Source organism: Rhinolophus sinicus, chromosome 7 (genome assembly GCF_057876585.1).
Source record: "Rhinolophus sinicus isolate RSI-liver-muscle chromosome 7, RSI-T2T, whole genome shotgun sequence".
Lineage (NCBI taxonomy): Eukaryota > Metazoa > Chordata > Mammalia > Chiroptera > Rhinolophidae > Rhinolophus > Rhinolophus sinicus.
The window spans coordinates 43,738,932-43,811,020 of NC_142507.1; the positions used below are offsets into that span (position 1 = coordinate 43,738,932).

Below are 72,089 nucleotides of genomic sequence, written 5' to 3' on the forward strand. Positions count from 1 at the left end.
GTCGTGTTTGGATTAGTTTATGTCCTATAAGGTCAAGGCCAGAGCTTCTAAGGTGACCAGCTCCTGTGGGTGAGTTTGTGTGTCACCGTGACCTGCACTGCATTTTTTAAGCCTCTGAATCTCTGTAACTGACTTCTCTTCTACAAGTTAGTCTAAAAGCAACACTTGCCAATGACTTCCCTGGCTTGCAAAGGATTTCTGTTCTTGTGGGGTACTGGATACCCACAGTTAGTATGGCCGCACCCTGACATATTTGTTCTTTGAGGCTCAGGAGTGTGTTGGCCTGCAAAAAAGGCTTCTTTTCACCCAGACTTAGATCCCTTCTGAGGAGAAGCGCAGGAAAGGGTACACAATGACCTACGAGTTCCTGAGTCTCGTCCCAAGGCCGTGCAGTCCTTTGCTGATGTACAGGAGGGGATAGAGACGTACAGTCGAGGCTGGATGAGGGAGTTGGGAGAGGAGATGGTGGCCACTGCTGTCATCACAGAGAGTAGCTGTGTTTGGAGGGAGACTTGTCACCCTGCCATCTCTGAGCTCAGGCAGGAGGACAAGAAAGCTCATCTAGTCTCGCCCACGGTGTCATGCAGTCTCAGTGGTTTCTCACTGATCCACACGCACATGAGCTCCAAGAAGGTGGGACCTTAATAAGAGAGAGTCACAACTTTCATGTGGAAATCAAGAGCCTGCAGCACGATGGGACCACACCTTGTGCATCCTCCTGGGGTCTGACCTTTTCCCTAACCACTGAGGTGGGATATCTGCTTAGTTCCTATCTAACTGACAGGCCTGAGGCAAGGCTTTTGATAACTTTAGGCGCCAGGCTCCAAATCTGAAAAATCTGGAAGATTGGCTATGTGTTTTCTAAGGAATATACTGTGGTTAATTATCACTATTCATGCTTTAAGCCTTATAAAGAAAGCTTTTTCACATCATTTCTCATTTGGTCCTCATTTGTCTATAAAGTAGAAATTATCCCCACAGCACAGATGAAGAAACCAAGACTCAAAGATGTCCAGTGACTTCTTCAAAGTATCTCTGTGAATGCCTTCTGGTTTCCAGCTCTCTGTTATTTCCATGACATCATACTCCTAACTCTAAGATCCCATAATTCAGTTTTTCTCTCCTGGGTATGTGCTAGAAACTGAATGTTTGCATTCCCCAAATTCATATATCGAAACGTAATTCCCAATGTGATGGTATTAGTAGGTGGGGCCTTTGGGAGATAATGAGGTCGTGGGGGTGGAGCCCTCATGAATGAGATTAGTGCCCTTAGCAAAGCGGTGCCAGAGATCTCCTTTGCCCCTTCCACCAGGTAAGGTCCCAGCAAGAAGACCGCCATCTATGAACCAGGAAGCAGACTCTCACCAGACATTGAATCTGCTGGTGACTGGATCTGAGATTTCCAGCCTCTAGAATTGTGAGAAATAAATTTTTGTTGTTTAAAAACTACCCATTCTGTGGTATTTTTTTGTTACAACAGCCCAAATGGTCTAAGACAGTTTGTTTTGTATTACAGCTACCTTAACCAACCACAATACTGCTTTGCCTTTGGGGCATGTCCAATGTGACATGGATTGGCAGACTTGCATCCAAGGCAGCCCCTTGGGGCACTACTGTCCCAGATGCCACACTGCCAAACAGTTCTGCACTGTTTTACGTAATGTCTGTGATGTGTCATGGCTACTTAATTCAGGCCCTAAGAACAGTATGGGCTCTAGAAAATACCTCTGCAATTTCTGAAACCCAAATTTTTAATTTATTTCTCAATATAAATGATTTTTTGAAATTCCAGAAATATCTAGAAAAAACGATATGAAGTCAAAGGTTAGACTTTTAAGCACTCACATTTTTTTTTTTTAGTTATAACTCATAATCACAATCAAATTACATGGATAATTTGCTTTTTAAAATTCTTCTATTGTACTCTCTACACAACTCTAATTTTAGAGTCCATAAGCAAAAATCTAATATGATGCTAATTAACTTTCATCTCCCATTTGAAGCTTCCAATCTTACAATTCTCACAAGCATCTATGCCTCTCCAGCTCTAATGTTCGTGCATACTTGAGTAACTTTCATGGGAAAAGCTTGGGAATTCTACCTGTATTTTTTTCATATTTCAATAGTGACTACTTTCAATATAATAAAGACATACTCACTCATCCAGAATGCTTTAAAAGAAGGCCCAAATGAGAACCCAATGCTCTCTTTTTTTCTGTATGAGGTTTTGTCCATTCGGGATGCATTTGGGCTGGCACTACTGCATGCTAATGGAGCATCTAAAATTTATATTCCCACTCTTTGTCTGGCCAACTGCATGCTTCCTACATCCCCAGGTTCTATTATCACATCGACCAATACACCATGCACTGGCCAAGCCATGAGTCTGAGCTATTGCGAGATTCCTTTCCTAACTTAGCTTTTTTTTTCCCCCAATGTTTTTGAGCTGCCTTGATGCCTTGATATTATCTTATTCTCCATTTTATTTTTCTTGTATATCCAAATGGATTGTAAATATTTGATGGTCATAAACCACATTACTTCTCAGTGAAATCTTGTAGGTTTGGGTCTAAGTGGATATACAATTCTCCACCCTTTCTAGGCCACAGCTGCTTCTGATTGTCAAGCACTTGGATCAACCCTTCCCAATGGGATGATGGAGAGAAATACACTAAAGGAAAATTTTCTCCACTAAAAGGCTCATCCATTTCTGCCATGAGCAGCTCTTGCCTTGCGATATTCTTCCTGATATTCCTAAAACCCCCTCTAATAACCACTTTTCCCTCCATAGATTTTCACTCTACCTCTCACTCTCTCCCTCTCTGTCTCTGTCTCTCTCTGTCTCTCTCTCCCCCCTCTCTTTCTCCTCCTTACCCAAATCTCTAGTTCCCCTAACTTGCAGGCCTCACACATCCTGAAGCTATTCACATATTAACAGAGCAACTCCTATGTGCCAGACACAACCATTTAACATACACAGAGAATCATAGAACCTCCCACCACAGCTAGAGTCTAGTAGGGAAAACAGACAATTATGTGAACAGTGAATGATCGGGTGATGCCTATGGGCAATGGAAGCACATGACAGGAGCAACTGGTCCTGTGGAGGGCTTCCTGAGGGAACCGAGATGGAGATGTGTAGGAATTAGTCAGATGAAGAGGTGAGAGGATATTCCAGAGAGAGAGAGAGAGAGAGAGACAGACAGAGAGAGAGAGAGAGAGAGAGAGAGAGAGAGAGAGGCAATGAACTAGATTAGTTTGTTAAGCCACTCAAAGGAATTCGGAATCCAGCATGGTGGGACAACGGAGGTGGGGATGGAGAAGGCGTGATGAGATAGCGTTAGGAGTTAACAGCAGCTGCTTAAAACCTATGGGAAGCCATTAAATAGTTTTAAACTGGAAAGTGACATAATTAAATTTGTATTTTTAGAAGGCTCTCCTTCTTAGGGCTAAGAGAGAAAACATCCAAGTTGATCTTGAAGGAGGCTGGACTCCAGTAACCCAGGTGAGAGACAAGGATTGGTGTAAGTGGCTTTGGAGTTGGAGAAAGTGGCCTGATTGAGAAATATTTAGGAAAGGTATAATTTAAAAGACATGGTTGATATTGTTGAAATAACTTTCTAGGAACAAGATAGGGCCACTCCTGCCCCGGTACCATGCAAACAAACTGAGACTTAGGTGATTTGTGTGTCCCTGTAAACGCTCCTCTTGACTAGAAATGCAATATGTCCAGTCAGCCGATACCTAAGCTCCAAGCCAACTCGGGGCCTTCTCCTCCCAAACAAGGATAATGACGGTTATTGGCCCCAGCCAATCAGATATTTACTATTTTTCTCTTCCTTGTTCCTAAACCATATAAAATCTTCCTACCTTCTTCCTGTTTTGTAATTTCCAAATGGAGACTGTCCACTTTACGAAGGGTTAAATAAAATGTGTTTGTATCGCCTAAATTGTCTTCTTGAATCCGTTTTTAAGACTAATACGTGGTGGTGTGGGAGAGAGAGTAGCCTAAGAAACCTCCTGGTTTATGACGTGGGCAACAGGGAAGTTATTCAGGCCTTTCCCTGAGGTGGTGCTGAAGGGTGGAGAGCAGGCCTGAGCGGGAGGATGCTGAGTTTGCTAAGGTGAATTTTGGACACTGGACTTCGGGTGCCCGTGTGGAGCACGAATGCGAGACCGATGTGCACATACAGATTTGTGCATCTTTGGTACAGAGATAGCCATCAACCCCGTCGGGAGGAAGGAGATGACAGAAAATGTGAGTCAAGCAAGAAGTTGTTCCTCATCAACTCCACTTCAGGGTTCTGTCAGTGTGACAGCAGCCCCAAGGGAGGGACAGTGATTCCTCAGGCTGTTGCCAGCGGAGGAGAGTAGAGTTTATAACAGCATTTCCTAAGGTAGAGTCACACTGAAAAATTGTTCCTTGGGGAAAACCACACACATACACACATTCTTCTATGACCAAATAAGTTTGGGAAAATCTGCATATTTAAAGAATATTAAGAAAATATCAAGCACTGACAAGTTCTGCAGTGAAGAACATTTCCATCTTTGTTTCAGTCAGCTTTCCCATGAGCCTGCCCTGGTCAGAGGTTATTCCAGAATCTGAGTGTCTCAGGGTGAAGGAAAACAGAAAGAGCCAAGTTTCCCAGGTGCATGCTTCTAAGTCAAGCACCAGGGAAAGTAGCCATCTCCTCATTTATCAGATGAAAGCAATGTGGCTCAGTGATTGGTCCCAAGTTCACAGCTGACTAGGAATACATTAGGGTTATTATCTAGTCCCTTGATTCTTTCAGTCTAAGAAAATCCCAGTGGATACAATAGAGTGAAAACTGGAAACACATTTTTCAAAATCTGGTCATACAGCAGTCTCTGTGACTTTGACTTTGAGTCCCAGCTCTGTCATTTCTTAGTTGTATATTCTTGGACAAGTTATCTAATCTCTTTGAGCCTCTTGTTTTTTCACCAGGAAATGGGGATATAACATTAACTATCTACCGTATTTCCCCGAAAATAAGACTGGGTCTTACATTAAGTTTTGCTCCAAAAGACGCATTAGGGCATATTTTCAGGGGATGTCTTATTTTTTCATGTACAACAATCTAGATGTATTCAAATACACTCATGTCATCTTCTAGAACATCGTCACAACGTACTAAATGCATCCATCTGGCTGACGATCTTAAGTGGGGCTTATTTTCAGGATAGGTCTTATTTTCGGGGAAACACGCTAGTAGGATTATAATTAGATGCTACTGTTGACCTGAAAATAAAGGGCCAAAGTGAGAGGCAAAAAGCATTTATTTGAGATCCAAGAGAATAGCTATTCAAGAATTACTGATCCAGGCAGAAGCTCAAAAAGTGTTCTGGTTAGGATGTGAAGGCAAGAGGTATTTGTGAGAAAGGGAAGGGGAACAATTACATGACTAGAAGGAAGGAATCTTCATGGGTGTTAATAAGCTAAGAAAGCAATTTCTACGGGTGCAGAGAAGCTAACACAGTGATGCTAATTATAAAGAATGTCTTTAATTTTTAGTCTGTTCGTCATACTTTCTGCTTTCTTGTTATCTGTGCAAACAATTGTTTGGAATACAGTGCTGTTTTAGGCCCAGGCCAAAGGTTATTTTTCCCAGCTTTAACATTCCGAAGGTTTGAGTCGTAAAAGCACAAGGCAGTTCCTTGGGATGGCAGCGCCAACTCCCTTTCAAAGTGCCTCCATTTATATTATATTTACATTACTATTAATAAACTGCAGCTGAGGGGTTGAGATTTGCTTGGTATCTCACAGCTGGCAGAGATAAAGCTGGGATTGAAACCCAGATCTTTGGGCTCTAAATCTGGGGGTCCTTCTATTAACCAAATCATTTCTACCAGTGTCCCTTGGATTGTGCCTTGGGGGTTGCCTTCAACAATTGCCTTACGTAAGGACAGTCCAGCTCCTGAGACACAATAGTCTGAAAATGGTGGCCCAATCCAACTGGAGACTAGAGATTTCTGCAAGGCAGTTGGAGGAAAGGTGGGAAGAAGGTGGACTCGCTTAACAGACATTCCTAAGTCTCAGTCCTAGAAAACTTTTTAAAATTTTAATTCTTGGATTGCACTCTAGTCTCAATCTACTTGAATAAGGAATTCTGGCGGTGGGGCCAAACAAATTCATTCTTGAACAGACTCGCAGGTAATTCTGAGGTGCCACCTTGATTGAAAAGCACTGTCCTTTTCTAGAGGAAAATTGATGCCCAAATCATCCAAGAACTCACCGTACTCACAGATCAGTATCTGAACCAACTTGGTCTTTGAGTTTTCCTGTGTTTCATAGAAACCCGTTTGGGTGGGTCATGGGAACGAGCTTCTAAAAAGCCACAGGGGAAGGATTGCATCTCTGAAGCTTAAAAGGGCGGGCCCAGGCTCACTTCCTCCCTCTCCACATATGGACTTCCTGTTGTCGCAGTATGTTCACATTTATTCCTCCTTCACTTCTCCTTTTACACAAATAGCTCCGGACTTCCGTTGTAACAGCTTTGTCGCAGCCACCTAAAGGACAATCATCAAGTCTAAAGGACTGAGGAAAAGTGCCTGCAAAAGGTAAGATTGGTGACATTTTAATCTGGTTTGAGAGCAGAGATGAACCATGTGGGAGAGGGTATCTTCTTAGGGGTCTCCATATACCTCGCTAGTGACTCTAAAATCTCCTGCTTCTGTTTCACAAATATTATGCAGGAAGTAAAAGAATCAGCAAGATCCTAGTAACCCTCTAAAGGCAATCAGGCCAGAATTAAGCACGTTCCCATTTTCCGATATCTCTTTGGGTCAGGACATTCCTATCCTTAAATTGCTTCCAAACTTGAATTTCTGTGTGTGGCCATTTACGATGCCTGGAGCTGCCTGTGTGAGATGACGTTGGGGAGATTTCCTACATGGTTTGGTCTTTAGAAGATTGGTCTTGTGATTTTCAAGTAAGGAGAGAACCAACAGCCAGAGCCATTTAGAAATGCAGCTGGGAGATGTAGGTCTACTTCATTTGAGAAAATTTCAAAAGTAAACTTAGTGACTCCCACTAAATACGAGGACTGCTGCAAATCACAACACCCAGCTCAGCCAGGAACAGACGGCGTGGTCAGTACCTATGTTTCAAGAGGCGAAATTTAGACGCCTCTAAGAGATGATTAGAATGGCTGTTTTCAAATGACAGGAAGTGCGTTGTGATCATCAGAGTTCCCCCAAATACATTTACCCTCGGTGTGCAAAGCATGTTAATAAATATAACATGCACCAATCAATGAAACTTGATATTGCAATATTTCTAATTCATGCCCTATAACTAGTGATTGAGGTGTCATAGACTCAGAAAGTCATAGCCACATTTGGTCCTGGCTTTCTGTGACCACCACCATTGCTAGGTCAGGTCACCAGAAGGACTCTAACTCAGAGCTTTCTCCTTCCAGGACCTGCAAGTATCTCTCCTGGAGGGGACAGGAAAGTTCCCTAGGATCACAACCACCCACCAACAAGGAGGGGTGGAAAGGCCAAAACACCTCGGGCTACTGAGGCTTGAATTTACAAATAAAGACCAGACTTTTCAACAAAGTCATTTAACAATCAACTGTTGAGTATCCTCTGGGTCCAGGCACTGGGCTTTGGAAGATGATGGTGGGGACCGGTGGTGGCAAGCTAGGAGGACAGTAGTCCAGCAAATAGGCCTGCCCATAAGGAACTCCCATAGGAGAAAAGAGATATTAGATATGTACACAGCTGCTTTGGAAGAAAGTTGAACAAAAGCAGAATCTTAGCTGCTGGCTAAACAAAGAAATTTTGCTTTCTCAATCTCTAGCAGAATGTACACTGTTTTGAAATTGCAGTTTAGTTGGAGCAGAGACTGAGCTAAAACATGGTTTCCTGTGATGTTTCCTGTGTGGGCTGGTTAAGAATATTTAGCCTTTAAATGAAAGGATTGGGCACCTTTATACCCACAGGGAACAATTCAAAACATAGGCCTTCACAATTACTACCTAAGGGATTTCCCCTTTGGTACTCGACAGGAGACACAAACTGGAGAGGTCAAACTCTGTTGGTCTTCAGTTTCTTATGTCCTCAGGTTGACCTCTGCCTACTCAGAAGGCTTCAGACTCGGAGCTGAGGCCTTTTCCTCTTCCTTACTCCAATCTTGCAACATACCAGTGGCTAGATATTGTGCTAAGTGCTTGGAGACACAAAGATAACAGATGTGGTTATTAAATGTGAAGTGATTGTGGAGTCCAGCATGGGGGACAGACACAAATACTACACAGAAATATAACAAAATGTGATCTTTTCTCTAATCGAGGGAGTGTGTGCACAAAATGTAGGGGGAGTTTAGGAATGTGCCAAAGACTCCCTGGGAGAAGGGGGGACTGCTTGGCTCCATTTTCAAAGGAGTATGAGTTTGCTGTGGAGACTGGACATAATGGCATTCAAGACAGGGCACAGTATATGCAAACTTAAAACCTGTGAACCCCCAGGTATGTTAGAAATGAGAGTAAGCAAGACTGGAACGTGACAAGCCATGACTGCAGAGCCACAGGAAGTAGAGATCCATTTCTCTTCCTTGGTTCTAGAATCCCAGCACCTGAAAGTGGAAGGCAAGATCCTTAACCAGGCAGGTGGCCTCGCCCTGGATGGGGCTATACCTGAGATATCCACAGGACAGAATTGATGGACTATGACCTGAAATGAGGGTGAAGAGGCAGATATTTTCCTCCTTAGCCTAGATTTTCCAGTGCTAGAGTGAAAGGTGGAGCTTTTTGTGAGGTTACAGCCATTCTTTTTCCCTCAGCTTCTGTTCCAGGAAATGCTGTGTTGATTTAGTTATGGTGGTTTGGTTTGTGTTCCTACATTAGTCAGCCCTGTGGTACAGCACTTCCTGTACCAAGTGAGAATCTGATGTATGCAGATCACCCTGGGCCTAGAGATTGGGCACTTGCCCTCAGGGTACTCCAGGACCCAGCTGCCACCACAGATGCAGAGTGATGGAGTGAAAGTAACACAGAGAAACCAGACAACTGTGCACAGCGGGCCTCCAGGTGGTTGCTGGGGCACGGGAGGAGAGGATGGCATCTGGGGGTTGGGGACTCAGTTTGGGAAGGCTGTCTGTAGGTAGGCTTTGGGAAAGAAGAAGAGAATGCATTTCCAAAGCCAATGGATGGTCACTCAGAGTGGAGACCATGGGTCTGTGTTGGGATCCAGAGGCAAGCCCTTCATCCCCATCTCACCAGCACATGGTAGTAGCCGTAGCTTCTATACATCATATGTACTGGCCAAGAATTGTTGGAAAGAAAAGATGCCACAAGGATACATTTGTATAATTATTTAAACTAGAAGTGTTATATTCCAAGTCTTAGAATGTTGTTACTTAAAGGAAACTTGGAGATTATTCACATTCAAATAAAGTGCCCAACTCATAGTGACAGCCCAGGATACACTGGGGGTGCCAAAAACAAACACGCATACACATTTTTAAGAGATGTTAACACTTTGGTCAATGTTGCTCAAACAGCCGTTCGCCATAATCAGAAGTGTCTGGATGCTGATGGGAACCACTTTGAGCACCTCTTGTAATTGCAGAAGTCACACGTGACTTGTATTCATCTTTTGTTATCGATATATATTAATAGTCTTTTTCCTTTCTTAAAATGTGTGTACATTTTTTTGGCACCCTCTGTATTAGCTATTATTGTAACATTCCAATCTACTTATTTTCCAGATAAGGTGACTTGTCCAAAGTCCTAAAATTACTAAACTTGTTTTTTAGACTATTTCCCGATTCTCTATGATTTTCTGTTTCATCCACACACTATACTCCCTTTTTTTTTATAGACTTCTTATTAAATAGGCATCATTAGACTTTGTTTCTTGTTCACATCAAGAAATTTCCGTCAACTTTTAATTAAAAGGAGTATCACATTCCAGAAAAGAAAAAAAAAAGACATTTCCAGGGCATTTTAACTTAAGTGAAATAAAAATACAACTTAATTATAAATCCAGTTGATCTGAAATCAATAAGCTAGCAAATCATATATTTAATATACATTTAATTTGTCAAAATTTTGGTTGACATTTTATATTTCAAGAGAACTAGTTGAGGAATAGGGGTGAGAAATGATTTTGACACCTCACATATTTTAAAATTTGTCCAAGTAAATTTGAACTCATGATTTAATATTCACTCTATATAGGAGCAAATAGAAGCATTTAAGAATTATCCAGAGATTTGTTCTTCTGAAAATAGCTATGGTAGATTCTCAGTATTTATACTATCAGGGACTTAAGTTGTAATGATTTTGAAATCAGAATCCTTTAAATCAATTACTCATATTAAAGTCTTTTTAAAAATTTCTATTTTTACAAAAATTCAGACTTATAGAAAAGTTGTGAAATAGTACCAAGAATTTCTGAACTGCCTTCACCCAGATTTCCCAAATATTAACATTTTACCAGATTTTCTTTATTCTTCCCTGGCTTTCTTATTTGAGGGTAATTGCTGACATGATAGCCTTTCCCACTCTGTGCTTTAGTGTGTATTTTCTACAAACAAAAACATGCTCTTCCATAACCACTTTACAATGATCAAAATCTGAAAATGAACACTGGTACAGTAGTACTGACGATTCATAGATTTTATTCAGAGTCTACCAATTGCCCCATTATTCTTGATACCAAAAGGAAGTCTCTGATCATACATTGCTTTTGACTGTCATGTCTCTTTAGTCTGCTTTTATCTGAAATAGTCCTTCTTTGTATCTTATGACATTGATATTCTTGAAGCCTCCAGGCTAGTTATTTTCCAGAATGTTCTTTTTGGGTTTGTCTGATGTTTCCTCATGACTAGATTCTGGTTATTCAAACTTTTTATAGGCGAACCACAGAAGTGGCTTCCGTTATCCCACAGAGAGCCTTGTCCATACTGGGCTGTGCTTGCATGCATGAGGGATAGGCTTCTCAGACAGGAACACTTCACGGCAAAGTTTTACACGTTTTAAGAGTAAGGACAGAGAAGCTCTAGTCTACTGACTCCGCATTATTGGTAACTGTTTTAGGTAACTGTTCCTGATTTAGACTGGTCTTGTTATAAAGGTCCTTGTCTCAGCTCATTTGCTAGTAGCATCTGTGATTTTTTTTTTGTTGAGCTATTCTCTTGCTAAACTTCCAAATGGTAGAAAATGAGCCTCCAAGATCATCTGGATTTGTCTTTCTTCATTTTTTTCTCTCATCTTTGCTTCTTCCTTCTTTCTCTTTTCTACGAATCACCAACTCCTCTCCCCTGAGAGCAGCCTTGAAGGGAAAAAAAATTTCACCAGACCACAGTATCAGGGAGGAATAAGATGTCAGACATATTCCGTTGCCAAAGTGATGGAGAGATGAGAGGCAACGAATGCCTAAAAGTTGTTGGTTTTGTTTTGTTTTTCGTATCACCTCTCCCCCTACAATTGCCTATTATTCCCTGGAAGAGACATACATGCCTAACCCGCCCTCCCTCCTCAGCCACTGCTCACAGGGGTGCAAACCGAAAGATGAAGGGAGTCCTCCTGGAGGCTCATCATTTTGTAGCGAGTGAATTGAGGAGCAGTGAAAGGAGAGTGGGCTCTGGAGGCTGAAACACCTTGGCCCGCCCCTTGTCTCTGCTGATCATTAGTGGGGTGATCTCGTACCAATTATCTAGGCTGTCTGAGCCTTGGACTTCCTGTTTGCAAAGTGGGGCTATTGACACCAAAGTTGCAGAGCTGACCTGAGGATTATAAATAAAATATGTTTATGAAGAACTCGGTATTTTTTTCAGGGTTCAGTGAACTATATCATTGATCTAAATTTATTTTGGCAAGAGAGCCTTAATTTGGGGGCCCTCATAGAGAACACATTTTTTTTCCTGTTTAGAAAAAACTTTCTTTTTTTTAAGGTTTCTTTTTTTGGGGGGGAAGGGGAACAGGACTTTATTGGGGAACAGTGTGTACTTCCAGGACTTTTTTTGTTGGGGAACAGTAGTGTGTTTTTCCCACGACTCATCAGCTCTACCCAAGTCAAGTTGTTGTCCTTTCAATCTTAGTTGTGGAGGGCGTAGCTCAGCTCAAGGTCCAGTTGCCGTTGCTAGTTGCAGGGGGTGCAGCCCACCATCCTTTGCGGGCGTCGAACTGGCAACCTTGTGGTTGAGAGGACGTGCACCAACCAACTGAGCCATCCGGGAGCTCAGCGACAGCTCAGCTCAAGGTGCCGTGTTCAATCTTAGTTGCAGGGGGCGCAGCCCACCATCCCTTGCAGGACTCGAGGAATCGAACTGGCAACCTTGTGGTTGAGAGCCCACCGGCCCATGTGGGAATCGAACCGGCAGCCTTCGGAGTTAGGAGCACGGAGCTCTAACCACCTAAGCCACTGGGCCAGTGCAACCCTTAATTTTTTTTTAACCGATATTGATGTCACCATTTTAAAGATGCGGAAATTGTGAAAGTTAGAGAGGTTCAGTGAGTAGCCTAAGGTCATGCTGCTGGCAGGTAGCGCTGCCAGAATTAAAAACTAGATCTGTTTGACTCCATTACTAGTGTTTATCAAGCTGTGTGCCATGGAACACTATGTTCTCTGAGCCATTAATAAGGAATCTTCAATATAAGAATGGGTTTGTAGTTATATAAGTAGACTTTTCTTAGTGACCCACAGTGTATATTAGCATATAACAAGTTTCTCAGCAGAGGTCATTCATTAAAAAAAACTGTTTATTGTTTTATTGTGGCTTGTTTTTATTTAATCCCATTTACTTCCAAAATTATTTGATCACAAATTCCTCTCACTCCCTATTGTTTCATTTGTTTTTGTTTGAGGAACACTTATTAGTATCTCATAAATAAAAAAGTCTGTGTAACACCAAAGCTATCTTGCTGTGGCTCCAGATTGGTCTCTAGGATTGGATCAGATAAAGCTGGAGATCAAGAATTGATAGTTTCTTGAAGCTTCTGTCCAACCTTAGCCACTTCTTTTTCCCTCCTCCGCCTTTTTTTCTGCCTCCTCCCCCTCCCCAACTCCGGTTCAAGCCGTTGTTTCTCAGTCTAGTTGTGTAGCACACAGCTCCCTGGCCCATGCTGGTGTTATGAGCCTTGCCCTCCCCCGGCTGAGGCAGTCGGTCGCCAGTCGTTGGTCGGCCGCTCACAGCAGCTCACGGCAGCTCTCGCCAGCTGCCGGCCACTCACGCTGGCTACCGGCCACTCACGTCAGCCAACAGATGGAATCAAACAGATCTAGTTTTGAACTTAAACTTAATTCAATTCAAGACCAGATTGGATGGCCATGCAAGTATGGGTGAAAGAAAAGAGAGGGATTGAACTAGAAATCCACAAGACGGTTTACCTTCTCAAACTTTTTGCTTGGAGAAAACTAAAGTGTAACCTTAATCCTTGGCCTCCTGTTGGGCTGTGGGAGGTGGCCACCGCTAACTGCAGTTGGGTCACAGAGGTTTCCTAGAAGCTGACGTCAGGGAGTTTCCTCACAGAGCCATGAGTCATGGGGCTAGGAGTTGCAGACTTTGACAGTGGAGGCATGTCAGTTCTTCCAGGCAGTGGAGTTGGAAGGGGTGACAGGGTAGGCACTCAATAACTGTTCAGTCACAATGAATAAAGGGAAGGGGGGAATATATGGAAACTGGGGCCATCATTGTGTGCGGTAAAAGTAGTGACACTATTTACCAAATGGGCAGTTTTTCTCCTTTAATTTAGTGTGAACCTGAGTAACTGAAAATATCAGGGATGGTGAAAGAAGAGGTTCTTCTTTCTGTCTGTGAAGTAATGTCAATGTTTAGCTGCTTAAAGGAATACACTCATTTGAATGTCAATTACATCATTAATACAGCTGAAAATTTTTGAATTCCCATGGTATTTGGTACTATTCTTTGGGACTTGACATATCCATCTTTTATTACTGTGCAAAAGGATACAGTAAGAATTCTCAAGAATTTTGAGATGGAGAGTGGTAAATGTGACATCCTAAGGGTTAAATTAATTTTAAAATTCTGGATAAAATGAATCAGATTATTTCTCCATAGATGCATCTCAGTCTACGAGAGACTTGGTCAATATTGAGAGGCCTGGGAGACACTCAAATATATCATCCACTCTTGAGAAACAAGAGTGGTCCTTTAAGACTAAATAATCATGGGTTCCATTTGTTGAGTATTGGCCATATGTCAATTTCTGTGGTAAGATCATTAAACGTTCACATCCACCCTCTCAGGTGTAAGTATTACCCCATTTTACATAGGAATAAATTGTAACTAGAAATGCTAAGTAGGTTTCCAAACCTCATATAGCTGTTTAGTGGCATTTGTGAGAGTTTAAGACTTTAAGTTTGACCTCAAAGCCTGTGTAGTAAATCATCATTTGTTTTTCATCTCTCAACTACAGTAGTCCCCTCTTATCCTTGATTTCACTTTCCATGGTTTTAGTTACCCATGGTCAGCCATGGTCTGGAAATATTAAATGGAAAATTCCAGAAACAAACAATTAGTAAGTTTTAAACTGCACCGTCCTGCTCTGTCCCACCTGGGACGTCCTGCCCTGTCCCCACTGAATCATTCCTCTGTCCAGTGGCTCCACACTGTATATGCTACCTGCTTGTTAGCCACTTAATACCCATCTTGGTTATCAGATCCACTGTCCCAGTATCATAGTGACCCATCCAGTAGCCTAACACTCTGTCTGTGCCGACGTCATTCATCTCCCTTCAGCTTATCACGTAGGCATTGTATCAGCTCCCATAACCACAAGAAGGGCGAGTGCAGTACAGTAAGACGTTCTGAAAGAGACCACTTTCACATAACTTTTATTATAGTGTATTGTTATGATATTCTATTTTATGATTACTTATTACTGTCAGTCTCTTACTGCACCCAATTTCAAGTTAAACTTTATCACAGATATATGTATATAAAGAAAAAAACATAGTACACGTAGGGTTAGGTACTATCCACAGTTTCAGGCATCCACTTGGGGTCTTGGGACACACTTAAAATCTAACTTTAACTTGGTTAAAGTTATGATGAAGAATTAGGAATAATTCTGAGTGTCAAGACAAGAAAGGGAGGAAAAGAGGACAAAATAAAGGAAGAGGAAAACAGTATGAAACAGATATAAGTATTTAGTCTTTTCAACAGAGATTGCTCTATTGTGGAACAGAAGTGGCTCCTGAGGCTTATCTGCGGCCTGATGAATCGTCTCTCAAGACCATCTGATTTCTGGGTACCCTGACACAGCAAAGAGGGTACGATGGATTGTACAAGCAATCTATGCACCAGTAAAATGCATAGTTCTAATGGGAGAAAAAAAAAAGAAATTGACATTGTGTTCTGTATATTAGCCTCATGTGTAGTTTTAAAATATGAGTCACTCTAGAGCACCCCATTACTTCTGAGAGAAAATTCAAAATTGTGCATCTGGATCTCGGGAATTGATGACCAGATTTTGCATATTGATGTCCTCACCAAGAAAAACATTATGTTTTTTTAAAAATTCAAGCTCTCTTTTCATTTCTCCATTGGATATTTGTTGGTCAGTTTTATCTCTGCTATAAGATTAACGTCTCTGGAGGATAGCTACTGCTTAGTCATGATTGCATCTCCCACAGCATCTGAGAACAAAAAACACCATAAATGTCTCTTCAGTAAAAGAATAAAGGAGGCATAAATATGTTCCCACCACCTTCATGTAGCGAGGTTCACAGACCACTAGTAATATGCTTGTTCATCTCAGGGCATCTAAGGAAATGGCTGATTCAGCCACTGGCCTTCTCCACAGCCTATCCCTGCCCCCAGTGCTGCCATCTTGAGTAAGTGCCCAGTCACTAGTCTTTGAGCACTGGCCCCGTGTGTGTCACTGTGACTCACCCTCCTCCAAGAATGGCTCTATTGCTTACTTCTAGAGCATTTCATTCCATGTTAAGCATCCTTGGTTTGTTGAATTGGAGCAAAACTGAGTGTCCAAGATGAGTCTATTGATACCTCAGTTCAGAGACTAAGAGAGCAGGGAGTTTGGGGAAACTTTCCAGAGAAAAGTCATAGCTCAAACCCAAGGTAAGGCTGGAGATCCTTGAATGCTGAATATGTGTGCCCTCTGATTTTTGGAGCCACCTTGCAGAGTCAGGTAACTTACTTCCTGTTTTTCCTTACACGTTTTAGTGCAAGACTATCCCAGCATGGGCATGAGTAGCTTGAAATTGCTGAAGTATGTCCTGTTTTTCTTCAACTTGCTCTTTTGGGTAAGTGCGTTTCTTCTGAGCATGGCTGAGCTCACCACCTCTCAGCTACACTCTAGTTCTCTCTCCTCTGCTGAAGAGAATTGTGTGAAGTGCAGTTTAGGTGTGCCTGGGTCATGTGCAGTATACCCAGCCTAAGAAGAAGGGAAAATACTTTCCTCCCCTCTTCCCATCTTGCCACAGTGTAAGCTTGCAGAATTGAAAGGTAACCAGGGCGGTTCTTTATGGGGATGCTGTTTCTCTCTCTGGGGGCTTTAGGCGATTACCGCTCACTGCTGACATCTATGGATGAGAATATCCACATTCTGTGTACTGAGTACCTCTTTCTAGCTTTTTTCTTCCCTCCTGGGCCTGTTGGAAGAATAGCTGATTAAAAGGCAAGTCACCTTTTCTGGGGAGGTTTAGCAATTGAATTACAGATATAAGATGGGATAGTATTTGTTTCTACCATGTTTCCCCGAAAATACGACCTAACTGGAAAATAAGCCCTAGCATGATTTTTCAGGATGGCATTCCCCTGAACATAAGCCCTAATGCATCTTTTGGAGAAAAATTCAATACGAGACCTGATCTTATTTTCGGGGAAACACAGTAGGAGAATGTTCTTAAAAGTTGGCTCCTCTAATTTTCTACCCAGCAAGATGAACTCCTCAAACACGGCCTCCCCTCTACACGGTTGTGCTTTCCACGTGTAATGGAAGACCATATGTAAACAGCTGAGGGAACAAGGAGTAGAGAATCGGAAGCATGAAGATACTGTGTTACTCACAGGCGTGAGCTTCCCCTGGTATCTGACATAGGTAGGATGCGGCATGAGTGAGACATCACAGGAAGATGTTAGGGTCACCTGTTTTCTAGGTGCATGGGGAAAACTGGGTAAAGAGGTTATTCATCAGTCTTGATAGAGCCAATGGAAAAAGGTGATTCTAATCTCAATTACATGAGAATGTAAGGAGATACTCGAGAACCATGTTTGACTGTAGAATATTGTGCGATTCTTCTTTTCAGTTCTGTGGCTGCTGCATTTTGGGCTTTGGGATATATCTCCTGATCCACAACAATGTTGGGGTGCTCTTCCATAGCCTCCCCTCCCTCACGCTGGGCAATGTGCTTGTCATCGTGGGCTCCATTATCATGGTGGTTGCTTTTCTGGGCTGCATGGGCTCCATCAAGGAGAACAAGTGCCTGCTTATGTCGGTGAGTCTCTCACAGTTGATGTGGTACCGTAAGTGGGGGGACATGATGCCTTAAACCCCAGGCAAGATGTTTCTTGGCAGCTCACCTATGGGTAAGGGGAAATCATAGAAACTTAAAACTGGCATCTCAGCTCAACCAAGTCTATCTAGACCAATAGTATTTTGTTTCTCACTGAGGTCCCAGAGATAGGTGGGAGAGGGCATTGCTATCCTTTTTGGAATCCATTTTACACCATTAACAACAACCTTTGTCATTGCAACTTCCATTCATAGCATTTCGTTTCTTTTTCAAGTCTGGTTGAAATCAAGTGTCATCCATCTACGTAAATCCTCCTCCCATTAGTATATATTTTCAGGATCTGACTCAGAGTCACCAACTAATGGAACAACTAGTTCTCTAGTTCTCTAGGTTCTCCTGAATACTGCAATCCTCCTGATATGGCAGAGGATGCTTCCCTATTTCATATCTGCATGAGATATGCCATAGTGTGAGTGACCCAGTACAGGCAGGGGCCCAGGCTACAGCCATTGAGGTCTAATATGAGATGTGAGAGCTTTTCAGTTGTTCCCTGTCAGGTAACTGTTCCGAGGAGCACCTTTAGGCTTCAATTTTGCCTGTAATCTCTATGAAAAAAGAGCTACTTATTTCTCCAGTGTACACAAGACAGAGCTTGGTATAACAGTGCCACTCCACCCGTAAGTGTGGGTGCTCTATCACCTTGGTTCTTAAGTCATTGGGTTAATCTTCTTTCCCTTATGGGTCAACTCTTAAACTGGAGCCAAGAGATAGAATAAGAAAGTCCCTGTTCTCAGAGAGTTCCCAGACTAATGGCAAAAGATGGAAGATAATAGACATGGGGAAAAGGTTTTAAGTAGTCAAAATTCATGTCGGGGTAAAAACGTGAAGGAACGGAAATAAGTGAAAATGTGTTTTCTGTTGTGTCTGTTAACAATAAAGGGAGTAAGCAACTAGAGATGGAGATAAATATGAATTAGAACCATGATTAGAGCGTCTCTTTTCCCCATCTGTACAGGGCTCCTCTCAACTCCCACCATCACCTGTCCCCACCCCAAAATAGCCCTGTTCTTGCAGAAAGGACCAGGCCCCAAACTCTGAGGATTCATGGTTTAGTTTCCTGGTCTTTTGCTCCACTGTTTTGATAGGCTGATGCCAAAATTGTTTCATTGATTCAACAAATGGTATCGAATATGCGTTATGCACGTAGAGCTCAATAGGCACTTGGGAAGGAAAGAACACAGTTAGAAGACAGCTGATCCGCCCGCTACCGTCTTGGAGTCTAGTTGTAGGGAAAGAATACCTATTCCTCTCCCAGAACAAAAGAAAGCTGGTGACGGCCCAAGCAGGCAGGAATAAGAACCTACCACACCCGTGCAAACACATGACTGGATGCTCCCAGGATGCAGTGGGAATAGGGGGAGAACGGGGCTCAGTGGGGTGAGCATGTTTCTGCTTTGCCCCAGTTCTTTGTCCTGTTGCTGATTATTCTCCTTGCTGAGGTGACCTTGGCCATCCTGCTCTTCGCGTATGAACATAAGGTAAGTTATAAAGAACGCAGCTCACTGTTGCATGGCTGGCGATGGGGAGTGGGCAGTGGAGAAGAAGTTGACACAAAGTAAACCCTATAATCAGAGGGAGAAGCAAAGTGGAAGGTTGAAGGAAAGAGAGATTTATTATCGTTTGGGAGAGAAAACTATTTCATGAAGGATATTGCATTTGAGTGGGTTTTGAAAGATGAGTACAAGAACAGTCAAAACAAGCTTCTCTTTCTCCTACTTACTTGTCTCCATGTGTTTAGCGATATAAAATAGGTTTCAGTGCCTAAGAAAGCCCGTTCTTTGATTGTCCCCTTTTCTCCTTTGTAAAATCAGAGTTCTGGAAGCAGAAGAGACCATTTTGTGCTTCTTCCTTCAATGCCTTTTCACCCTTAGCACTTCTTATAAAATAAAAAAGATGTCCAGAACCCCTCCCTTCCCTTCTGTAGCTCTGAGATCATTTGGAAGGGAAGAGCAAACGGAACCACTACCCTGCACTAGAAAGTCCTTGTTCCTTGAACTCACCTCCTTTTTACAATGTCTCCTTTGCTGGAACGTGCCCTTCCCAGCTGAGGAAGTCTGTGGCTGATGGCCTGACGGACAGTATCCAGCGATATCACTCGGACAATAGCACCAGGGCGGCGTGGGACTCCATCCAGAGATTTGTGAGTACCGATGGAATCTTCCTCAGCTCAACCCTGACCTAATTTTCCAACCTCAGTCTCAGGGGCTAGAGGGGACTTCCTTTCTCGAAAGTCAGAATCTAAGGTCCACAGCCTATGAGTTCCAGAATATGCTTGGCTTCACAAGCAGGAGGGACAGGAGTCAGTCTGATTGGTACATAGTTGTCTATATTCTCTTGCATCCTTCACCAACTCCAATAGGCTTATTGTTCAAGCCCTACTAAGATGCAAGGAAGACCCACACATGTCACACAAGATTAGTTTGTGTAGTTTCCACATTTTTCCTAGAAACAGAAACTGTATCAGACAAAGAAATCTCTTTTGAATTCCTGAGTCACCCAAATCTTGCTTGTCACCTAGCTCACCAGCATCCCAGTTCTTAGACGCCCTCCACACCCACAAACATAGATTAACTCTGCATTCCTGCCTTGGTGTGTTGGGAGATAAAGAAGGGTCAGGGATGCAGCCTGGCACTGGCAGGGTCTGCGTCTCAGACAATGTCACTTTGATCACATGGCGCTTCCTGTGGCCCTGCCACGTCTGCTTAGTGTGGAGTAGAGGAAACACCACAGGAATTAGCGCCCAGAGACCAGGATTGGGTGGCCTTGGGAAAGTCACTTCACTACTCTGAATCCGCAATTCTTGATTTTTTAATTCAGTTTAAAACCCTATGGATTATAGAGTTTTCAGACAAATACAAAAGGAAAGAGAATGATAGCAAAATGAATTTCTGAGTACCTATCACCCAGCTTCAACAGTTAACATTTTGCCAATGTCATTTCAACTAATCCCCTATGCTTTTTTGCTAGGCTATATTAAAGCAAATACTAAATATTATATCATTTCACCTGTTAAATATAAAGATAATAACTTTTTTAAAAAAAGCATTTATTTTTTAGAGCAGTTTTAGGTTTACAGCAGAACGGAGAGAGAGGTACAGAGATTTCCCACATACGAGTACCCTCTGGTCCCACACATACGCAGTCTTGCCTATGGTCAATATTACTCACCAGAATGATACTTTTTTTTTAACCAAGGATGAACCTATCACCCAAAGTCCATAGTTCACAGTAGGGTTCTCTCTTGGGGTTGTACACTCTATGTGTTTGGACAAATGTGTAATGAAACACAACCGTCATTATAATATCACCCAGAATAGTTTCACTACCCTAAAATCCTCTATGTTCTGCCTGTTCATCTCTCCTCCGACTCCCATATGGGGAAACTGTTGATCTTTCTTTGGCTCCATAGTTTTGCCTTTTCCAGAATGTCATAGAGTTGGAATCATACAGTAGGTTACATTTTCAAATTGGCTTCTTTCACTTACTAATATGTATTTAAGTTTCTTCCATGTCTTTTCATGGCTGAGTAGCTCAGTTCTTTTTAGCACTGAATAATATTCCATTACCTGGATATAATACAGTTTATCCATTCCCCTACTTAATGACATCTTGGTTGCTTCCAAGTTTTGGAAATTATGAATAAGGCTGCCATAAACATCCATGAGCAGTTCTTTGTGTGTGTGGGCATAAGTTTCCAACTTCTGTGGATAATTACCAAGGCGTATGGTTGCTGGATCCTATGGTAAGAAGTAGGTTTGGTTTCGTAAGAAACTTCCAAACTGTCTTGCAAAGTGTCTGTACCATTTTGCATTCCCTCCAGCAATGAATGAGAGTTCCCATTGTTCCCCATCTTCACCAGCATTTAGTATCAGGGTTCCAGGTTTTGTCCGTTCTAATAGGTGTGCCATGATATCTCATTGTTTTTTTAATTTGCAATTCCCTGATGATATATGATGAAAATCTTTTTATATGCTTACTTGCCATCTATCTGTCTTTTTTGGTGTCCGTTAAGGTCTTTGTCTCATTTTATAATCAGTTTGTTTGTTTTCCAGTGGAGTTTTCAGAGGGCTTTATATATTTCGGGCAACAGTCCTCTTTCAAATATGTCTTATGGTAATATTTTCTCCCAGGCCGTGGCTTCTTTTCTAATTCTCTTGATATTGTCTTTTGCAGAGGAGAAGTTTTTAATTTTAATGAAATCCAGATTATCTTTTTTTCCCCCATGGATTATGCCTATGGTGTTGTTTCTAAAAAGGTATCTCCATAACCAGGCCATCTAGATTTTTTCTTATATTATCTTCTAGAAGTTTTATAGGTTTGTGTTTTACATGTAGGTCTATGATCCATTTTAAGTTCATTTTTGTGAAGAGTGTAAAGTTTCTGTCTAGATTCATTTTTTTGCATGTGGATGTCTACTTGTTCCAGCACCACTGGTTGAAGAGACTATCTTCAACCAATTTATTACCTTTGCTCCGTTGTCAAAAATCAGTTGACTCTATGTATGCGAGCCTATTTCTGAGCTTTATATTCTATTCCATTGATCTACTTGTCTATTCTTTTGCCAGTACCATACTGTCTTGATTACTGTAGTTTTATAGTGAGTCTTAAAGTTGGGTAGCATCAGTTCTCCAGCTTTGTTCTTGTCCTTCAATATTGTGTTTGTTGTTCTGGATCCTTTGCTTCTCTATATAAATTTTAGAATCAGTTGGTTGATATCCACACAATAACTTGCTGGAATTTTGATTAGGACTGCATTGAATCTATAGATCCAGTTGTGAAGAACTGACATCCCAACAACATTGGGTCTTCCTATCCATGAACATGGAACATCTCTCCATTTACTTAGTTCTTTTTTTATTTTGTTTATCAGAGCTTTGTAGTTTTCCTCATATAGATCTATGTATACTTTGTTAGATTTATACCCAAGTATTTTATTTTCGGGGGGGGGGGGAGGGTGCTAATATAAATAATACTGTGTTTTAAATTTCATATTCATTGTTGGCATATAGGAAAGCAATTGACTTTTACATATTAACCTTATATCCTACAACCTGACTATAATCACTAGTTAGTACTAGATGTTTTATGTTGATTATTTTACATTTGTTTCATAGATGATCATATCATCTGCAAACAAAAACAGTTTTATGTCTTTCTTCTTGAATTTTATATCTTTTATTTCTTTTTCTTGCCTTACTGCATTAACAAGAACTTCCAATACGATGTTAAAAAGGAGTGCCTTGTACCTGATTTTAGTGAGAAAGTTTCAAGCTCTCACCATTAAGTATGATGCTAACTGCAGGGCTTTTTGTAGATTATTTTTGTATCAAGTTAAGCAGGTTCCCTAGCATTCCAACCTTTTGAGGATTTAAAAAAATTATGAATGGGGTTTGGATTCAGCAAATCCTTTTTCTGCATCTATTCATATGATTGTGTAATTTTTCTTTTTTAGTCTTTTGATGCAACAACTTGCATTAATTGATTTTCCAATGTTGAACATGTCTTGGTTCAATTTTATTGTGATGAGAACATTTAACATTAGATCTATCTTCTTAACAATTCTTAACAACGCATTATTGTTGACTATAGGTACCATTTTGTACAGTAGATCTCTAGTGTTTATTCATTTTTAAATGTTGAACCAGTCTTACATACCTGGTATAAATCCCATTTAGTCATGGTGTATAATTCTCTTCATGCTTTTTTATTCAATTTGCTAATATTTTGTTGAGTATTTTTGTACCTATGTCCATGAAAGACACTGATATCTAGTTTAGTTTTGTTTTTTCTTATGTCTTTGTCTGATTTTGGTATTAGGGTAATGCTAGCCTCAAAGAATGAGTTAGGAAGTAGTCCCTCTGCTTCTATACTCTGAAAGAGTTATAGAGAATTGGTGTAATTTCTTCCTTAAATGTTTGGTGGAATTTACCAATGAACCCATATGGGCCTAGTTCTTTCTGTTTTGGAAGGTTATATATTATGATTCTATTTCTTTAGTGGATATAGGCCTATTCAAATCATCTATTTCTTTTTGTATGAGGTTTGGTAGATTGTATTTTTCAAGGAATTGGTCTGTTTCATGTAGGTTATCAAATTTGTAGGCATAGAGTTTTTCATAGTATTTCTTCATTATTATTTTAATTTCAATGGGATCTGTACCCCTCTTTTATTCTGATATTAGTGATTTGTGTCTTCTCTTTTTTTTCTTACTTAGCCTGGCTAGAACCTTATTGATTTTATCAATCATTCCAAAGAACCACCTTTTGGTTTTGTTGATTTTCCCTATTGATTTCTTGTTTCCAATTTCATAGATTTCTGCTCTAATTCCTATTTATTTTCTTCTTACTTTGAATTTAATTTGCTCTTCTTTTTTTAGTTTCCTAAGGTGGACACTTAGATTACTGATTGTAGATCTTTCTTCTTTTCTAATATTCGCATTCAATGAGATACATTTTTCTCTAAGCACTGCTTTTGCTTATTAAATTCCACAGATTTTTATGCATTGTATTTTCATTTCCATATACTTAAAAAATATTTTAAAATTTTTCCTGACATTTGTTCTTCTTTGACCATGTGTTATTTAGAAGTGTGTTGTTTAGACTTCATGTAAAATAACTTGTTTGTAATACACCTAAAATTTTATAACAATTCCTTAATATCACTAATAAATGATCTACAATCAAATATTTCTAACTACCTAAAAAATTAGTTTTAATTGGTTTCTTCAGGTCAAGGTCCAAACAAGGTCCACATGTTACATTTGGATGATATGTCTCTCTAAATCTCTTTTAATTTATAAAAGTATTCCTCTTTGTTCATGCTATTGATTTGTGGGAATGAATGAGGTTGTTTGTTCTGTAAAATCCCCACTTTCTGGATCTGGCTAGTTTCTTCCTCAAGATATTTCAGTGTCAGAGAATCTTTATCTCCCTTATTTGTGAATCTGGAAGCCTGATGGAGGTTTTCTTTCTAGTGAGACTAGCATAGCTGATATATCCTATTACATCATGTAAGCAAGCACATGATGTCTGATTGTCCTACTTTCTGGGATCTTAAGACTGGTTGGTGGGTCTGCCTATGGTCAGACTAATCCCTTCATGATAAAGTCCTCTGTGTATCTAATCTTCAACCTGTAAAGTGTGAATAAACTAAACATACCCTCTGTACTTCAAGGAGTCTATATGAATGAAATGAAATAATGGATTTGAAAACACTTTGTTCAAAGGAGCTATAGTAGTCAGGCCAATTCTGGATTTCTGCTATAGAATGAAGTGTGAAGGGCCCATCTTTTCTCCGAGGCCCAGAGTTTTCTTTCTGCTGACTTCTAACAATTATATTTTTGGGGTGTTTGGCTTTCAGCTGCAATGCTGTGGTATAAATGGCACAAGAGATTGGACCTCTGTCATACCAGCATCTTGCCCTTCAGATCCACAAGTTAAGGTAATTTTTTGGACAATTTTTTGTTTGTTGGCCTCTTTGATTAAACTTTTAATTATCTTAGAAAATCCAGTCACACAGGACCTAGTCCTCCCAAGCAGAAACAGGGAACCTCGAACAAAATAGACACCAGGGAGACAACCCAAGTAACCAGACAAATCAGGAAAAACAAAAAAGGCACAAGCTAATTTCAACTAGAGATGTGATTAAGAATCTTGCTGCCCTAAACGGTTATAATAGAAGGGGAAGGCATGTGATAGAGACAGAGGATTATGTCTAGATTTTTCTTGAGCAAGAAGTGGGTCTCCTTATGGCTGAAAGTGAAATTTGTAAGGTTGAGGTTAGAAAAGCTTCTTCCTCTACCCGTTTCTCTGCTCTCCTTCTTTGGAGATGGCAGCCTCCAGTCAGTGAAATGAGTCATAAGTAAAGAGCTGGGAGAGAGAAAGTTGGAACTACTGAAGCATCCTGCCTACTTAATTTGGATCTCTAGAGTAGACCCAGAGAAGAAGCCAAAATCATCTTTCAACTCGACCAAGTCCCTACGGTTCTATTATCCCATGTTACCCACCCTTAGGGTTGTTTAGAAATCTCTGGAATTTTTTAGGTCTGTGAAGAAAGGCTGGGACACCGACCAGCAAGCAACTGCCCTGGAGCTTGGTAGGGCCATGACAGACTTACTGGCTTTTGAAGCAGAAGCTGAAATGCAACCAATCCTAGCATTGCATAGGCTGTATTCCCATTTGTTAATACCAAGTCAGCAGCACATTTTCAAAGAACATAAGGACACCTGTTGCTGACATACCTTTTGGGAGCTAGATGAACTCAGTGTGTGAGGATCTAAGACTTCTTTAGGTGTTACTGTAATGATAAGAACACCAGAAAAGTCTAGTTTAATATTCTCACCTTTATGCCTGTTTCTTTATTCATGTAAAGAAAATAAAAATGTAACACCTGGCCTAAGTCTCTTGGCATAAGGCAGAATACAAACTATCTTCCCAAATAAACCTCTTGGTAAAGTTGAATAATACAGCGATATAATTTGTACTTGTAATTTTTTCTAGGGATGCTATGAAAAAGCCACAGTGTGGTTTGAGTCCAATTTCCTGTATATTGGCATCATCACTATCTGTGTATGTGTGATCCAGGTAAGAGCTGAACCACAGGACTATGTTGAGGATCAAATGAGTTAGGTCATCTAAAGTTTCAGAACAGTACCAGGTATGTAGTATGTGCTCAATAAATATGAGCTCCCCAGTCAAGTAGCAAACCATGTTATTACCAATTTAAAGCATAGAGAACATATGCTGTAAGATCTATCTGGTCAACTTATTCCTAAGACAAAAGCTTGTGGTGAACAAAACAGTCTACTTTAAAAATTGGCCTTGTAGATTAAGCAAGAGTTGGTGATGAAAACTATACTCAATGTCCTTGTGGTGTGTCTCTGCTCAGTTTAAGTCAGGAATTAATTGGGGGTAGTTTTGTATTCTTTATTGTGTGATATTTCTACTATTTTTATAGCCAAGTCTTTTGGGTATATCACAGATTAGTTAAGACTTAATCAAAGAGCTCAGAGGGAAACAATGTTTCTCTGCTTGGAAACCAAGAAGGCCTAGGGCATGAATAGAGTTGACTCCTTGCATGAAGCGCTGACTTGTTCAGAACGTGATTATACCAGCAGCAGAGCTTCTTAAGCCTTCTTAAGGACTTCTTAAGGAGACAAAAGATGTCCCAACACTTTATACTCCACTCTCTTGCCATCTTGACCCCCCACTTACCTACCCACTGCCATTCTGAAACTAAAGGAGAGGACACCTGAGAAGGAATTGGAATTGATGACAGGAAGGGTAGTCTCAGTATAATAGATACTTTCTTTTACTTTGGGGCTGATCCCAGGGGTTGTGGGAGAGATGGCTCTTCCTACAAAGACCTCATATTTTCTCCACTCTTTCCTCAGGTGTTGGGGATGTCCTTTGCACTGACTCTGAATTGCCAGATTGACAAAACCAGCCAATCCCTAGGGCTGTGACCTGCTACTGCCTTTGCCGGAAAGACTTGTTTCATCACTGGAAATCCAAAACCACTTATAGCATGAAGCCCAAAATCATCATCTCCTAGACTGACATCTTTGTTCAATTCTCGTCTCTTCCTTGTTTTGGTCCCTGTCTTATACAACCAGAGAAGAGGGTGTTGGCCAGGCCCTTCCCACCTCAGAAATCAAGACAATCATTCACAGTGGCAGCTGTGTCACTCAAAATGGTGACACTAATACCTGAGCATTTTCCAGACACGAGAGGCCAAGAGACCCTGTGGCATTAATGGCTCAAGATCAAAGGATGGGCCCAGGACTTGAATTTTCAAGACTCTCGTCTCTAAATCATGCCCAGGTAATTCTCCAAAGTCAGCAATAGACAATGGGAAGGACGCTCTGGAGCTAGACTTACTAGATCATTGTCACCACCCTGAGTTTCCTTTAGATAGGCTGCCTTGGCTACAGAAATGACGGCTACTCTTTCTCCAAAGAGTGAGGTTTCATTTCAACTACTTTATTAAAGGCCATTATTGAGTCATTATAAGTCTTTCCAGAAGAAATGATCCATTTATTCATATCCTGACTTTACCAATCTCTTAGCCTGTGATTTACATAACTATGGAGTAACTCAGCAGGACTCGTGTCTCTGAAGGTGATAATCACATTCAGAAGAGGTCTGGTGTTCTTTCTCTATCACATAAAGGTTTGTTAATGTACTATTTTAACTCTTTAGTAAATAAAATAGCACGTGATCTCAATCACGACATTCCCATTCTTATATCTCAAATATGCTTTACATAACTCAGACTGATTGCCTTGCCCGCAAGTCAGGGATATTTGTTATCTATTGCTGCATAACAAATTACCCCAAAGCTTAGTGGCTGAGAACAACAAATCTGTATTATCTCACAGTTTTTGTTGGTCGTGAGTCTGGGAACAGCTTAGCTGGGTGATTCTGGTTCATGATGTCTCACATAACTACAATCGAGACATCAGCTAGGGCTGCAACCATCTCGAGGCTCAACTGGAAGAGGATCCACTTTCAAGCTTTTTCCTATGGCTCTTGGTAGGCATCAGTTCTTGCTACATGTACCTTTGCACAAAGCTGCCTTATGACATGGCAGCTGGCTTTCACCATAGCAAGACATTCAAGACAGAGCATGAAATACAGCACCCCAAACAAGCCATAGTCCTTTGATAGTATCATTCACAAATGCCATCACATCATTTCTGCCATATTCTGTCCCTTAGAATTAAGTTGAAAGTTAAACCCACACTCAAGGGGAAGAGATTAAACAATGGTATGGATGCTATGGGGTGGAGATCATTGGGGGCTATCTTAGAGGTGGCCAACAATGCCATGTTTGTTGGGTCAGGAAAAGCTCAATCAAATTGTCAATAAGCTAAATTAAATTGTTTGTATGATAACCACATTTTGTAAATCAAAAGATCAGAGCACACCTAATACAGAGCCAAAGGCAGAGAAGTCAGAGAAAGGTATGAAAGAATTGGTTTCTATTCTCAAAGTGTTGTGTAGCATCTCCTACTTCCCTTTAAGGAAAATTGGTCACTTTAGTAGTAGCGTATAGGAAAACCTACACCTTTTGCACTTTCCTGAGGCAAAGAAGTTGCAGAGGAGACATTCTCGTGAGTATCACAAGTATCAGAAGTATCTCACATGCAACATGTACAAAATGAAACTTATCGTACCTTTCAAGTTTGTTCTTCTTTGTTCCCTGTATTAGTGAGTGATAACACCACCGACCCAGTTGTCCCAGCCAGAAACCTGGGCTTGTCCTTAACTCTAACCTCTCTTTCACTCCCAACATCCAGTCAGTCATGAAATTTTAAGGATTCACTTACAAAATACCAAATCCATCCATTATCCTTATTTTATTTCTTGCCCGTATTCCTTCAATAGCCCATCTCTTGTCGCCTAGTAGCCACTATTGGCCCCATCTAAACTATTCTCCTTCCAGCAGTCAAAATAATATTTGTAAGACTTAAATATAATCAAGATACTTCCCTGCTTGAAACCCTTCAATAACTATGTTTCTCTTAGGGTAAAATCCAAGTTCCTTATTAAGTCTACCATGTCCTACATGATATGTCCCACTCTTAGTTCTCCAGCCTCACCTCTTGCCATTCTCACTCTTAGTCTATGTTTTAGTTACATTAAAGTTTATTTAGTTGCTCTTGGCTTTATCAATGCAAATCAATTTTTCCCACTCATCCACTGTTCCTCTTTTCTCTGGACAATTCCTACCCTCTCCTTTCTCTAAGGAAGGTTTCCCTAACAATTACAAAGTTTACTAACTATTGAGGTCTTCCCAAGTATGAGGCAGCATGCTGAGAGCTTTACATATCTTCCCATTTAAATATTGATAAAATGTCTCATGTGTACCTCCATGACACTCATAGAAACTTCATAGATCTTACCACATTTTATTTTAATCACTTATTTATTTGCCTTTATTAATCACTAGCCTGATCAAGTTAGAAAAAGAGAGAAAAAAGGTACAGATTAATTATAAATAAAAATTGGGCCATAACCATAGATACAGGTAAGATTTTTAAAGCCCAGTATAGAATATAATAATAATTTTAAAAATTAGGCCAATTTTTTTAAAAATGTAGGTGCTACAGACAATTTTCTAAAATAATAGAAACCATACAAATTGACTCAAAAAGAAAGAGATTTCTGATTCTGATAAGATAGTAGACAACATTACTAGACTAAACTTCCCACAATAAATATCTAAAATGCTGTATAAAATCTTTGAAACATTTTATTAAGACCATTATTGTGCCAGAAAGAAAATCAGGGATACTCAAGCCAGAGACCTACTGATGGTGTGAACCAGAGACGTAAGAGAAATTTGAGGGCACTTGCCAAACTTGGTCAACTTGGGTACCAGTTTTCATGGCCTCATGGCACATGGACTAGAAGAGGCAAATTTCAGCGACTGCTTAAGGTGGGGAGTCTAAGTGGAAGTCTTTTCTCTTTTAAGTCAAAGGCCTCCAAAGGGCTCTACCTTAGTATAAGAGTGAACTAGAAATACCACTCCTTTTCACCAAAGATTGCATGAAAATCTCTCTAAAACTTGACAGTGTAGCAGAGGAAGGCAACATCCTTAAGGAGTTGAATCCATAATCTGGTTATCACGTTGACTTAACGTGTACATTTATAGAGTCTGAGTCGTCCTCAAACTCTCAAACTGAAAATTTAGTTTAAAGTAGTCCCAAACAAGAAGTCATCTCAGGCTCTGGCAGAAACAAAATGCACACACATTCTGAAGGAACAAGCATAATACCACGTCTCCATGAATCTCAGAAAGCAAATTTTCAATGGAATTGAGCTACTTACAGTCAAAATTCACCAAACACATGAGAAAACAAGGCACTATGAGCAGCGTATGAGGGTTACCATTTCTCCACATCCTCTCCAACACTTGTTATTCCTTGTCTTATTGATAACAGCCATCCTATTATCAGGTGTAAGGTGGTATCTCATTGTGATTTTGACTTGCATTCCCCTTATAGCTAGTGAAGTTGAGCATCTTTTCATAAGTCTGTTGGCCATCTGTGTGTCTTCTTGGGGAAAGTGTCTGTTCAAGTCCTCTGCCCATTTTTATTAATAACTGGATTTTTTTTGTTGTTGTTGAGTTGTATGAGTTCTTTATATATTTTGAATATTAGCCCCTTAATGAAGGTATTGTTTGCAAAAGGAACCCTCATACACTGCTGGTGGAAATGTAAATTGGTGGAGCCTTTTAGAAAATAGTATGGAGGTTCCTCAAAAAATTAAGAATATGATAAATGTCTAACTATTACATTGTTCTGTGCACCTGAAACTAATAAAAAAAATAGAAAAAAAATAAAAAGATTCAAACTGCAAAAAAAAAAAAAAAAGAAAGAAAATTAAGAATAGAGCTACCATATGCCCCAGCAATCCCTCTTCTGGGTACTTATCCTCAAAATTTGAAAACACTTATTCATAAAGATATATGTGCCCTTCTGTTCATTGCAGCATTATTTGCAATAGCTAAGATGTGGAAACAACCAAAGTGTCCTTTAACAAATGATTGGATAAAGGAGATGTGGTACATATGTACAATGGAATACTACTTAGCCATAAAAAAGATAAAGTATTTGTAACAACATAGATGTATCTTGAGAGTATCATGCTAAGTAAAATAAGTCAGATGGAAAGGACAAGAATTGTATGATTTCACCCCTATGTGAGGTGTAAAACAAAAAGCAACAAACAATACAAACTCATAGACATAGACAACAGTATGGTGGTTACCAGAGGGGAGAGGGTTATGGGGGAGGATAAAGAGAGTAAAGGCGGTCAAATATATGGTGACTAAAGGAGACTAGACTTTGTATGGTAAGCACACAGGGAATATACAGATGATGTATTATAAAGTTGTACATCTGAAACTTATATAATGTTATTAAAGTTATTAACCAACATTACCCTCAATATACTTAAATAAAAATGGGGGGAACTAGAAGGCACTACGAACCAAGAGAAAAAACAAATGATAGGAAAAGACCCACAAAATATAAAGACATACTTTTCTATATACAAAAATAACGAACAGCTTTAAAATATGTGCAGAGAAGAAATTAAAGAAAGACTAAGCATTTTGAAAACTGAAAATACAATACCGTGGTTTTCCCGAAAATAAGACCTAGGCCGAAAATAAGACCTGGTCTTATCTTAATTTTTGCTCCAAAAGACACATTAGAGCTAGCTGATGGTTCGGCTAGGTCTTATTTTCGGGGAAACACGGTAATCAAAATTTTAGAAACTTAAATGAATATGTTCAACAGCAGCTTCAATACAACTAAAGAGAGACTAATAAACAGAAAGACTTGAATGAGACAATTAATCAAAATGTAGTTGTAGTGTGTTGAATTGTGTCCTTAAAAAGGTAGTATGTCCAAATCCTAACCCCTTGTACCAGTGAATATAACCTTATTTAAAAATAGGATTGTTTTGTGGATGTGATTAAGCTAATCATCTTGAGACGAGATCATCCTAGATTTAGGGTGCTTCCTAAATCCAGTGTCTAGTGTCCTTATAAGAAAAAGGAGAGGAAGATTTGAATCACAGATTCAGAGAAGACCCATAGACAGAGAGGAGAAGCACCCAACTCCCAGATTCTCCTCAACGAGTTAAGGATTTGGAGCCCATAAAACTTTGGGCCTGAACTTTTAAGAATCCCACCAGAGGGACAGGATCCCAAAACACCTAACTCTGAAATCCAATGGGGCTTCTGTCCAGTAGACAAACAAGACCATGGCAAACAAAGAAGCAATTTGTAATGGGTACATGAGCACTCACTGTGGATCTCCCACAAGGCTCAGCCCGAAGGGAACAGGCAAAAGCATCCATCTCCCAGTCTTTCCCTGAAAGAAAATTATCTGCAAACTTTGAAAGCTACTGTCTGAGGGCCAGGCTTCTAATATTACAAGAACCAGGGGCTGGCTGTGTTCCTCCTCAGAGAGTGAGAAAGCTGGTATATACTTATTCCATATTCTCCCTCCAGCCAGATCCAATAATAAAACTAAGTCTCCCTGAAAGGAGCTTGTACACATATCTGATGCCACAGCATTTGTGGGTCTCACCCGAGGGACGGGTCACTGGGATACCTGGCTCTGATATCCAATAGGTCTTGCATTCATGGGTCTCACAGGACTGTAGGGAACAAAGAAACACTTCTTAACAGGTGCAGGAGCACCCCCTCCTCCACGGCTATATACCTTGGATCAGCACAGAGGGAGCAGACAAAATGACCATTTCCCAGTTACTCTTTTGCAGAGACTTAAACATGGGCTTTCTCAGCTGCTACCTGAGGACCCAACTTCTAATCAGCCTGCATCTAGGTGCTAACTTCAGTCCCTTTCTTTAGGACACTGATGTGTGTTTCACACCCTAAACTACTGGGAGCCACTGAAAACAAAGAAGGGGGTTTGGATAATCACAAAAGTTTGAGAGACAACTAGGGGCTCACGCCAGGCTGATCAATGAGATTTATCTCCTATACAAAACCTGTATCAAGTCTGGGATAGGTGGTTGTTTTATCTAATGCATAAAAACCAACACCGACAGTCAAGGACAATGAAGAAATAAAGGAATATTTACCAAACAAAATAACAAGATAAATCTCTAGAAACAAATCTTAATGAGATAGAGATAAGTTATATACCTGATAGAAGGTTGAAAATGATAGTCATAAAGATACTCACTGAGGTCAGGAGAGCAATGAAAGAACAAAGGGAGAATTTCAGTGAAGAGAAACAAAATATTCTAAAGTATCAAAGACAAATAACAGAGCTAAAAAGATGGTAATTGACCCAAAAATTCAACAGAGAGGTTCAACCACAGAATAGATCAAGTGAAAGAGGATCAGAAATTTCAAAGACAGGTAAGTCGAATTCATCCAATCAGAGTAGAAAAAAGAACAAAAGAATAATAAGAATGAAGATAGCTTATGGAATTTATGAGATACCATCAAGTACTATATGCATTATAGGGGTCTCACAAGGAGAAGAGAAAGAGAAAGGAGCAGAAAACTTATTTAAAAGAAATAATGGCTGAAAACTTCCCTAACCTGGGGGAAGATAAATACATCCAGGTCCAGGGAGCCCAGAGAGAGTTCCAAATAAGGTGAATCCTAAGACCCACACCAGGACACCTTATAATTAAATTGTCAAAAGTTAAAGATAAAGAGAGAATTATATATATATAAAAGTAGCAAGAGAAAAGCAACTTGTTATGCCCATAAACTATCGCATATTTTTCATCAGAAACTTTGCAGGCCAGGAAGTAGTAAGATGATATATTCAAAGTGCTTAAAGAAAAAACTACCAAACAAAAATGCACTATCTAGCAAAGTGGAAAGGTCTTTAAAACTGAAGGAGAGATAGTTTCCCAAACAAAAGCTGAATGAATTCACCACCACTAGACCACCCTCACAAATACATTCAGAAAATTTCCAAGCTTAACCTAAAGGACTATAATTAATGACAAGAAAATACATAAATGTATAAAGCAAAAGTATTAAAAAGTAACTATAGTTACAGTAATTTGTTAATGGATCTACAGTGTAAAAGATGTAAATTGTGACCTCAAAACATAAAATGGGGGAGTGTAAAAATACAGAACTTTTGCATGCTTTCAAAGATAAGCTGTTATTAGGTTAAAAGAGACTGTGTAAATATAAGATTTTTTATGTAAGCCTCATAGAAAAACTTACAGTAGATATACAAAATTAAAGAGAAAGGAATCAATACCACTACAGAAAGTAAACAAGTCAGACAAGGACACTATGAGAAAAGAACAATACAGGCTAATATCTTGATGAACACATATGCAAAAATTCTGAACAAAATATTAGCAAATCAAATTCAATAATACATTAAAGGGATCATACACCTGACCAAGTAGGCTGTATTCCAGGGATGCGAGTATGGTCCAACATCCACAAATCAATCAATGTGATACACCACATGAACAAAATGAAGGATAAAAATTATATAATCATCTCAATAGATGCAGAAAAAACACTTGACAAAATTCAACATCCATTCATAAGAACGCTCAACTGAGTAGAGAGGGAATGTATCTCAACATAATGAGGGCCATTACATATTACATATTACAAGCCCACAGCTAACATTATACTCAACAGTGAAATGATAAAACCTTGTTCTCTTAAGATCAAACAAGACAAGGATGGCCTATCTTGCCACTTTTATTCAATGTAGTACTGGGATTCCTAGCCAGAGAAATCAGGTAAGAAAAAGAAATAAAACGCATCCAAAAGAGAAAGGAAGACATAAATTTATCTTTCTTTGCAGATGATGTGATGTTAGGTATAGAAAACTCTGAAAACTCAACCAAGAAAAGAAAAACCTGTTAGAACTAATACATAAATTGAGTAAAGTTGCAGGATGCAAAATCAATATACAAAAATGAGTTATGTTTCTACATACCAACAATAAGCTATCAAAAAGAGAAATTAAGGGAGAGATCCAAGATGGCAGAGTAGACAAATACTGTAGCTATGTTTTTCTGTGAACACATTAAAATTACACTATATTATATAACAATCAACCTGGAGAACCATCTAATGTCTTGCCAAACAGAAGTCCTATAATTAAAATATAAAGAAGAAGCCACATTGAGACTGGTGGGAGGCATGGAGACGTTGAATGAGCCCCAAACCTCCCTGTGGTAGTTGAGAGTCAGGAGGGATATCTCAGCCACCTACCCACTAAAAATGCACCATCTAGCAAAGTGGGAAGGCCTTCAAAATGGAAAGAGAGTTTCCCAGACAAACAAAAGCTGAATGAATTCATCACCACTATTTCCCCAGAGAGGCAAAGGACCCCTCCACACCAGCACCCCAGCCCAAAGTACTGGTGTCAGGAGAAGGAGCCCCCACAATATCTGCCTGTGAAAACAGTACGGATTCCACCTGTTCGCGTAGGATGGAAGGCCGCAGGAAACCCAGATGTCCTCTTAAACAGCCCATCCTCTTAAACTCACTCTCTTGCAGGCACTCACCTTGGGCTCCAGCGGAGGGACGGTGACTCAGGTGGTCTTGGAAACATACAGAGTGAGGTGCAGACTGAGGAGTGTGGCTTCAGGGGGAGACCTGGAGGACAGTCAGCAGTTTCCTAAAGAGGGGTCCTACTGCCGTGCAGCCAGCAGGTGGGCGCCATCTTTCCTATGTTGAGCCCACCCCCACAAGCCAAATCTAAATTTAATTGGCCTGGCAAGCTCTGCTGCTCTGCCCTGCTGACTCAGTTAGGATTCTACCCACCCAACTCACCCATCTGCTGGAGGCACTTTCTCCATGAGCAGCCAGCCCCTCCCACATTACATTGTTTCTTGGAAAACTATCAGAGACCATTGGCCCCAGCTGGGCGGCAACTGGCTTCAGTGTGCTCTAAGACTTGCTGAGTCACTCCAGGCTCAGCACTGGCATCAAACCAGAGTCTACATTAAACTATTGACTGCAGTTCTTCCCACTCTAGTGACTCCCTGAGACCCTGCCTCACCCAACTCACATACCACATGCATCTTTATCAGTGGCTGAACCAGCAGGTGGAAGCAGGCCTCCAGGAGTCCTGGCTTTTTGTGGAGCTACCACAGGCCTGGTAATGGTGGCAGCATCCTCAGTTCACAGCGTAGCCTCTCCCATGCACCTCCAGGTTGAGCACAGTCAGCGAACAACTGTGGATCTTTTTGTAACTCCGGATCTTTTTGTAAGTCCTACCATGTAGCCCTTGGCCAGTCACAGGCAGTGGATGACCTGGGCCGGCACTGGAGCCCCTCCCAAGAGGCCCTAGAACCAACAAATTTGGAGGTTGGCTTCAGACCACAGCAGAGCACCACCTGATTAGCCCCACAGGTGGCACACACAAAGGGAGGTCTCAACAGGCACCACAGCCCACTGGGGCGAATCCCACTCAGTGGGGGTAAGCCTCCTGCACAGCAGCCCATAAGCTGTGGATGTGGCCAAACCCCACAACCAGTCAACCTGAGGGTCAATCCTACCCACTGATGTGCCAACAGCAATCAAGGGTCAGCTATAACAGGAGAGAACACACAACCCACACAAGAGACACTCCTGGGGCACTCAGCTCAGGTGACCAGGGAGAATGTGCCACTGGGCCCCAGAGGACACCTACTGCATTAAGACCACCCAGCCAAGACTGGGAGACATAGCAGATCTACCTAATACCCTGTTTCCCCGAAAATAAGACCTAGCCAGACAATCAGCTCTAATGCATCCTTCGGAGCAAAAATTAATAAAAAATCCAGTATTGTATTATATTATATTATATTATATTATATTATATTATATTATATTATATTATATTATATTATATTATATTATATTATATTATATTATACCTGGTCTTATATTATAGTAAAATAAGACTGGGTCTTATATTAATTTTTGCTCCAAAAGATGCATTAGAGTTGATTGTCCGGGTAGGTCTTATTTTCGGGGAAACGTGGTACATAGAAACAAACACAGAGAGGCAGCCAAAATGAGGAAACAAAGAAATGCATCCCAAATTAAAGAAAAGGAGAAAAATCCAGAAAAAGAACTAAATGAAATAGAGGCAAGCAACCTACTAGAGACCGAGTTCAAAACAATGGTTATAAGGATGCTCAAGGACCTTAGTGAGAACTTCAACAAAGAAATTGCAAGCATAAAAAAAGGACACAAACAACAAAGCAAAAATAAACAAGTAGGACTACATCGAACTAAGAAGCTTCTTCTCAGAAAAAATAAAAAAATGTCAAGATGCCAGCAGGTCTGGTTCCTTCTAAAGGTTTTAGGGAAGAAGAAAGAGCATTGTGAACACCTTTATAAAAATACATAAAAATATTTAAAGTGGGGGAAATCTTAGGGAAATAATTTATCAAAATTCTTTCAAATAGAAAACATAGTCTAATAACTGTTTACAAAATTGAATCAATAGTCAAAACTGTTCTCATAAAGAAAATCTAAGCCCAGATGGATTCACTAATGAGTTCTACCATGAATGTAAGTTAGAAGTTAATCTAATCTTACATATATTAAAAAAAAAAAAAAAAAAAAAAAAAAAAAACCTCCAAAGTATAGGCAAAAAAAAGAAATACACCCAAGGTAAACTTCATATCAAAACCTAAAAAAAAAAAATATGAGAAAGAAAAACTAACTGTTCTTAGTCATGAGAATACATGCAAAAATTTTAAACAAAATATTAACAGAATTAATTCTTAAATAAATTCCTGGATAAAACATCAGATGTTAAGTTTATCTTGGAATACATTAGAAAATCAATGTAATTCACCATATTGACCAAGTAAAGGAGAAAAACATGGTAACCTCAATATATGCAGAAAAAGCATTTGATAAAATTTAACTTTCACTGATTATTAAAACAAACACTTTTTTGTTGTTGTTAGTTTGTTTACAAAAGATCTTCTATTGAGTTTGAGCTTAAACCATCTTGGTTTATTTCTTCACTATCTGAAATCTTTCTAGGAAAGATGCAGAATATAAATAAGTAAATATTAGTTTTTCTCAGCAAATTACCACCTGGAATGAGAAATTTATCCCCAAATGTGGAAGATTGAAAATTTTAGGGTAAGCTCATATTTCAAGTAGCTTTCTACTTTTTTTTCAATGATGTTCACTTTTTACAATAACCCAAATGCATTTAAATTGAATTACATGTTCAACTCACATACACTGCTTATACAGCAGCTCCTTTCACTTCAATTCCTTGATTACTGACTATGTTCCAAGGCATGTCAAAAGTGTTGGAGTCCAAAAAATTGTTTAGACACGGTTCTTGTCCTCTTGGAACTTAAAATTCGATGAGGGATTCAAATACACATACAAAGCAATGAAAACAAACACTTCTTAATGGATTAGTAATAGAAGGGAACTATTGTGATGGTTAATTGTATGTATCAACTTAGTTAGGCCACAGTACTCAGTTATTTGGTCAAATATGATTCTAGATGTTTCTGTAAAGATATGTTTTGGATGGGATTAACATTTAAATCAGCAGATTTTGAGTAAAGCAGATTGCTCAATAATGTGGGTGGGCCTCACCCAATCAGTTGAAGGTCATATGAAGAAGACTGACCTCCCTCCCTCAAAGAAGAGGAAATTCTGTCAGTAGACTGCTTCAGACTTAAATTGCAACACTTCCCTGGGTCTCCAGCCTGCCAGTTTACTCTGCAGATTTTCCAGCCTCCACAATCGCATCAGCCAATATTTTAAAATCCTTCTCCATACTCCACAATGCACTTTTTCTGTTTAATGTCTCTGGACATTCTTCATATTTGTAATTTGCGCCTTTTCCTTTTTTTCTAGCACATCTTACCAGAGTTTTTAATTTTTACTAGATTTTTTGGAAGAATCTATTTCTAATCTTATTGATCCTATCTACTACATATTTTTATGCATCTAATTTCTGCCTAAATTTTTATTATTTATTTTGTTCCATATCCATAATATGTCTATGTATACACACACATACACTCTATTGGTTTTGTTTCTCTGGAGAATCCTAATAAATCTACAAAAGAGCATTTACAAGAAAATACAGCAAACATCATTCTTCATGGAGAGATGTTGAAAATTTCCCCTTTGATATTGAGAAGAAAATAATTATTTAGCATTGTACTAGAGGTTCTAGAGCAAACGAATAAGGCAAAGGAAGTAAATAGAATAAAAGAATGATAGAAAAGAAACAAAACCACCATTATTTACATATGATACAAGACTGCATATGTAGGAAATTCAAAGCATATACTTATAAACTATTAGAATTACTAAGAGTATTTAGCAAGGTTGCTGAGTATACTGTCAGTATACAAAATGAATTATATTTTGACATTCCAACAACAATCCAATAGAAAAAGAAATTGTAATCAGATATCAAAAAAAATTTTTAATCAAGTAAATAAAAAAATAAATCTAATGAGGTTTGATAAAAAATACAGTGAATGTTTAAATAGAAAAATGTACTACAGTAAAAGACACATTGCCATTAACCCGCCTCAAAATACTCCACCACCACCCCGACCCCTGACCCCACTCCTGCTTCAAACACACTTTGCTCTTGCCACTTTCTGAAGCAATTCTGGAAGTCTCCTTTCACGAGTGTCTTTACTTCATCCTACATCATGACAACACTGCATGTCACACATCACTTCTGGTATAACAATTTCTGTCAAATAAAAACATTACGGTGTATCCTCATCCACCTATTCACCGGATCTGGCACCATGTGACTCCTGGTTCTTCCCCCAAATCAAAATGACCATGAAAGGAAAACATTTTGAATCTATTCAGGAAATCGAGGCAGTCACAACAGCGCAACTAAAGACAATCATGAAAGAGGACTTCCAGAACTGCTTCAGAAAGTGGCAAGAATGATGGAATAAATGTGTTCAAAATGAGGGAGATTATTTTGAGGTGGATTAATGACAATGTGTCTTTTACTGTAATAATTTTTTTTTATTTAAACATTCATGGTATTTGATCACACCTCCTAAAAGTGTAAGAATTATATGCAGAAAAGCACAGAACTTTGAACAACACTGTATATATGCCAATTATCTCCAAATTAATCTGTTGAGTCCATTCAACCCCAATACGTATCCAGCAGATTATATTATGGAATTTGATAAAATAATTCTAAAATGTATATAAAAGTGTCAAAGGAGAGCCGGCCTGGTGGCTCAGGCAGTTGGAGCTCCGTACTCCTAACGCTGGCTGAAGGCTGCTGTTTCGATTCCCACATGGGACAGTGGGCTCTCAACCACAAGGTTGCTGGTTCAATTCGTCGACTCCTGCAAGGGATGGTGGGCAGCGCCCCCTGCAACTAACAACGGCAACTGGACCTGGAGCTGAGCTGTGCCCCCCACAACTAAGACTGAAAGGACAACAACTTGACTTGGAAAAAGCCCTGGAAGTACACACTGTTCCCCAATAAAGTACCGTTCCCCTTCCCCAATAAAAAATCTTAAAAAAAAAAAAAAGTGTCAAAGTATCAAAAATACTAAGATACTTTTGATTAAGAAGAGTAAGATAGGGTACTTGCCAAAGTTTATATTAAAGCTATTGTAATTAAGACTCAAGTATCCACTGAGACATAGATATACCAATAGAACCTAAGAAGAAGACCAGAAAATAGACCCACACATAGGCATACACTTGCTATATGATAAAGTAGGTATTACAGGTCAGTCAAGAAGAGATGGAATTTTTCATTAAGAATGCTGGGGCAATTAGTTAACCATATAGAACAAAATGAAAATTGGACTCCTTATTCACATCATACACGAAAATCAGTATGAGGTGAATTAAGACCAATCTTTGAAAGGCTAAATTCTAAAACTCTTAGAAAAAAATTATTGGAGAATTTTTTTTATAAGTTCAGGGTAGAATTTTTTTTATAAGTTGAGTCTGAGTGCAATCAGAGAAATAGAACCACTAGAATGGGTAATATGTGTCTGTGTATTTGTGTGTGTGTAAAAGGATTTGTTCCAGGAATCTGACCACCTTGTCTTCTATTTAGTATCTTTCCATCTGGTCCTGGAACTTAAAGTCCACAGGGCAAGAAGCCAAAAAAAAAAGATGAGTGTGGCCTGAACAAGAGCAAGAACAAGATGGAACTCGCAAGGACAAGCTGAAGGCCACAGGGCAGATTGTTATCAGTGCCAGTTCTTGCTGTCTTTAGCCTTGTCCTCCAGAAGACAAGCTTCTTTGTCACAGAGCTAAACACAGTCCTGACCCAGAGGTAAGATAAGCTAAAGAAAGATCCAGGGGACAATGAAGTAGTTTCAGGCCTGGCCACCCCTCATGGCAACCAGATGACAGTAGATCAGAGACAACGTGTATGAGCTACAAAATGACTGCTGCTTCACTTTTACCCTTCAAGTCGCCACAAGAGTCTCTAACTAGAAATGTAGGCAAAGGGAATTCTGGGAAATGTAGTCTAGCCTAGCCAAGCTGACATAGGTAGTTCAAAGTCTCCCAGCGGTAAGAATATTTTTCTTAAAGAAGACACAAAGAGCTGCTGTAATAGTATATGTTATTACTATTATTAAGTAATTATTATTATGTAAATTATTACTAACTACTTTTATTCCAGAAGAGAAAATAAGTATATTTTCTGGGCTCTTGAATATTTGAGAATATCTTTTTTTCGATATCATATATCATTCAAAACTTAGACATGTAAAAAAGTCTTGATTTACATTTTATCTCTCAGAACTCTGTAAAAGTTGTGCTGGGTCTTCCCTTCAGTGTTACTGAAACAAAAGTAGAACTTCATGAAAGTTTTTGCCTACCTTTGAGGTAATTAATATTTTTGTCTGAATAGTTTATAGTATTCATTCTTTGTCTTTATACACCTAAATCTTTTGTCAAAATGTGGTAGATATGGCTTTTGTGGCAGACATTATTAGTAACGTACCCAGTATCCAATCCTTTTCTTCTTTACCAAGAGAAAGTAAATTTTGTTTGAACAGTAATGCTCCCAGCCAAAGTATTGCTTAGTCTTCATTGCAGTTAGAGGTAGCCATGTAATACAGTTTGGCCAGTGGTTCAATAATACATGAATACAGATTTTGTATTCCTGATCACTTCTTTCTTCCATGAAACTAGAATGCAACATTGGAGGCGAAGCAGCCTTCACATGACTGTTCATTCTCCATTCAAGGTCACTGGCAATACATCAGTGAACAAAACAGTTAAAAACCTCTTCCCTAACTGAAACTTAAGTGCAGCTTAAACTATTGTATAACAACATTAAATACTAGAATTAAATAAGTACAATATGCAGAATATTGATGATGATAAGGGCTATGGGAAAAAATTATATCATAATATGGAATTCCAGGAGGAATTCTGATATCAGAGGGATTATTCATTATGAATCTGTACTAACTGGACAAACAGTTAATCAAGTTTACTATTCGGAAGTGCTAAAAAGGATGAGTGAAAAAGTTAGAGGACCTGAACTTTTTGCCAACAATTCAGGGCTCTTGCATCACGACAATGCACCAGCTCACATGGCACTGTCTGTGAGGGAATTTGCAGCTAGTAAACTTATTATGTAGTTGAACTTCCTCCCTACTCACCTGATCTGGCCCCCAGTGATTTCTTTCTTTATGCGAAGATAAATGAAATATTGAAAGGAAGACATTTTGATGACATTCAGGACATCATGGGTAATACGACGACAGCTCTGATGGCCATTCCAGTAAAAGGGTTCCAAAATTGCTTTGAAGGGTGGACTAGGCACTGGCATTGGTGCATAGCTTCCCAAGGGGAGTACTTTGAACGTGACAGTAGTGATATTCAGTAATGAGGTATGTAGCGCTTTTTCTGGGATGAATTCACGATCTTAATTATCTGACATCGTATATACAATGGAATATTACTCAGCCATAAAAAGGTGAAATCTTGCCACCTGCAACAACTTAGATGGACTGAGAGGGTATTGTGCTGAGTGGAGTGAGTCAGACAGAGAAGGACAAACACCATATGATTTCACTTATGTGTGGAATCTAGAGAACAAAATAAATGAACAAACAAAACAGAAACTCATAGATACAGAGAACATTTTGAAGGTTGCCAGGTGGGTGGGGGTTGGGGGGGGTGGATAAAAAAGGAGAACAGATTAAGAGGTTCAGATTGGCAGTTACAAAACAGTCACGGGAATGTAAAGTACAGCATAGGGAATATAGTCAATAATATTGTAATAACTACGTATGGTGTCAGGGGTAGTAGACTTATTGGGGGGATCACTTCATAAGTTATATAAACGTCTAACCACTACGCCGTACACCTGAAGCTAATATAATATTGAGTGTCAACTGTAATTGAAAAGTAAAAACCAACTTTAAAAAAGAATAAAGAAAAACATAGGAAATTAATTGGTGCAATATGATTAACTAAAATACAGACCTTATTCAAATTTCTCATATTTTTTTTCACTTTTGTTCTTTTTTTCTGTTCCAGAATCCTCTCTCATATTACATGTAGTTCTTTTTTCTCTCCCCACCCCCTTCGTCTCTTGCAGTCTGCAACATTTCACTCTTTTTCTTGTCTTTTATGACCCTGACACTTTGGAAGAATACTAATCAGTAATTTTGTACAATGCCTGTCAATTTGAGTTCACTGATATTTGCTCATGCTTGCAGAGTATTAATCAAGTTGGGCCGCCATAACAAAAATGACAGACTAGGTAGCTTAAACAATAGAAACCTATTTCTCATGTTGTGGAGGCTAGAAGTGCGACGTCAAGGTTCTAACCAATTTAGCTTCTGGTGAGAGCTCTCTACCTGGCTTGTAGATGGCCTCATTCTCACTGTGTCCTCTCCTCTTATAGCCTTTCTTCAGTGTAAATGAGCTGGTTCCTCAGTGCATTCACACTGGTGTTGGGGTGGGGCACCCTTTTGTCTCACTTATAAGGACACTAACCCTATTGGATCAGGGCCCCATCCTTATGACCTCATTTAACCTCAGTTACTCCCCTAGAGGCCCCATCTCCAAATACAGCCACACAGCGTGGGGGTGGTTAGGGCTTGAACGTATGAATTTTAGAAGAGACACATTCAATCCATAACAAAAAGGTTTTGTATTTTTTGGAGAGACTACCACACACACAATAGTCTCTCTGTGCATTATATCAAGGGATTCACGATGTTGATATGTCATGTTATTGGTCATTTAGATAGTGTCTGGTAGTTTTTTCCACTATAAAGTTACTATATTTCTCTTTATAAAGCGTCTTTAGAAAAACATTTTAAGACTGCAAATCTTGTTTCTCTTCAAACTTGTGCCCATTCATTTTAACATTCACTGGTGAATCTTGTCTGCAACAGTTATTACTGGAGCATTTGCAATGATGATTATTTCCCATTTACCTGTATATTTATTAATTAGAGCTGCCTGTTCTCCCCCATTTATGTATGATTTTTATGTTGGTATCAACTGAGTATATTTTATTCTAGGGATTAAAGTTAAATGCCATCATTTATTGTTGCTCAAATCATTCCAGTTTGGAGCATTAGGAGCTCCTTCACATCGGCTCCTCTGTGTTTGATAAGCGTCCATCTTTTAGAGCATTTCTTTACCTTCTGACATCACAAGATGTTCTAGGCTCAACCTGTATTTGCCTTGCCGTAGCCTGCCCCAGAATCAACTTCTCCACCAAGCCCTGGTTCCTTATGTTGGGGAATGGTGTTTAGAAACCAAGATCTGTTGCTAGGTGTGCTCACTGACCTGGACTGTCACTGCTTCTAGGCCCTCTCAGTGAACAGAGTACAGAAATATGTGAATATACACTAACTCATACATACACGCATATGTACATTTCTTAACCTATTTATATATTAAAAACCATGAGCATATACTGATGTCTGTTATTCTAATCCAATGCCACAGTTTGTTTTAGCCTTCCTACTTTCCTTTGAGTGTCTTCAACAGTGAGAAACCTGGCTCTCATCCACAATATATGAAATTATTTGTTCAATTCTAATATACATGTAGTTTCAGGAGTGCTAATTCATACTTCTGTGAGAAACACTTTTACTAACTAGATTACAGCACTTAAGGCTTTAGCTTTTCAGTGCCCAGTGAGGATATTGCTTTCTAAGTGATATCCCCTTAAGTGTGGTCGTGTTATGCTTTTGTAATACACGTACTTCCATTTGTTATTATTTGCACTCCAGTTTGGCTTCCCCCATTTCCTGGTTGCTCTTCATCTTGTTTATTTGAAGGTATGTGAAGGGTGAGACATTACTATAATTTTAAGAGTCAGAGCTATAAAAAAGTTCAGAGAAATGTTACTCTGCATCATCCCTTCTAACCCACTCCCATTCCCCTTCTTTCTATGCCTTTCCCTTTCCCTTGGGTAGTCAGTCTCATAATGAGACTAATTTTTCCATATTTATTTTGTATAAATGAACAGATGTCTATGTATTTTCTCCTGTCTTTTTTGTGCTTTACCGCTTTCATTTTACAGTACGTCTTAGAAATCACTACATTATCAGTTCAGAGTTCTTCCTCATTCTTTTCTTACAGCTACATAGTCTTCTACTGTGTGGACATCCCATGGGTTTTTCAACCACTCTCCTATGAACGGGCATTAAGATTGTTTCCAGTACTTGGCAATTAAAAACAATATTGTAATTAATAAATTTTTGCATATATATTTTCATATTGGAGGCATACCTTCAAGACAGATTCTTAGAATAGCCAGCCCCATTGGTTGAAAGGTAAATACACATGCAATTTTGTTAGACATTGTCAAATTTCCCTCCAAAAGAATTGTACCACATTGCATTCCCATTAGCAATATATGAACAAAGCTACGAGTATTTCCTCAGTCTTGCAATGTGTTGTCATATTCTTAAATCTTTTCCAGTCTGACCAATGAGAAATGGTATTTGTGTGGTTTTAATTTGCATTTATCTAGTTTTAATTTTTGAATGTTTTCATGTTTGAAGGTCATTTTTGTATCTTTTATGGTGAGTTGTCTATTCATGCATTTTTCCCATTTTTCTATTGTTTTTTCTTTTCTTTTTTGTCCTTTCCCCGTTCTTATACTTTTAACAAAATTACGTGGCTATTGTGGTGTAGGACTTTGGTTTGAAACAGGGAGACAGTTGGTTATTTCAATAATCCAGATGAAAGACAATGCAACGTAATCACAGCAGAAATGGTGAACAATGGTTAGATATCAGGTATAATTTGAATAAAACTAAGAAAATTTTCTAACAGACTCATTGTAGAGTGTAAGTAAAAGAGAAATCAAGGTGGACTCCAAGTGTTTCTACTTGAAAAAGTGGAAGCCTATGTTTGTCATTAACTGACATAAGAGGTGTTGGTTGAGGCAAATTTCAGGTGTATAATTGGAAGCTGGAGATGACCTGTGTTAATTTTGAGATGTCCATTAGACTTCCAAGTGAATATGTCAAGGAGGATAGACAATGCTGGAGTTACTAAATATAGGGGGCATTTTGATGAGATCACATGAGTGAATATAGATGTAACATAAAAAACATACAAGGACTGAGCTTTAACTGCAGCATTAAGAGATCATGGAGAAGGGAAGGAATCAGCCAAAGACAGTGAAAAGGACCAGCCAATAAGGTAGCAGGAAAACAAGAATACAGTGTCTTGGAAGCAGAGTGAAGAACAAATTTCAATGACAGACTTATTAAAAAAAAGTCAAATGCTACTGACAGGTCAAGTAAGATAAAGACTAAGAATTGACCATTAGACAGCAATTGTTGGAATCCTTGGGGGGATGGGAGGACAGTTTTAGTGGAACAATAAAAACTCCAACTTGAGTGAATTTCAGAAGGATAAGGTAGGAGTTTGAGACTATCAGCATAGACAAATTTTGGGAATTTTGTTGTAAAGGATTCAAGCCACATTTCAGTATCATGGAATACAATATGAGAATATGGGTCCTTGAGATTTTACGAGCAGCAAAGCCTTTATAATAAAGCTCAAGAATCAAAAGGAGAAAGTAGGCTGAAATGAATACCTAAGAAAATGAAAGATGGATGCAATGTCTTTGGTATAATTTTAGCTGAATTTACTTAACAATGATATATTGCTTACTTTGTTCAAAGATTTGAACAAAAAGATTTGTAAGTAAAAATCTCAAAGATTTAAAGTACAATGTATTTAACATTCTCTTCTTCCAATCCTCAAAATTCACTTACGATTTTTCCCAACTTTTAAATGTACTCAAACATGAGCCAATTTTATCTTCTGTTTATACTATCCCAAGTGGTGTTGTCCAGGCCTATTACTTCAAGTATCTACAGAGGGCGCCAAAAAAATGTATACACATTTTAAGAAAGGAAAAAACTATTAAAATTATGCTGATGGTAACTACTTTGAGCACCTTTTGTAACTGCAGAAGTCAAACGTGACTTGTATTCATCTTTTGTTATTGGAATATATTATTACAATTTTAATAGTTTTTTCCTTTCTTAAAATGTGTATACATTTTTTTGGCACCCTCTGTATTTACTGATAATCTTTAATTACGTATCTTCTAGCTCCAACATTTAATATCTTAACATTAATATTTTAGCTTGATGGAATATGAAGTTTTCTTAGTATTTTAGCTTGCTGCATTTTCTACAATGTACATGAACTGCTTCTTTAGTAATGAAATGTTTAAAGATTTTTCAAAGCAAGTAATGATTCATGAAATTATGCTCCCATGGTTGGATAAAGAAGAGTGACAATTGACCACTGGATCTAGCAACATGGAAGTCACTGGTGTCCTTGACAAAATTCATTTTGTTGGAGTAGGGGGAGCGAAAGCTTACTGAAATATAATAGTTTGGCAGTTCCTCAAAATGTTAAACAGAGTTAGGATATGACATAGCAGTCACACTCTTAGAGTTAAAACCAAAAGAATTAAAACCGTATGTCCATACAAAAACTTGTACCCAAACTTTCATAGTAACCTAACACCCTAGCAGCCCACAGTGTAAACAACCCAAATGTCCATAAATGGATAAAGTGTAGTATATCCATACAATGATATTATTCAGCAATTAAACAAACAAGTCACAAAATATTTTGAATGACTCATTCCATGCATATGAATTCCCACAACAGGCAAACCTATAGAGACAGAAAGTGGTTGGCAGGTCTGGGAGGAAGGAGGGTCTGGGGAGTGACTACTAATGTGTATGAGGTTTTCTGGGGGTGATGAAATGTCCTAAAATTAGAGCATGGTGGTGATGTATGCAAACTGTGCGTAATAATAATAATAAAAGACACTGAATTGTAATTTAAAAGGGTAAATTTTACATGAATTATCTCAATAAAGCTGTTACAAAAGAGAAAATGCAGTAGAATCTAGTTGATGAACAGTTTGTATTTGTTCGACTCGACTCCCTCTCAGCACTTTGTTTTCTATTCTGTTGCCAATGTACATATTTTATTTGACCTTACTTCCAGAGATTTGTTAATCATTTTTAAAATAACCTTTTCCTACTTCCCCTTCAATCCTATCCCCCCACCACTACCAAACTCTTCAAATGAAAAATAACCAGATAGAAACTGTTCGCAGGTTTTAAGAAAAACCACACTTTACAATTTTAAAAAAGTATTAAATGTGACCATTGTTCACATTTACTTTTCACACAGTCCAAGGTCACATATGTACATATTCAAAAAACAAGTAGTTTTTGCCTAGAAACAATAACATATCACATTAAGCAAACAATACAGTGTATAGCATGAATTCTAAAACTCATTTTGGATTATATGAAACTACTTTGTAAAAGTTACAAAACAAGTGTTCATAAGTCTCAAGAAATGTTTGAGTTTTAAAATAATGTTGCTATAATACATTTCATAAAATTAAAAAAATTACACTGGTGAGTAGAAGGTATCATTTCACAGGTAAAGACACTGAATGAGTACATATAAAAATCCATTGGCAAAGCTAAGTTTAGAGCTGATTTCTTCTCTTGGATTATTTGATTTGAATAGTATACAATACTTATCTATTGTTGGAATAACACCTGAGCAATTTAGCTAAAGATACAAACAATAACAAAAGTCCTGCACAAATATTCAAACTTGGGGAACTCTAGTTAAAATAACAGAAAAATAGAAAAATTTTCCTTCCAAAAAAAGGTCTCTAGACAAAGATTCAGATACCCCATGTAGATTATTCAAGAGTCATATTGAATCAATCTTTTCTGTATTCCTTAAATAAAACTTTATAATCGACTGAAGAATAAACAAATTTCGTATTCAAAAACACTTTCAAAAGCATCTATAATTAACTTAATGCAAAAAATATGGTAAAAACACAACCAATTCACTGAAGTCTTCAAGTATAGCAACATTTTATTATTTTTGGTGCATCTTCTTCCGCATTTCTTCCAGGGCTGCTTCTTTCTCTCTCAGCATTTGCTTAAGTCTTCTTATTTTTTCATCTCGAATGGTTTCTTCTAACTCTGGTGGTGTCATGGGAAAAATATCTTCAGTATAATTTTTACTAAAGGACTGACTTTGTTCAAAATCTGCATTTGAACTCAATGTGCATTTTTCCTGGTTCTCCAGGGTACAGTGTCCTATCTCAGTTCTCTTTTCTTCTCTGGTTTTGTTGCAGCTTGTAAGAATGTTATGGTGTGATACATCTGAAGTTGGTAAAATACTGCTAATGAGTTGGGAACTGGTGACATTAGTTCCTCCATTTACAGCTATGTTATAAGCACTCTCAGTTTTCTTCTTTTTTGTGTGATCCATCTTCTTAATGTTTTTTGCTCTTCTTTTCTTATCAAAACCCTGTTGCAATGTTGAGTAAGATTCCAATAGAAAAACAAAGTATTACTGCCATATATAGATTGTGCTCTGAAATTTAACAAGTTTGCAGATACAAATATTTAGCAATTAAATTCAACTCAACAAAATATACTGAGAACAACTACAGCAAGAAAGTAATGCTTACCACTGTGTGGTACCAAAATGAATAGCAATGTCCAAAGATTTCCACTGAGAATAAATTGCTTAATTCACATTTTCCTGCTTATGTCAAGTATTAGAAGCTGTATTGATCTACCACCAAAAAATTACAGTCATTTATGAAGAGCCTGAGAATTAAATTTATTTGTTTCCTTTGTATGATAGGCACATATGAAACATTTTCATTGGGAAAGATTGACCAATCTCTGATCTGAAGTGCAGGATATTAAACAACATTATAATTGTATAAGTAGAATGACAGTACGCAAAGTTACAGGAATGCTTCTTTTCATCATTATTGACCATGTCGATTTCTTAAAATGTTTGTATTAAGGGTTAATACTGTAGTGAGTATCCTCATGCCTGTATTTTCTCTACACTTGGATTATTTATTTTAGATAGGGTCTTCAAAGTAGTATAACTAGTTAAAAAGCTATGGCTATTTTCTTATAATTTGATGATAAAAAAATAAATGGTAGGTGAATAAAAACACTTAACACAGTATCTTTAATTAACCGGGAATGCATTTTTATCTATGCATATGTGGTTCTTTTTAACACTATTTTGGTATACGTATATGTGTAAATTGGGTAACTATTATTCATATTGATACATAAAACTAAAAAACCAAATCAAGAAAATACATTCATGTCTCTCTGGAGTACCTACAAAGGACACTTTATAATCTATTACCTGTTTTCTGTCTTTCTCCTTCACTATAAACTCTGTGTCTTTTTCACTCTTCACCAAACTTCTAAAGGTATTAAAAGCTTCTCCAGAGCCCAAATGATCAGGAATCCGAGTAAGGCACACTCTCAAATCTTTAGTGAGACCAAATATCTTTTTAAATTCAGCATCAGTCTTCACAGATGATGCCTTAGTGTTTCTTCCTTGAGAATTTTTCTTGTCATTTCTTTCTTGAATAACTTTTTCTAATGTTGATGCCATCTCATTCTGGATCTGGAATTAGGAAAAGAAAACACACAAACAATACTGCCCATTACTTAAGCTATTTTATCAGACTAGCAACTAAGTGATTACCTCACCTTACTTAAAACATGCTTTAAAGTCCTAAATGGTTGGTTTGAATTATCCTTGCCTAACCACCCACACTCAAAAATCTGAACTAAGGACAAAATTAAAATGTTCCCCTGAAATTTCTCATTTATTTCACTTTCTTGCACTACAAAGGTAACAAGTACTCAATTCTCAAACAACTCAATACAGACAAAAAACAAGTTAAAAATAATCTATATGACATTAATTGGAAATTGTAGTCTTCTGGAAGTCTTCTGCCTTTAATCAATCTTATACCTAATCAGAATGCATCTCCTTACATCTCTGGAATTCAATAATTCTGTACGGAAAGGGGAGAAACGCTGACATTATTAAGTAGACCTCTAAGTGAGGAAAAGGTGGGTATAAGTATTTAGTGAGCACAGACACACATATCTTAAGTAGAACAGAAAGGTACCTAGTTGGCTATGTTGGATAATTGGATGAGTCAGAAAGAAGGGCTAAAAAAAAAGCTTGTCTCCCCCCAAAAAAATCCCAAAGATGTTGATAAATGCTATTTTCACAAATGACTTGAAAGCTTGGCCTTGTCCTACCCCTTCCACCATCTACCTAAAAAAATTGCCAGGTATCTACCTACCATCAGAAAACAAACAAAAACCCCCAATCTCCTATATGCACAATATTGACCACTAAAAGTAGCTATTAAATATATATGTATGTATACGTATGCATGTGTACAAATATGGGTATGCACATATACACACATAATTTTACTAAGCTTTTAATTCACATTATCGTTCTCCAACTCCTCTAAACGTTGTTGTGCGATTTTTGTTTGATTTTGTTTTAAAGATCTGGCATGCCAAATGATTCAAGACAAAGATATTGCCTGGACTCTCTCAATTATACTCCTCCTCAAACATTTCCTTCAGATGAAAGCTCTGACTTAAGCATTCATGTGTGTATGGTATGTGTGTGATGGAGTGGAGGATGGGAGAGGAGGGGAGAAAGGTATTACAACTTTGAGAATTAAGAAAATTTTTCTATATAGAGAGATAAAAAGAACACCCTGACATGGGAAAATTACCTTTGGTTCTTGGTCTCTGAAAACACACTGTTGTGAAGTAACACTTGTTGCATCAACAGAGGAACTTATTTTCTCTATGCTCTGGATGACATTTCCTTTTCTGGGGGCATTTTGTCCTGTACTAAATCCATCTGGACAGTCTGCCTTTATGAATAAAGTCTTACTCTGTTTTAAGTAGTTAATAGATGGGTTCAGACTATGCGGGTTTGGGGTAGAAAGAGATGGTTTCTCCACATTTTTATTCTTCTCTGCCCTTAGATTGGCCATGGGAGCAAGCTGGGTATTTGAAAGTGATTTTGTCTCCATCTGGGAAGATTTATTTTTAGCCAAAACAAAATTTACAACCTCTCTGGATATTTCTGTGACTGCACTTGAACTCACTATCTGTGATAGATCTTTTCTTGGTGGAATATCAGGAGGAACAGAATTCTGTTTGTCAATTTGTGATGGCAAAACATCTGTCCCCTTTTTAGCCAAGAGATAGACTTTCCCATTAAACATAACCAAAGCATTATCTTTAATAGGCATACTTTTGGACTGCGTCCCACTATGACTGATGGTACTCAATGGCGCCATATTTATCGTATCTCCCAAATTTTTCTTATCTACAAAACTTTTTAAAATCATTGAAGCCACATTATTTGAAGACTTAACAGGAACAAGAGATGGAGTACAAGGCTGTAGAGTTTCTTGAAAAATCCATTTCACTGGAGCAGCTTGAGAATGCTGACCACCGTTTAATTGTGTCTCTTTAGCAACATTCATTGGCATTTGTGTGGTATTTAGTATCATTGGCTTTGCTATTTCTGTAGCAGGTTTTGGGTAAATATGTTGAAAGTTCTTGGTAACTACATTTTGCACTGTATTTACAGGAGAAACATAAATAACAGATGGTATTTGGGAGGCCTCAACTGTTCCTGAGGTACTTGTTGCAGCTGCAAGTATCTTTTGCTGAACTGAAGGAGGCAATGATGACGCTGGTACAGATTTCACTTCAGCATGGGCTGGAATCTGTAAATGATGCCCAGAAGGCAAAACTGAAGATTTCACAGTCATTGGAAGACTCTGGGTATTTACTAAAAAGCAAGATGAATCATTTTGTGTTGAGGAAGGAGAAACAGCAAATGTTTGCATGGTGAGTCCATCAATTTTCACACCATGACTCTGAACTTTAGAAACTGATGAGGTAAAATTTTCAGTTCCCACAGAAGTAACTCTAACTTTTTCTGCTGTATCTATTGTTCTTGTAAATAAATAGTTTGAAGAACTGGCTGGCTGAAAAATGGGCAATTGAACTGCTGATGCACTTGTGGAAGAGTTGGAAATCTGAGTCTGAAAAGTAACTTGAACTGGGCTTCCTGTATTCCCTTTCAAAGCATCAGACATGACTGAAGATTGAACTATCGGTATAAGATTTCCAGAGGCATTAGTAATTGGAAGTAATTGCAGAAGATTTTTTCCATCCGAGCCAATCGTCTGAACTACTTGGTACATGCAGCCTGAAACACTTAAAAGAACATGAGTAAATAAATACAACATACTACATGGTATATACATTTTATTTAAAAGCAAGTATTTGCAAATATTATTTTAAAACACATATATTTATAACATAATAAAAGTATATAATTTGTCACTTTGATTTTTCAAAGCGAAATATTGCAAAACAAAGATTTTGAAGGAGATAATCAAAGATATGGTCAGCTTTGATTTAGATCTCACATGATTAGGCAACAGGTATGAGATCTGAACATTTATTCCTGAACGTAGACGTTTCTAAGGTTTTACTCTATATAAAATCATGCCTACGAGAATATGCTCCTCCTAATCTATTAGTATCCTCCCTTCTCCTTCTCCTTGAATGATTTCCTCTTGTCTTCCTCCTTTACTCTTACTGACCAGGATTCTCATTTCACCTCTATTTCTCTTACTCTTTTCTCCCCTCCCACAATCTGTTGTCGTCTACCTACTGACAATGACTCACTCATAAGTTCTACAGTCAGCCATTCTTCTGCTAAAGGCATCTTTTACTGTGATACCTTAGTGTGCCAGATTTTTGGAGGTTAAACTGAGTTACCTGTGTAGGAACCATTTCCGTCTTTAATTTATTGATTATTTCAGCACATTTGAAGTTTGGTTCTAAATAGCCCTTAGTACAGCAATTACACATTAGTTCCAACTGCCTGTCAATTCATATATATATACATATACATGTATATACATACATATATACATGTATATACATATATATATATATACATATATATATACATTTATATATATATATATATATATATATATATATATATATATATATATATATATTAATAGCAACGCCATTTCTGCTGAACGGTTTTCAATGAATGTGAAACACACTGGATGTAATTTTTTAATAACCTAGTTAATTTTGATCCTGACACTTATGAGCTACGTCTTAGTACAGATTGTCTGATTCTTTAAAAATCCAATACATACCAATTTCTGTTTATATAATCAATTATTTCATTTCTTGAATTCAGGCACCTCAAGTTAATTATACCTAAAATCACCTTTCAGTTCCTGGAAAATATCAAGACTTCATGCGACTCAGGGCCATCACACATGTTATCTATGTAGAAATCTTCTCCCACCCACATAATTCAAGTCTCAGCATAAATTGTATTTCCAAAGAGACACATTCTCTGACCACCTTAACAGCTCTTGTCCTTTCTTCACAGTCTATATTACATCTGTTAATTTCCTCCATAGTACATATCACAAGTTGTCATCACGTATCAATCTGTTTGTTCACTTGTCTGTAGACTGTCTCTCATGCTACATTCTAGCAACATGAGTGCAGAGTCCATGTCCTATAAAACCAGTGTGCCCTCATATGACTAAGATCAAATGAAGAAAAAAATTTATGGGCAAAAAAATAATAGAATTCTCAAAAGTGTAAAGGTGTGTTTTATAGCCTATAGGTATTTTTAAAACCTCAGATATTAATAAACATCAAAGCAAAAAATTCTATACATCCTAGGAAGCAATGGAACTCAGTTTTACCTTTCTGCAATCCAAAATAACATAATTACAACCTTACAAATATTTAAAACAGCTTTCTGGTCATTTGATAGTACTTCAAAATGGTATATTTAATTGAAAAGATAATCTTTAAAGAAAAGCATGAACATAAAGAAAAATATGAATTCTTGCTTTCAGGGTCGAAGAGGAAAACCCACCTACCCACCTTCATTACCTCCCCACCCCCCAAAAAGCACTTAAAATCTCGACCAGAACCTATTTAACTTTAATTTATTAAACAAAAATTTACTGAGTGTCTGTTATGGTTCAGGCCAGGCTCAATTATGGAAAAAGTTTCCTTAAGTGCAGCCTGTGGGCCATATATGGCCTCCTCCCTGTTTTTGTGCAGTTCACAAGCTAAGAATGGTTTTTATATTTTAAATATCTTTTTTAAAAGTCTTAAGACTACTACTTTGTGATGCGTGAAAATTATGAGATTCAAATTTCAGGATCCATAAATAAAGTTTTATTAGTACGAAGTTGCACTCATTTTTTTATGTACTGTATAAGGCTGCTTTCATGCTACAACAGCAGAGTTGAGCAGTTACAGAGAGATCGTACCGCCCACAAAGCTATATTTACTATCTGACCCTTTACAGACAATGTTTGATTGACTCCAAGCTAATTCAACCCACAATCCCTAAAAAGAACTTAAACTATCTGGCACGTGAATATGTAAATAGGTAATTATCATTAAATGAGATAAACGATGTACTTGGAGGAATATAAAAATGCTTGCTCCGTTTTTAAAAAACATTGTCTTCCCAAGGCTTCCTAGATATGACATTCTCCTACCTCTGTAGTGACTCCTCACTTTTCTTTGCCAACTCATCCTCTTTGAATGAACCTTCAAATGCTGAAATTCACCAAAGCTTAGACTGAACTCTTCTCTTCCTACTCTGTACACTTTCCCTAGATGATTTCCTTTAAATGCATGACTTCAATTTAATTACCATTTATATATCAACAATTCAAATATTTATATCTTAGTTCTTTCAAACTTCAGGCTTATATATCCAACTTTCCTCATGACATTTCCATTCAGAATCTCAAACGCACCTAAAATTCAACATGGCCTTTTTCAGTGTTTTCCCCCCCTTTTGGTAAATGGCATCCCACTTATCTTAGTCTAAGTCAGAAGAAGTAATTCCTTCTTTCTTACCATCTGTATTCAATCTATCCCAAAATCCTGTTGATATCATCTCCTAAATTTCCCTTGATCTGTTCATTTCTTTCCAAATTAACTGTCTCCACTCTAGTACAATGAAACATCGCCTCTGGTTTAGACTACTTTAGTAGCTCGGAAACTGGCTTTTGCTTCAGTCATATCTTCTCCCCTTCAAGTTGGCACCCTAAAGCTGGCCCTTCCCTGCTTAAAGCTTTCAGCAGCTTCCCATTTTCTTTGAGCAGTAGAAAGAAAACAAGATTTTGATGCAATGGAAGCCAAAGGAGGAGTTGCAAGAAAATTGGGGAATTCTATTAAAAGTTTCTGAGAGGCCAAGTAGGCTGCAGATTAAAAATGCTCACTGGGGCACAGCCGGGTGGCTCAGTTGGTTAGATCCCCACATGGGCCAGTGAGCTGCGCCCTCCACAACTAGATTGAAGACAACGAGCTGTCACTGAGCTTCTGGAGGGGCAGCCGGATGGCTCAGTTGGTTAGAGCACAAGCTCTCAACAAGGTTGCCAGTTCAATTCCCACATGGCATGGTGGGCTGCACCCCCTACAACTAAAGACTGAAAAACGGCAACTGGACTTGGAGCTGATGGGCCATGGAGAAACAACACACTATTCTCCAATATTCCCCAATAAAAAATTTTTTTCAAAACTGCACACTGGGATGAATCGCATGAGGGTCAGTAATGGCTTTAAAGAGCAGTTTGGTGGGGAAACGTGTGAATATGAAGAAAGCATATGAAAATGGCAAGTATAGACAACTCTTTTATGAACTTTGTAAAGAAGAGAAAGACTGGTTAAGTAGCTGGAGGCAAAACATGGGATCAAGGAAGAGGTCTTATCCTTTTTTTAAAGCTTAGATGAACCAGAGCATATGTAAATGCTCATGTGAGTTGTCAAGAGCAAGAGACTGGCAAGGAACGCGGCTAATTACATGCAAGGTTTGATGAGGAGGTAGGATATGAGAACCAGAAGACAGGTGGAAGGATTGAACCTTAACAGGAGCAGGAGAAACAAACATCTCCTTCCACTGGAACTGGAAGAGAGGTTAAGTGCATTTGCAGGTAGGTTTATAGCTTTGGTGTTGTAAGATTGAGGTAACTCTGATTTAACTGCTTTTATTTTCTCTATGAAAAAGATGACATCATCTGCTACGAATAAGAGCAAAAACAGGAAGAGATTTGAACAGTCTTTGTGCAAGAATAAGATGATCTCAGAAAACAGTCACTGGGCACTGCTGATGGCCCAGTGAGACAGGTGGTGATTATGAATTGATAGTAATACCAGTCTGCTCTTCTGAGATTTTCCTTGTTTTCACCAGGTATAGGCAAAAAGAAAGAAAGCAAATCACTGGGTTTATCCAGGGTTGCGGAGGCTTCAGAAAAAGGGTACAAGAAAAATCAAAAAGGAGCAAAAGAATTTAGGGTATTGATAAAATTAAAATGATGAAACAGAATCTAAACTGGATGGGGAAAAAATGAGAACATGAAAGCCTAAAATATAAGGAGAAAATAAAAGGATTATTGGACTGAAGGCCCAGATAAAGTTAAAGTTGTCAGAATGGGAATACGAATACTTCAAGAAGTAAGCTAGAAATATAGGAACTGGTAATTAGAAAGCCTGAATCAAGAATTTTGTAGATGCAGCAATTTCATCTGATAACAATAACTACAGAAGTGGATGCCTGGCACTAGAACGGAGAATAAGATCCCTGGAGAAAAAAATATTTGTACTGAAAGACCAGGTGACAAAGAGATTATCCACATAGATGCTAAAGTCATGTAGGATCAAAGAGAAGACTGTGATCTAGGTGCTAAGTTTAGTGACGGTGGTTGAAGATGGAGTTAAAGAACTGCAATTAAAACCATCTACCAACTTCCTATCACCGATATGCCAGAAAGTTGTCTCGAAGCCTTGTTCTGGAGGCCTCTTTTCTTTCCCATTATTCTATAACTCATTCTCCAATATCACCAAATGTGTCTTGCAAGTTAAATCTGTCTTTATCCTCATTTTCTAGGTGCTCTCTGCTGAAATTGACACTGCTACAGTAGCTAATTATCCCTCCATCTTGAACCTCTTCCTATCATGAGTCCCACTGAGCACAATTTGCTTCGTCTTATTTAATGTTTCCTTTCTTATTCATTTTCCGCATTTTAAGCATTAAACTATGACTATTCTCCAAAGCAGTTCTTGACCCTATTTCTCATTCAAGACATTCTTCTTTAAAGACTGAACCAATTTTCACCACTTCAACTATTTGAACTATTTCCTTTGCGATGAGCACTCTCAGTTACATCCTTTTATTCCTATCCCCTAATATTGACCTTAGTTCCATATTTGTGATGTCTTACCAAACATTTTCACCTTACTTAACCATCAATTTAAAGTTAAAAATACACTCTACTGAAAACTACTACTCTATCCTACCATCCAGTCATGTGTTAGCATTACTATTTTCTAAGCCACTTAGGTTTGAAATCACCTAGTTATCTCCAATTTATCTTTATCACCCTTCTTGTTCACTTTTGATTCACCCACAGCACCTTGTACAGATGCTTACAAAGGGTAAACAGTCAATAAATGTAATCTCAATGAATCACCAAGTCTATAATTTTTTTCTCTTTTACAGCTCTTATTCATCTTCTTTATTCACCATTGCCACTTCCACTACCTAGAGCAGACCTGCACCACCTTGTTTCTAGTCCTTATTCTCTTATCCCTGTTTTTCGCTCTGACGTTTGAACTAGTTTTTTTTCTGACTATAGACACTATTAATATGTACCTCTGGCAGATTAAAATCATTTTTATCCTGTTTCCTCCTTGCTCAAAGTTTTATAATGCACCATTGGCAATTCAGCTTGATATGACAATCATCTACAATTTAGTCCCAACCAATCTCTACAAAACAGTACCACCTATAACTTCTCAACATAAAATCCCTGGTCTTATCAAAGAGGTCTCTTTGCTTTTCTGGATTATCTCATGCACATTATTTATTCTAAATATTCTTCAAGTTATGTTTTTCTTCTCCAACAATTTAAAATGTAGTTATAAATTGAGGATCAATTCCATCTTCTCCATGAAATATCTGGTAGTCACTCAAATTCACATTAATTTCTTCCACTTGGAATCCCTAAAGTACTTACATTGGTGCCACTAATGCTAGGAGTTATATAATGCCTTCAATACTGCCTTTGATCTATTAGCTAATTTTAAAAAAATGAATAAAGTATTTGTTTCATCAGTAAACTCCTTAGGGTCAGAGACTACATCATTTATTTTGTAATTGTTCTTCCAATACCAAGCACAGTAGGACCGCAAAAAACACATATATTTTATACATAAATAGTATGTAATATATATACTACATACAATAGATATAATACACACACACACACACACACACACACACACACACGGTGCCAAAAAAGCATATACACATTTTAAGAAAGGGAAAAACGATTAAAATTGTAATAATATAAACCAATAACAAAAGATGAATACAAATCACATTTGACTTCTGCAATTACAAGAGGTGCTCAAAGTGGTTACTGTCAGCGTCCAGACGCTTCTGATTACGGGGAACTACTGCTTGAGCAACGCTGACCAAAGGGTCCACTTGTATACATTACGTATACTTGTATATATAATGCAGCTCTTTTGACTCTCCATTTCAAGTGAACTGTCTCAATACCATTCACTGCTTAGTCTCATTTGGTTTATTTGTGTACTTCATTCACCAGTAACATTTAGCTAACATATTTGAAGCTTCAATACAGCAGAACCCATGTTTTTATAACTATGTCCATAGGGGCAAGCATTTTTTAACTGACATGGGATTCAAACAAATCACACAGGCTTCTGATACTTCGTTCACATACTTCATTATATGGTCTATTTCTGCTTTACAAAAAACATTTGTGAATATCACACAAACTATTTTCAAATCTAATCAATGATTTTCTTCTTTTCTACTCCACTCCCCTCCAAAAAGGGAAGGAAAATACAGCTTCTATGCCAGAATATCAGTAGAGTCACTTAATCTACCAGAGACCATAAATTCCTTAAGGATAGGTTATCTTAGTCATAATACATCCTCTACACTTAACAGAGCAATTGGCACATTGTAGACAATGTTAGCTAATTGAATTCTACAAGCCATGACTTTTTAAAAAATCCATGATTTCCTAGTAACAAATGAAATGAGTTCTAAAAAACCGAAATGCAAATGTTAAGGAGAGAAGTCACAAATCAGGTGAAGTTCACACTTCTTCAACCAATATATATATTTTTTCAGATCTAGAAGTGACTTTCCATTTAAGAGATTAACTAAAAACCCTATAAAGATTCTGTTTTCTTAAAGATCACATTCTGCTTCCTAATGTTAGAACTAAAACTAGAACCAGATTCTGCATCCCATGCTCTGGTTTGGTCACTTAAAAAGAATCATCAACATGCTAATTACTTTAAACCAGCTGGTGATTGAACTGAGAAGTACACTGGAAAAATAATACAGTCTGAGACTTTAAAAGAGAAAACAGGATTAGAAAGATTACCGGATTCTAATCTTGGCTCTTCTAAATTATTATTAGTTGATTGACTTTGGTAAATTTACTAACTTCTTGGAATATCTGTTTCTTTATTTGTAAAATGGAGGCAATAAGGAAGGCTTGCTATGAAAAGTAAATAAAAGAACTGGCTGGGATTATGATAAACTTTCAATATATGCTAGTTATGACCTTCCATTAAAACATATAGTTGGTGTCCAAGAATAAGTAAATGAATTAGGTAGTCTTCTGAATATATGAGAACTTTAACAAAAGGTATATTAAATATATTTATAAGTTCTGACATTTTTTACTATTCTAATATTGATATGAAACATCCACATATTAGAAATGGAATAAAAATTTTGCAGGCTAATGAACATTTTGTAGCTATTTTTGAAAATATTTTTTTTTCCAACTGCTACGAGACCTTTTTCCATTTTACTACCTATGATTTCACATTATGTACTTATACAATATACATAAGGACATAATGTAATACACACCATATAATATTATATACACAATAATGTTATTATAAATGTCATTAATCTAATCTTAATAATAGCCCAGCAATGTGGTATTGCCATTCCTATTTTATACTTGAGAAAATAAGAGGTTTAGAAACATTAAGTAACTTATTCAGTATTACATGGTCTCTTGGGCAATCCAACCCATTTTCTTTTTTTCAGTTTTATTTTTCCCATCCATTTTCTTGTATTTACTTTGGCATAATCCCAAATAACAGGGTCCAAAAATTCAATTGCATAAACAGAGATTAATGAAATGTCATAGATTTCAGTTAGCCTACATTGTATGTCTGTCTGTCTCTCTCTCACAAATACACACACACACACTCACACACACACACACACAAAACCACAAAAGTAAACTAATAACACATGGCACAAAACTAAATGCACACTGAACTGACAATGAAACATTATCTTTCTAACCAAACCAAGTCCCTTGCTAAGGATACTCATTTTAGCTCTCCATTTTAGAACAGAGGATTAAGAGCGGATAAAAGCCAATTGACAATCATATGACATCCTAATTCTTATTACTGTGGGAATGTATTATCACAGGCTTCTAGTATAATACCTCTTAGCTGATGATTCACAAGACTCTATTTTCAGCTCTGACCCTGCCTGAATTTCAGATTCAAATATCTCTCTGATGGCTTTCTTGGTGTGTTCTTCATCTCTATTAGTTTACCAGTATCTACCATCATAATTGATCCCCTTTTCTTTATACCAATTCACTGACAAGGTCTGCATATTTTCCCTTCTGTTCTTTGAATCAGCCCTTACTTTGCATCAGTTAGTTCAGCTCTGAAACGACTGATCATTATATGCCTGATCCTCACTCTCGAATCCACACTACCATCAGTTATCTATGACAGGTGACCATGACAGTCCAATCCTCTGCTCTCCATTAGATGAAATCTAATCTCCGTAGCAAGGTAAACCCAACCCTTAAGTTCTATTTATCTACCTTGTAGCACAGAATCAAACAAGAAACACCAATTGTTAGTAATAAGCCATACTGGTGCTGTATTTACTGATTTTCTCTGCCTGGCCATAGCCTGCATTCCTCTTTAATTGGCGAGTTGACATTTATATTCCCCAACTCAGCTGCTCAATAAATCTTTCCTACAATATCCCTTCTCTATGCCCTCACAGCATTCTATGCACAATGCTATAAAAAAAAATGTATCACATCATCTCCCCCCAGACTGTATAGTTTTTCATGGGCATGGCCATATCCTATTCTTTAGTAGGTCTCTCCATTTAGCACCATCTATCACAGAGTAGGCACTCACTGAATGTTTTTTAACCAATGTTTGGGCTATACTGATAATAAGTGGTAGACTAGAATATGAACCTAGGTCTCTGTACTCCAAAGCTTATCTTCTTTCCACTATACCATTCTGATTCCTGCTTTGCTCTTTGCTAATAAAGCCCAAATCTAAATAAACTTAATGCCTTCCATCACAAATATCTTACAGATTTTCCTTTGTACTATACAATTAAATTTGGGTTTTACATTTTATGCCCTAATGAATGAGAAATACTTTAAACAATAAACTTTCTATATCACATGACTAAAAACTTTTTATAAAAGGAAAGCAGCACCTCAAGAAAAATTCAAGTATCTATAGAAAATAAGAAAATCATAGTCATTTTGTTCATGAAGAAAATGAATGATTTAGTACCATCAAAAATATCACAAGAAAATTAAGTTTCCAATAAAGAGCTGAAATTAACCAAATGACTTACAAAATTCTATTTGGATGTCATGCAGATTGTTACTTACAAAACAGAATGAAATCGAATATGCAACCAATACCCCAAATAAGTGATTTGAAGAAATAAATGCGTTTGAAGATGAAAACAATGCATAAATCAAGGAGTTAATAAACTCTAAATGACTTGTGAATGTAATCAAAACTTAATTCAATTAATGTTTTAAAAATGCCAAATATAGATAGACAAAGGATTAGAAACTGGATAAGAGTTAAAGTACACAATAAATGAAAACTTAAAAGTTCTTACTCTATCTTATTTCTGATATGAAAAACAAATACAATCCTAAAACAAACTGTGTTAAGTTACGGTAAGTCAGATGTCATCAGTATCTAGGTATTAAAAGAAGGTAGAAATAAACAATCATTTAAAAACAATACTACTTTTGCATATCTATACACATCACTATCTCTGCCTATCTCCACAACTTCCAGCAAAAATAAACCAACAAACAACATACTGTACACAAAAGCTGGCTTTTTGGATGATTTGAAATACAATAGTTCTTTCTTGGCAGTTCTTCAATACTGTTTTAGCTCACGAGCATTTAGTTTCATTTTCAGAATATTATGCATGCTTTTTTCAAGTCTTTATTATAATGAGGTTTTTTATCTACTTGTAGTTAAAGGAGACCCATTTCCTGGGCCAAAATTTGTACAGAAGTTGTATTCTTATAACAACAGCAACAACAAAATAGTACTCTTCTATTTTTCCTAAATATTTCACCTAAATTCACTTTTAATCTTTAAAATATCTCTAAGGGGTCTTATTTACAGAACGGAAACCTAGGTCCTTAACCTCACAAATGGTAACTAGCAAAGCTATGATTAAACCTAGGCACCCCATTTTCTTCATAAAATCTCTTCCATGAAATTTAATCTCAAATTCCATGCTTTCTTCTTCACATTTTTCTTCTGCAGAGACCCATTACCATTTTTCTCATTACTTATTATACATCCACTAACCATGGAGCGTAACAACTTAAAATATTCTACCATAGCTAATAGTTTTGTTCGTTTCATTTCGTCGATTAATATAAGCTTTAAAAACAAAACTGAGTTAGTGATAAACTAGTTTCTAAATTTACAAATAGGTATGTCTGTCTAAGAAATACTGGAATCTCCCCGTGTCATATCTAGTTCATTTATAGTTCATCCAATTAGAAATGGCATTCGCATTACCTGCTTCAAATAGGCTGCTCTAAAGAATTAATTTTACATGAGAACTCCTCTATTTTTACTCTTCTTTCTCTGCATATAAAGCTGTTACTTGAAATTTAAAAATAATCTATTCCCTTATTCTAGAGCAATTTTTCAGTTTCTAAATGCATGTACTCTCATCCATTACACAAAAATATATCCTTTCCTTCTCACTCTCTTATAGCAATTTTCACAGAAGGTCCAGCGCCACCTGGGTTGCACTTGCTAATCCGCGCGGACTGCTGCGTGTTTTTCCTGCGACTGCGCGAGAACCTTCCAGAAGGTTTTGGTCACACAGGGGCGTCGGCCATGTTGATTGTCCTCTCCCGTGGAGCTCTATTCTGTCTGCCTTTGAAATTGGAGACGCTGGAGTCCCGCGGAGCCAGGGCGGAGGCTGACTGACTGCGTCAGGCTCTGGAGGATTTACATTTCCAAGAGGGATGGGCTCTAAGTGCCAAAGTGACGAACATTTCCTCGGGGGTAGTTCACCGTAGGGGGGCGGGGGGGGGGCAAACTCATCTCAATTTTAAAGTCAGGAAATGAGGGCCGACTCGACATCCTGCTAAGAAATGGGTGTGTCGAGAAGGATTGGAAACCTGTACTTACCAATGCGAGGCGTTGCCTGACTTTTCCTCTGCGGCTTTCAGGAAGACCCCCTGTAGGTTATTGGGCATTTTAGAGGGGTGGAAGGGGCCAGCACATCCAGGAAAGTGGGCAGTGTGGGGCCGGGGTCCTCCAAGGGGCGAGAACCAGAGCAGGGAATGTTGGGCTGGAGTTACTCCGGAACAACTCTGGAGTTCGACGCCGAAAAGAGGGCGACGACGAGCTCTCTAGAGGGCGGATCCCTAAGCTTCGGAGGGAGGCGGTGCGGCCACCGGAAACCGGAAGAATGGGACGGCGCCGGCTGAGCGCTGCACTCTGAGAGAAACGGCCGAGTCTCCGCCCCGCAGAGCCACGACGACGCTCCACAGCCACTCAGAGTCGGCGCTGGAGGCGTGGCCTTAATGGCGCCGCCCCCAGCAGAGCTGAGTTCTGGGTTGAGACCGCGCCCACTGAAGCCGCTAGCCGGAGCACAGCTCAGCCCGCGGCTTCCGGAGTCGTCACATCCTGTTGCCAACGTGACTGGCTTGCAAAGGCCCCGCCTTTATGACGCAATCCAATCGCAAGTGAGGTTTGCTAGCTCTTCTTCCGGATCAAGTCACGAATCCGCAAAAGAAAATTCTCCAGATACCTACGCAAAATAAAATGTTTCCGGGGTCAATTGGAACTTTTCTGCTTTGTGTTCGCCGCTGCTGTCATTTTACCGGTCCTGGCAATGCTTTAAAAGACATCAGAGGGCTCTTTTGCCGTCGTTATGCACTCGTTGGCGTGAGAAAAATTTAAATGCCTGCCAGCAACCAGCACCGTATTATTGCTACTTCCGGAGGATTTCTCAGTTAGTCCCTCGCTCCTGAAGCTTTGCCCCTAGTCTTAACCTAACCTCTCTCTCCACCCCACGCTCATGCCTTGGTCAGAATTATTATTTATTGTCATATAATGAATTCGTTCATTCTCTAAAAGTTTCAATTCCCATGCAGACTTTTTTGGGGCATCTTGATTTGGAGCTCCAGAGGAAAGCTTTTCAGAAATCTCTTGATTCCTGCTACTAAGTCACTTAACCGAGAAACAGGTTCGGTGTCTGGCGTAAGGGGTAGACCTTCTAGTTCAGCTAGGGCTACAAGGAAGCTGCGGGATGAATGGTTTAGAAGATCCAGTTTTAGCAGGTATAGACAATACCTATTTTAACATGATCCATGTTGTTGAAGAGACTGCCATGAGGTAGCCAATTTTAAGGTTTATGTAGGTCTTTTAAAAATGCTGGCTACTCATTCCCCTAACTCCGTAATAAGCTGATACTGCTTAAAGAACTTAATGTCCTGATACAGTAACAGAAAACAATACTTTCTAACTATTCTTCACTCTTTGTGAAGGGTTAATTTCAACGACATAGAATTCTGTATGTATAACTGGCATTTATCGTTCAATCAAATATCTCCTATACTAAAGAAAGGGCAGGGTAGTGAGCCCCTAATACTGCCTTAGTTTTGGTCTTTCTCCGATCTCTGAAAGCAAAATTACTTGGAACAAGTTTCCCGTTCTTGCTTGTTCCACTTTCTCACACTTTATTTCTTACCGTTTGCAGTCTGGTTTCTCTTTATAGCCATCACCACTTCCTATTATGGAAACTGATGGACACCAATTGGGTTCCCAGGGAAGCAGATTCTTGCAATGCACTTTGATATGCAGGGAGTTTATTAGGGATCAGTATCTGTGGAAGGGAAAGAAAGGAAGCAACATTGGGCAGAGGGGGAAGTTAATTCGCGATAGCCAATCTCAACAAATGTCTTGGCCTGTCCCACATTCCTGAAACAGATTAACTTTCAGAGTTTTCCCCAGTTAGGATGCAGGGTTCGCCAAGGAAGGGTGTAGGACCTTAGGTAAGGAGGAGCTCTAGCCACGGCAATTACTCAAGAAGGCTGATAACTGAGGCATGTCTGCTGGCAGCACTCTGCAATTGACGGAATAAGACCTTCACTCCTCAAGGGAGGTCAGGGAAATGCATCACAGCATCCACTGTACTCATTAAACCGCTCATTCTGCTATTGCAATTGATGCTGTTTATCTCACATTTGTTCAGATTTTTACACAGCAGCACTATTAATTATCTCTTCACTCTTGATGCTGTTGGCAATATACTTGCTTGGTTTTCCTCCTACCTTTTTGTCTATGCCTCAGTCTCTTTTGAAGGTTTATCTCTCCCTTCTCAGACACTAAATCAGAGAGGTCCTTCAATCTTGGTCATTGATCCTCTTATTTTCTTAAACTTTCCTGTTTTCTCAAGTGATTTGAACTATGCTCATGGCTTCAATTACCACCTCTACCCTTTATTATACCAATCACCTACATAATACTATGTGCAGGAAGTTTATTAAGGATCAGTATCTGTGGGAGAGAAGGAAAGGAAGCAAAATTGGGCAGAGGGAGAAGGTAGGTTGTGATAGACAGTCTCAACAAGTGTCTTAGCCTTTCCCACATTCTAAGTAATTCTAATTACTATTCTAAATGATAAACAAATATTAACTCATTTACTCTTTTTTTTAAAAGCAGTTAATTTGTTCAAATGTGTCTTATTTTATGTGTGTCTATCATTGCACAGAATTCTTTTGCGGGGGGTAACAGTGTGATTTTTCCAGGACCCGTCAGCTCCAAGTCAAGTTGTTGTCCTTCAATCTAGTTGTGGAGGGTGCCGCTCAGCTCCAAGTCTAGTTGCTGTTTTCATTCCAGTTGCCGGGACACGGGGGGGGGGGGGGGCGAGCAGCGCAGCCCACCATCCCATGCGAGAATTGAACTGGCAATCTTGTTGTTAAGAGCTCACGCTCCAACCAACTGAGCCATCCAGCCGCCCCAACTAATTTACTCTTAACAACTATAAAATGGTTACATACAGATGAAGAAATGGATGCAGAGAGAATAATGTAACAGCATGGATGAAAGGACAAGACTGAGTGAAAAGAAATTAGAGCATATTAAAATATAGATATAGTTAGATAAAAGATAAAGTGACAAATTTAAGCAACAACTGACAGAAATGAGTAGATTAACAAGTCGACAAATGTAGAGGATGATTTTACACAGACACATTTCTGAGAAATTAATAGTTGAAGCATACAAAAATAGGCAGAGTTATCAAATTTCTAAATAATAAAATAAACCAGATCAAGCTATTATATATGTAAATAACTCTCCACTCATGAGATAGTTCAGATTCCTTTTGGGCATACACAAAATATATATAAAAAATTAAACCATACATTAGGCTACACAGGAAGCCCTAATAACTCCAAGGGATCAATATTACACAGACTGTTTTCCAAACATAATTGGTTAAATTAGCATTTACCATAAAAAAGAATAGCTTTAAGACATTTAGAAACTAAATAATCTATTACTAAATAACCCTTGGATTAAAAATAAAATCATAATGGAAATTAAGTCACTTAAATACATTTGTCATAAAACAAGGTTATAGAAACAAATGAGTTAAGCGTTCATTCAAAGAAGTATTTTTAAAAAGTGGTGTTTGAGAATTGCTTGTTGGTGTGGGGAAGCTTACACAGACACATTGGAAAGGGGTCCAGGAACCAAATTTAGTTGGTACCAATGAAGTGGGATTTGCTAGAATGGTCCTGGCTCGTGGAAACTTGTGGGTTTTTTGAATAGAAAGGATAAAAGGGTGGAGCGGGTGAGGAACCTTTGACCCCTGGATAGCTACTTAGTCACCCATGATATGAAACTGCAGCTATGACAAAATCAGTTACTAAAGGTAAAAATTACCAATGGGGGCCGGCCCGGTGTCTCCGGCGGTTAGAGCTCTGTGCTCCTAACTCCGAAGGCTTCCAGTTCGATTCCCACATGGGCCAGTGGGCTCTCAACCACAAGGTTGCCAGTTCAATTCCTTGACTTCCACAAGGGATGGTGGGCTGCACCCCCTGCAACTAAGATTGAACACGGCACCTTGAGCTGAGCTGCTGCTGAGCTCCCGAATGGCTCAGTTGGTTGGAGCGTGTCCTCTCAACCACAAGGTTGCCGGTTCGACTCCCACAAGGGATGATGGGCTGTGCCCCCTGCAACTAGCAACGGCAACTGGACCTGGAGCTGAGCTGCGCCCTCCACACCTAAGACTGAAAGGACAACAACTTGAAGCTGAATGGCACCCTCCACAACTAAGATTGAAAGGACAACTTGACTTGGAAAAAAAGTCCTGGAAGTACACACTGTTCCCAAATAAAGTCCTGTTCCCCTTCCCCCAATAAAATCTTTTAAAAAAATTACCAATGGAATTTAGAAATGGTAGTAGACCCAACCCCCAAGGAGCTGACTCATTGGATATATACAGAAATGCAAAATAATAAGAAGCATGGTTATTGTTATCTGTAATAGCCAAAATAAAAGAAAATGCTGAGTCAGGTCTTGATGCACAATCAAGCTCAGAACTGGGTTGATCTGAGCTTCAGCTATTAGCCTCAAAGTGTCCTAGAAAGGGAAAAATTATGCAGGGGAAACAGTAAGTGCCTCTAAAACCTCTGGTCACCAAGAAGGTAGTTAATGTAGAGGAAGAGAAAAACCAAGAAATGACTGAAACTAGGGGATATGGTGTGAAGGAGCCGGCTCATTTTGTGTATTGTTCTCATGAACTTTCTTAAGAAGCTTTACTAAAATAGATTGTGAGAGTAACCAAGTTGGGGGCTGTGTCTTTGGTTTTGAACGCTGCAGAGTGGAAGAGCATGTTTGGGTTGATGGGCTAGATAAAAACCACTGTAAGATGTGTTTATTCTGAGAAGGGGGACCTCCCACGTCCTCTATAAATGCCAAATCAACACCCCAGATGATGCAGCTGATATGGTTTATATGCAAGCCATGTGGGGCTGGCTTTATGATGACCAGGATAGTCATCTGCTGAATATGCCTGTTACCCAAGATATAATAAATGCTGTGATCAAGGGGGGAGCCATGTAACTTTACTGCTACAAAATTGAACATTTCAAGAAGCTTTATAAGATTTGCTGGGGTCGGCCTGGTGGCTCAGGTGGTTGGGCGCCATGCTCGTAACACCGAGGGTCCTGGTTCAAATCCCACATGAGCCAGTGAGCTGCGCCCTCTACCGCTAAGATTGTGAACAACAGCTCTCCCTGGAGCTGGGCTACCGTGTGCTGCCAGGAGTGGCCGGCGGCCAGCAGGAGTGGCCGGTGGCCAGCGTCAGTGGCGAGCAGACATCGTGAGCAGCCGGCAGCCGGCGAGAGCTGCTGTGAGCTGCTGTGAGCGGCCGACCAACGACTGGCGACTGATTGCCTCAGCTGTGGGGAGCACAAGGCTCCTAATACCAGCATGGGCCAGGGAGCTGTGGCCTACACAACTAGACTGAGAAACAACGGCTTGAACCAGAGTGGGAGGTGGAGGTGGAAGAAGGGGAAAAAAGAAAAAAAGATTTACAAGATTTGCTATCTCCCAAAATGGGTCTTACCAACAACACTAAAGTAATTAAGAAAATGGGGAGAGACAAAGGGGAGAGACAAAGGGACTTGACCCAGCAGAATCAAAATCTTCAGATAGTTATTGGAAAAAAGGATAAAAGACCCAACAATCCCTCTCCAGGGTATCTATCCAAAAATCTGAAAACACTTATCCATAAAGATATATGTGCTCCAATGTTCATTGAAGCTTTATTTACAGTGGCTAAGACATGGAAACAACCAAAGTGTTCTTCAATAGATGAATGGGTAAAGAAACTGTGGTATATATACACAATGGAATACTATTCTGCTATAAGAAAAGATGAAACAGTACCATTTGCATCAACATGGATGGATCATGAGATTATTATGCTGAGTAGAAATAAGTCAGACAGAAAAACTTGAGACCCATATGATTTCACTGATATGTGGTATATTAAACTGAAAACAAGATTGCCACGGCAATGCGAAAGACAGTTCGGGGAATATAATCAATAATGTTGTAAAGATTTTGTAGGGTATCCGATGGACACTTGTCTTATTAGGGAGACCACCTCAGGGACAATGTAGATGCCTGATCACTGCACTGTACACCTGAAGCTGAAGGTGAATATTAATGAATGTCAACTATAACTTTATTTATATATATATATATATATATGGTCACAAGTACAGTGTGAAGAATAGAGACAGTAGAACTATAACTGCTATGTGCAATGTCAGAGGGGTAGTAGATTGCGGAAGGGGGATTATCACTTTGTGAAGGGTATAAATGTCTAACTATTACATTGTTGTGTACACCTGAAACTAATAATAAAAAAACCTGAAAACAACAAAAGAACAAGACAAACAAATGAAGAAACAAAAACTCATAGACACAGACAAAGTTTAGTGGTTACCAGAGGGTAAGGGGGGAGGGGGGTGGGAGACGAGGATAAAGGAGATAAAATATATGGGGATGGAAAGAGAACTGACTGTGGGCAGTGAACACACAATGTGATATATAGATGAAGTGTTACAGAATTGTACACCTGAAATCTATGTAACTTTACTAACAATTGTCACCCCAATAAACTTTAATTACAATAAAATAAAATAATTTAAAAAAGAAAAAAGGATGAATAAAGTGGACAGCGAAGGAGTTGAAACAAAGGTGCTGATGCAGCACTACCAGAAATTGGGTGAACCATTGGGACCCCCTATTTGTTCCCCAACATTAAAAGGCCCCAAGCAAGTCTGCTCTATTTACCCCAGTTTAGAGGAATTTAAAGAGCTGTAAGGCAAATATTACAATGAGGAATATACGAGGTCTGACAATTAAATTCACAAACTTGTTGCAACGATGTTGCTAACCTTTTTTGACATCAGAGGGATCATTCATTATGAATTTGTACCAACTGAACAAACAGTTAATCAAGCTTACTATTTGGAAGTGCTGAAAAGGCTGCGTGAAAAAGTTAGACCACCTGAACTTTTCGCCAACAGTTCACAGTTCTTGAATCACAACAATGCACCAGCTCACATAGCTCTGTCTGTGAAGGAGTTTTTAGCCAGTAACAACTAATTGTATTGAAACAGCCTCCCT

General features: G+C 38.6%; 2 protein-coding genes across 4 annotated transcripts; one reads left to right on the forward strand and one right to left on the reverse strand.

Moving 5' to 3' along the window:
- The first annotated feature begins 6,457 nt into the window (after nt 1-6,457).
- On the forward strand, nt 6,458-27,756 carry CD53 (CD53 molecule). The gene is made up of 8 exons (XM_019730460.3): nt 6,458-6,582; nt 16,181-16,260; nt 17,266-17,454; nt 18,936-19,010; nt 19,577-19,672; nt 24,892-24,972; nt 26,031-26,114; nt 26,924-27,756. Exons 2-8 carry the CDS (start codon nt 16,198-16,200, stop codon nt 26,993-26,995), a joined length of 660 nt encoding a protein of 219 aa, XP_019586019.2. The 5' UTR covers nt 6,458-6,582; nt 16,181-16,197; the 3' UTR covers nt 26,996-27,756.
- Nucleotides 27,757-48,372: 20,616 nt separating this feature from the next.
- On the reverse strand, nt 48,373-65,345 carry LRIF1 (ligand dependent nuclear receptor interacting factor 1). Of its 3 annotated transcripts, none has more exons than XM_019730457.3 (4): nt 65,061-65,345; nt 52,166-53,672; nt 50,755-51,021; nt 48,373-49,884 (listed from the first exon to the last, which is right to left on the reverse strand). In XM_019730457.3, exons 1-4 carry the CDS (start codon nt 65,126-65,128, stop codon nt 49,447-49,449), a joined length of 2,280 nt encoding a protein of 759 aa, XP_019586016.3. In that variant the 5' UTR covers nt 65,129-65,345; the 3' UTR covers nt 48,373-49,446. The 3 variants fall into 3 exon arrangements, with proteins under 3 accessions (XP_019586016.3, XP_019586017.3, XP_019586018.1); XM_019730458.3 differs by having other exon boundaries at nt 49,302-49,884; nt 52,166-53,664; nt 65,061-65,283; XM_019730459.3 differs by lacking the exon at nt 52,166-53,672 and having other exon boundaries at nt 49,302-49,884; nt 65,061-65,201.
- Nucleotides 65,346-72,089: the final 6,744 nt, after the last annotated feature.

Bases quoted from the DNA above. Each gene is read 5' to 3' on its own strand.
- CD53 (XM_019730460.3), top strand. From the start codon at position 16,198: ATGGGCATGAGTAGCTTGAAATTGCTGAAGTATGTCCTGTTTTTCTTC. The intron at 19,673-24,891 runs GTGAGTACCGAT...TTTGGCTTTCAG, and splicing joins GGGACTCCATCCAGAGATTT to CTGCAATGCTGTGGTATAAA. The intron at 24,973-26,030 runs GTAATTTTTTGG...AATTTTTTCTAG, and splicing joins CTTCAGATCCACAAGTTAAG to GGATGCTATGAAAAAGCCAC.
- LRIF1 (XM_019730457.3), bottom strand. From the start codon at position 65,128: ATGCCCAATAACCTACAGGGGGTCTTCCTGAAAGCCGCAGAGGAAAAG. The intron at 53,673-65,060 runs GTAAGTACAGGT...TGTTCTTTTAAG, and splicing joins TCAGGCAACGCCTCGCATTG to TGTTTCAGGCTGCATGTACC. The intron at 49,885-50,754 runs GTAATAGATTAT...ACATTGCAACAG, and splicing joins AGGAGAAAGACAGAAAACAG to GGTTTTGATAAGAAAAGAAG.